At 43.4% G+C, this 72089-nt stretch overlaps 1 protein-coding gene across 1 annotated transcript; it reads right to left on the bottom strand.

The window, feature by feature from the left end:
* Positions 1-23100: 23100 nt before the first annotated feature.
* LOC146189335 (uncharacterized) lies at positions 23101-51453 on the bottom strand. Its single transcript, XM_084605240.1, has 11 exons — positions 51384-51453; positions 51262-51308; positions 50473-50508; positions 47165-47200; positions 46147-46240; positions 39489-39709; positions 36710-36757; positions 36518-36553; positions 34017-34145; positions 26998-27681; positions 23101-25118 (listed from the first exon to the last, which is right to left on the bottom strand). Exons 1-11 carry the CDS (start codon positions 51451-51453, stop codon positions 23481-23483), a joined length of 3039 nt encoding a protein of 1012 aa, XP_084461366.1. The 3' UTR covers positions 23101-23480.
* Between the last annotated feature and the right edge of the window lie 20636 nt (positions 51454-72089).

The raw sequence follows: 72089 nt of genomic DNA, 5'->3' as shown, positions 1-72089 counted from the left end.
TCTAGCTTCAAAAAGTAGGGCACTGCCTCTTGAGTTATCAAAGAAATCTTCCTTCCTGATCTGCATTTTCCACTTTCGGTATAATTCCACACTGTTTCTTTCCATAGAATTTATCCAATTTTTACCTTCTGTGTTTTTGACCTGTTGCTTAATGCTCTTTATTTCTCCGTCCTTGTTACTAGCATACTTACTTGTTAGTTTCCTAGTTCTTTTCCTCCAGTGGGAGTCAATGCTTTTTAGGTACAGGTATTTAAATACTTTAGCTGCCCATATGTTACTGTCCAATTTCCTCAGGCGTTCCTCATATAATATTTTACTCTGAGCTTCCCGTACTTCGAAAGATGCCCAGCCCATATCTCCCTGTACCGCCTCATTTGTAGTTTTGCCGTGGGCACCTAGTGCTAATCGTCCAACGGATCTCTGATTTGTTTCTAATGTCGACTGTACCTCTGATTTTAGGCACAAAATCGCATTTCCGAAAGTCCTGGCACCATAATTCCTTTCCAAATACCCCTCAAAACCTCATACCTATTGTATCCCCACAATGCTTTCCAATGTATGCCAATCCTTCGTTTACCCATACCCCCAGATATTTATATTCTGCTACTCTAGGTATTTCAAGGCCTTGTATTTTAAGACCCTGATCAGTTGAGCCGTTGAAGATCATCAGACCCGACTTAACTGCGCTGAAACTGAAGCCTAGAGCATCCCCTTCGTCTCCGCAATACTTAACTAGAGTTTGCAATTCTTCCAGACTCTCAGCTAGCAGCACAATATCGTCTGCATACATCAAATCGGGGAGGCGCTGGCCTACCGCCTTTCCACCTAATCTATAAGACAGGTTAAAACCTAGGTTACTGTCTTGTATCCTCCGTTCCAGGTTTATCATCTAAAGCATGAACAGTACCGGTGATAGAGGACAGCCTTGTCTTAATCCTTTGCATGCTTTGACATCCTCCGTACTTCTTATCCCTTCCCACGTAATTTCTACTTTGTTATCCCGGTATATTTCCTGTAGGAACTCTATTATCTCATAACCGATACCTTATTCTTTTAATATGTTCCACGGGAGTTCCCTGCTTACGTTGTCGTACGCCCCGTTTATGTCCAGGAAGGCCAAATACAAAGGTCTACTTTCCACTCTAGATATTTAGATGCATCGGGTAAGCACGAACAGGCTATCATCTAAGCGCCTACCATTTCTAAAGCCGTTCTGAAGTTCTCCGAGTATCTTGTTACTTTCAACCCATGCTTGCACCTTTGATACATAACAGATGTTATGGTAATCGGCCTGTAGTATTTTATGTGCATCCTGTCTCCTTTCCCTTTATAAATCAAATTCATTTTACTCTGCCGCCAGCTGTCCGGAATTTGCTTATTCGTTATGACTCTTTCCAGAGATTTTAACAACGTTTCCTTACTTTTTGGACCGAGTTCATTAATCAGCTTGATCGGAATTCCATCTATTCCTGTAGATGTGCTTTTAGGAATATTTTTTTCTGCCTTTTTCCAGTTTAGATTGGTCAGTTCTAAGCTGCTTTGTATTCTGCTACCTGGTGTTGCTTCCTGATTTGCGGAGATTACCCTATCGTCGCTCTTAAATGACTCGGTTATAACTGATGTAATGTAGTTCACTGCGTTATCTCCCTTTAAACAATTTCCCTCGTTATCTTGAATCCGATCCTGCTTTCTTTAATTCTTCTTTCCTAGCCAGCTTATATGGTTCCAGAATTTTCTTGCTCCGCCTCTAGAGGCATCGTGTATACCAGCCATCCAGCGATCAGTGGACTGTCTTATTTTACTTTGGACGAGGGCCTGCACTTGAAGTTTCTATATGATTCCCATTTTTGGTCGATTTCCTCCTGAGATACCTGTGCTTTCTTTGCCATTCGGTGTTCCCTTGAAGCAGCCCGTCGTTGTTCAATAGCTTCCCTGATTTCCTTATTCCACCAGCTCCGCGGTTTCCTCTTTCCATTCCAGCGGTTTGCAACTTTAACCTCCTGAATTTTCCTCCTTATGAGCAGTTCTACCTGTTCATAATCCCAGTCTTCCATGGGGCTTTTCTCTATTGCTTCATCTATGTCTGCTGCTATCTGCGCTATTTGATCGTCGTTTAATTTTGCGTTTACGTTTTGTCTAAGTTCCATTTCTCTTTTCATCAAGGGCCCCATCTGCAGACTAATACGTTTATGATCACTTCCCAGACTACACTCCCCTTCTTCGTCTATTTCCATTTTTGTGACCTTGCTATAAATTTCCTGCGACATTAGACAATAGTCAATGGTCGTCTGCCTGTTGCGGAATTCCCACGTGATGTGGCCTTCACATTTTGCTTCTCTATTTACTATAACTAGATAGTGTCGCTCACAGAAATATAGCATTAGCTTACCGTTACAATCCGTGTATCCATCCAGATCGTCGATGTGGCCGTTCATGTCCCCCAGTAGAATAATATTGGCCCCGTTTCCAAACTGGCTTATATCCTCACTGAGACATTCAACAAGATCCCTATTTTCTTGCCTGCATTGATGTCATGTTCCTAAATAAACTACCCCTAGCCATGTCCTTATGCTGGCAATTGTTCCTGAAACCCAGATATGTTCTTTACAAGATGATGTTTAACATAAAGTGCATTGCCCTCTGGCGGTGGAACACTGCCACTCTCGGTACAGTACTCCACGAGAGCACATTTCGGGATATATCGCGGATTTCTGCAAATGTACAATGTTCTCTTACATTTCATATTTCTCGTAATATTTTATATTTTGCGCTTTTTTCGATGCAAGCCTCAGCGCCAAAAATGCTTCCGCATCGACTATTATGGCCTTCCAGCTTTTGTCACCAGAAACCGCCACTATATTTTAACTTTTTGGTCGAATCAGTGACCACGCTGAACTTAAAAGTTTCATCCCCAGCACCGCATCCCTTGACGTAACAGCTTGATTGCGCGAAGTGAAATGAACCCCAAGCTATACTAGTTGCGTACATCTAACATTCTGAAGTTTATGATCGTTTTCTATAAAGCTCTTTTATCGACGCAAAATTGTCACCTCTCTCGCCAAGCGTTGTCTCAAGCACAAGACTACACAAAAACAAATGCGTGCATTCATCAAAAATATTTGTAAAACGATTGTACACTGCTTTCAAAAAAAATCTTATGTTAGTATCCACACCAAGCTTACTGTTCCCATTTAACATCAGAAAACAACGCTTGGCTCAATAGCTTAAAGCAGGGTCTGTACTCACAGCTTGCGTCTTTTTCAAATATGTTTTTTTCCTTGCCTCAATCCATCTTATTGGTGTAAACGCCTGAAGTGGCAGTGACATCCGTTTACTGTGTTTTACCAATCAGGTGACTCGAGGTCAGGGAGATAATGACACTTGAGAACCAATGCAAACTAGGAATGCAGGACCTGTTTATATCTTTATGCCAATGACAATTCGCAGGTCAAAAGCGATTAAAAAGAGGCTTATGCCTGAGGCCATTGCTTACTCGAGTCGTCAGCCTGTTCATCTGCAAAACGAATACGCATTACAGTTAAAAATGGAAAAACATCGATTACACAGCCGCTACAAAGAAGTGAAATTGCGTTAAACGCTTTAGAATTGCAACTTTTATGAACTAATGCATAATTACAGCAGCCTAAGAAAAGCAAAGAAACTTGCTGCAAAAATTCCTATTTATAGAAACAAACCAGAGGCCTTTAAAATGTTCACCTCACGTTCAGTCAAGCTCCTAATGCCTGATTAGAAACGTGGGCCTCTGGGTGTGTTTTCTATATTTAAGGGGGGGGGGGGGGGGGGGGGGCTCTAAGCTTTTACCGATGAAGATTATGGTTGGTACTACACGACTGATAGCTGCTTTGTATATAGTTGTAGCTATTAACTTGAATACAGTGCTTCTGCTCTAAACCTGGGCCACGTTTCAGCGTCAATATACGTTTGGCTACATTATGTCCCATAGTTACATAATCCGTCAATGAAAAAAATTTAAGTGCAATAGTTCCGCATATCTCGAATACACTTAGAGGCTCCCAAGCACTCCAATTCAATTTTTTTATCCCGAGGGCTTAGGGAAATTCCTACACCCTAATTCGGCACAGGGACGCAGTTCTTTTCATTCACTGTGTGGACACCCTTTGTGCTATAGTGTTCTTCACTACTACCCAACGCCAATGTGCACTTCTATTATGAGAAAGAAAACCTGGCAACAACATAAACTGATGTGAATCTCAACTGCTACCACTGAACATATTACACGAAGAACTACTAGGTTGCAACACGCCGAGGTAACAGCGAGAATATACTGCTGAAACAGCAGCATACAAAATGGCACAAAAAAGGGAAAGAGGAGCGGGTTGGCCTACATCGTCGAAGCCTCACATTGTAGGCCGCAATCAAGCAAACAAAAAATGATTCACGCTTCATTAACCTGCTACGTATATAGGGTCAACACATTTCATTACAGATTTCGAGGGTTAATTGGAGGATCAATGCTAGGTGTGGCTGTCAATACTCACTACTGAAGGAGCCAGAGAGCAAGAGAAGCAGTATGATCATCAACACGAACAAAACCAGAATGCAGCAGCACATCAGAGGAAGAAGCTCGTCACGATAGTCGTCGTTCTCGCTTGTACGTTCCCTTAAAGAAAGCGGTAAAACAGTCAATCATCTCATCAACAAATTAATCAAGACATCTATAAAGCAATCAATCTAGTAATCAATCACGTTTTAGCTTGGAAATCGATTGCACTAATAGCTGGCAATACCGAAAATTGAGGGTGCAATATTTTGTTTCAACAACAGGTTTAATATGAGCTCACAGAACACTCGGTGAGCACATACTGTTGGTAAAGTGCGTCAGCCTCTTCCCTGACCTCATAATATATTTCAGTTCATAGAGTCACAGTTAAGCTTTACTGGTCATGGTTTGCTGACAGCTCCCTTATTCCAACCGCTTGGTGACTTCGCACGACATTATTACGTTTCCCCTCGACCTGCCGGCACATGGGTTGTATTCAAGAAATCTGATCCAGAAGGCGCAGCTACCTTTACATCTAATAAAAAATCACCCAACTAGCTGTTGTGCAATTATTGATACAAGCGCAACCACCCCAAGTCGACATCCATCGCACAGTCTCATTCTCTGTGCCAGCTTTCCAGCATTTTTGTTTACTATAATCGCATTCAGTGAAAGGAAATTGGTAGTAATTGTGCCCCCGTCGATTCCTCCAACGCGATGTGAGAAATGCGATAAAAAGGTGTGAACCAATGCACACAAATATGAGCTGCGAATGATGGACGCAAAAATAATTCCGATCATTTCGCGCCCATATTACGTGTGCTGACTTTAGCACAGGGCAATACCGTCTCGTCTTGTGCCCGTAAATAGACAGTTCTACTTCGTGTACAGCGACCTAACGCGACCCACCGTTCACTACGCGGTGGGAGCATCCAACCAGAAACCCTCACAGCACAAATTGCGCCACGTTGAAACGTTTGACACTTCAATGCCGTAGTCCACGCTGGTCTTGGCGTTGATATTGAGACAATGCCAACGGTAATAACTAAGTGCAAGGTTTATTGAATGCGGACAAGGCACTCGCTTTCCCTCTTCTAGCTTCTCTTTGGGATGGAGGTTTTGTAGGTTGAGGTGCCGTGAAAAGGAGCCCTCAGCAGAGAGATTGTACAGTGCACTCATCGCAAATCATTCTGGTAAAAACTAAGGGAGTATTTTTGCCAGGGCAACCTTCTCAATCATATGTCGTACTTTACACAGCCAGTTTGTCTTTGCTATTGTTTTTGATGCCATGCTTTTTACTCTGCATTTGCATATGTGTTCATTTTCTTACTTCTTGCATTTCACTAAGCCTTGTACAAATTTTCGAGAGTCCCCCTCCCCCACTTACCACCCTTAAACTTTTATTCCTTCCTGTTATTTTTTTCCCTGGTATTCTTTCCCTGTTCTGTAGCGTTCTTGTTGGCACCAAATCTTGAGTTTCAGCCACCGTTGTGTAATGCTCCCGGACATTTAAGGGAAAAATAAAAATGAAATGTAATCAGAACTTACGAGTACTGAGAGACCATTTGACTAATATCGCCGCCACTGTGCAGCAGGCTCCGCTCGGTTTCTAGAACGGAATTGAAATTGACGTCCTTTAGAGCGCAAATACTACTTCACACGGTAAATAAAAACGCAGCAGGTATATACGTAGCATCAATATTTAAGCTTATATACCCAGTCGAACAAACTGCGGAAACGGCCGGCAGGTGCTAGATGGCAGCCGAAATGGCTGGGCACTGATTTGCTGGTGCTTTCTGCGACATCACGGAACCACATGCAATTGCGAAATTAAAGCATGGTTAAAGCGAGGTTTATTTTTATGTCGCTCCTACCAAAATGGGCTGCATACTTCACGGTCACCACGAAAACCGTACCTCTGGCAGGCGTTATGAGCCGGCTGCATACCAACGCACTGACTGTTCTGTAGTTTCTGTAATCCCACATGTGTTGAGATGCGTTTCCTTAAGGTTTTCTTACAGCAAATGAAGTAAATAGTAACGTATGAGTCACGCGATTTCACCTAATGAACTCGCATGATGGTGCGGATGAATTCAGTCCGCTTCAAAATTGATAGAGGGCTTCGTCCTTCTCGGTAGTCGCCGGATGCTGAGATCCGCCGCGTCAAGCACAGTGAACAACGGGCGAAACTACAAGGACAATACCATCGATATCTACGATCTAACAAGACAAACGGAACAAGTTCTTTTCATGTTATCAACGCTAAATTTCTTAAGTTTTTTTTTTTTCGAAACATCTCAGCGCAGTAAATGTAAAAGTGCGGCTCCAAACCTGTCGTCCCGGTGGCTCTTGCACAGATTTTTCGTACTACCTTTGTCCTCTGTCCTCACGCGTTGGCCACCGTCATAATGAATGAAGATGCACAGTGTTGACTTTTACTACAAAGACTAAACTCTTAGCGAATGAAACTTGCCACTTAACATATATCAACAGAGTTGAACTGGATTTCCAGGTCAGCCCTCCAACCACCGCATGCCCATCATGAAAGCGAATTTCGGTAGCGAATAAATTCACTCCTATTTATTAGTTATATCTATATGGGCAAAAATGATAAGGCAAATATAATCCTGAAAACATTTTGCTTCACTACAAGTCAGACCAGCTGTATGGCCCTTGCACGTTTTTCAGAGCTAATACCGGGCAGTTTTGAAACTGTTCTGCGGGCTCCATCAACTGTGGCACTTACAGTGCGCCTTAAGAGAGGATTCTGAAACGCTTTTCGAACTCTCCCTGCCGACTGTTGCGAAGTGAGAAATATAATAAGCCCTTCAGGTTACGTCACCTTGAACTACATAACGCCTCAACACAAATCCGTTCTTCTATTGAAACTGAAGTAACAATCGCGGATGACGTTTGTGCTTAAAATAGCTAAGGTCCGAGTGAGTTCGGAGGGACCTCGGCCTCTCTATGACTTAAAAAAGTCTTTCCTCTCACAAAGAAAGAATCGAAAATTTCTATTTAGGTTTCGTAAGAAGCCTGCCCCAAACATTTGCTTCATTAGCCTAGATATGCCCAAAGATGCCTTGAAATCTCACGACAGATATATGGTTCTAGTAATCATCATGGCATTTGGGAAGCGGACCAACCATCAAAGTCTACACCAGTTTGCATGTGAAGTACTCCATCTCTTTGAAATATTACCTCTGGTATACAGTTGGGTGAAGTTCTCGTTTTCAAAGCCGTTAGCTGAAATGCGTCTTCACTTCCCTGAGATATCGCACTCACAGTCCTCCAGGTAAGCTTCTGATATTCGGTACTGAACTGGACGACTACTTTATTGCGTGTTATGAAATGACACGGCCCCCAATTACTGCGTAAACGAGTATCGAAATGATCTGCCTACTTTTCTTGCGCAGGAAAAAAGTTGGGGAGAGAGTAAAACCCCGTCCTAATGATATCACGCAGCAGCGGCCGGTGTTTTTCCCGAATTACACCGATACTAATTAACATGCAGTCGTGTTTTACCATTTTAGATGTATCACCACAGGACACAAATATAAACTACGCCTCTTTCCCAACCTGCGTAAGCGAGCCTTTCGTATCCATGTGACGAAAAATCTTGGGTTTGATTACTTCTGTTATAAGAGTTTCTTTAAGTAAGGACAGTTAGGCTATTTATTTGAAATCTGCGGAGCATTTATTACTTATGTCCAGTTTAACGCAAATATTGCTAGAAATCCTCTCTTTTTCTCGCATGGTCCTGCTGCTCTGTATAATAAACCTGTAACCAGACCAGATATCTCGGTCAATTCCAGCGCCGGCGGTACCGAATATTCTGCGGCACGAGCTCCTACAGCTGTCGATTTAAATAATAAGGCAGCACTGTCCTCCTTGATGTCTATAGCAGTTGTTCCGAAATATAGATTACGTAAACAAACCATGAAAGTAAACTAAAGAAAAACATATTTCGGATTTCCGGTAAAATGCCAGTAGTATTTCACGCATGAATTACAGTGAAGTCATAGACTTGCAGCATCCCTTCGTATGCAACTGCAGGTGAAAAACAAAATCCAGCCTATGCTCTGCGTTACTCTAGCGGGTTAAGCACTGACAGCTGAACGACGTTACCCGCTAACGTGCCTCTTCGCTGTCCGAAATTTTGACTCTCCTTTATTACTTCTTACAGGGCGCTGCTCAGGCTTCTAGCAGTTCATCAGTCTTCCTTTCTGATCAGAGAGCAACATTCGACTCTTACTTTGGCGAAAGATTTCACAGCTTCGGCTTATACACATAGCCTTGCATTTTTCCATGGAATCTCCAGCTTCAGATTCAAGAACTTTACCCAACAACGGTAATGAGCCATTCAAGGACACCGTGGATTAGAGCCTGCTTAACAAGGATGAAAAGCTTTTTCAACTCGATGATGAAATGGGCATTCCACCATTTGACTCGGCGGACGATTACGTAAACGATAGCCCTCCCAGTCGGAAAAAAACTACAGAAACGTTTCTGCTGTTACGACAGAATTTCTGTGCGGTTTATGACGGGAAACCTGTTGTGACAACAGAACGTCCTGTGGTAACATCATAAATTTCTGTAGTTACAACAGAAACGTGCTACGCAAGTACAGACAACAGACATATACTACAGGAAAACTGCAGAAACGGGCGACAGAAGGAATATCTTACGGTTATGACAGAACTAGAGAATATTTTATCGTATTTTTTGCACGGTTCTGTAGCTTTTTTTTTTTCGGCTGGGCAGCGTCCGACGTATATTTAACATAGCGAACACTATTAAGAATATGGGCATAACGAAGATGAGACCTTGATCACGATTTGTGTCAGCCGTAGCACGAGATCATCAGCTTCGTTTGGCGCTACTTCGAATAGTTTGACCTTCACCGCAGCTTTTCTCTCTTTGTGTTAAACTGCAAGGCTCTGCTGGTATGTTTTGCAAGTCATCACCTTCGTCAACCTTTATCTGTGCGCTACGGAGCCGGTTATTTGAAGCGCCAGCAGAAGTCTACGACTACAGGTGGAGCTCTATAGATGCTGGATATTGTCACGCATTTCTGAGTCCTGCTACGTATTGGTTCCACGGGAGCCTGTGCAGACCACTGAGCAGCGCAATTCACAAAAGGAGCCATCACGTGTACGCTATAAAATTCTTGTAGATTCGCTCCCAAATGCATACGTAGAAGCAATAGAAGGCAGTGTAGCCAGAACTCAACTAACGGGTCAAGTTCTAAGAAGTCTTGGATTATTGATACAGACTACTTTAGAAATGCGCGAATGTGCCTAAATGGACTACGTCCAAGAGAGCCGGTGGGCCGGCTGCAGCTTATTGCACTGCTAGGCTTTCTTCTAAAGATACATCTGAGGATTCCAAGTCAAAATGCAAAATCCAAAGCATGTACAAATTTGTAACACTTTCACTATTCCATATATTACTAAATAAGCTTAGCGCTACATTTCTCGTTTTTCTTAGCTCACATCAAAACAGCATACTTGTTTGAACGTATTTTTCTTGACGCCATTATGGCCCTGCAAGAACAAGATCAATGGCAGGTAGCTGAAACACTTCGCCATGTGGTTATACGAATCAAGTAGCGCTCTTCGCGGACGTACCTCTACCGCGCGGTGGAAACTAAACACAATTGCTAAGTCTCCTTCAGATCACTGTGTAGATGAGCGATCAGTGCCTGAAGTTGTCAGTGGAAAAAGATTTCTCTTCCTCATAAAGGATGCAAGGCGTAATAAGCGCAAAGTGTTGTTTGTACTGATTCAATTTGATCGCAGGGCAGCGCAAAGAAGGATGAGGGCATTAGAGTGCTTTGTTCCTTTTTCGTGCTGTCCGTCCATCACAATGAAAAAGTGAGAGGTATAAATGAACGCTTGAAAAGAGACATTGAAAGAAGTCATCGGCACTTTAACAGTGACTTGCGAAATTGAAGATTAAGTGTCCTGCCCTTTATGCAGGCTCTAACTAGATTACAACCGAGTTGGCGATTAAAATATCAACAAGGCAAAAAAGGACGCAGATAACGTAGCCATATCGCAGCCGTTGTGGGGATGAACAGCATGATGATTTGGAAGCCACCGCTTTCTTCAAATATTGTTCGAAGACCATTTGCTCATCGAATCTCTAGCGAACAAAAGTACACCTTAAACACTGAGTGAAATAAATGTTGCCCGCGAAATTTATTTAAATGTAAAACTTTCCAGTACAGAGGTTCGGCTAATAGCTGTCGGCGCGTCGTACACCATCAACCATTTCGCCAGCCAACGTTTCTTCCGACAAAATTGCTACCATGAAGAAAATGTACAGCCGTCTCGACTGCTAGATTTCTCGCAGTACCAAACAAAAAAGAACCTCTTCACGTTACAATGCTGGTCTTCCTTTTTTATGGAAATGCAATAACACAGAAGCAATCATAAAAACATTTATTATAGAGCACATGTCTGGCGTTGATCTTCAACCCTTTTACTTAGTAATAATATGGCGCCAAGGCCGAAGTCAACATTTTGTCTTGCAAACCAAATCGGTGCTGTAGATCTTTGTCTGCTTCGATTATTTCGCTCAAAAGGAAATTATATCGTGCAAGTTTGTCACAGTGGCAATACGCATTTTTATGTCAGGGCAGCACACCTCGGAATGCTCTCTTCCAACCCTGTGATCAGAGCATAAAGCAATGTGGCCGCAACTAATTGGAGAGGAGGCGAAGTTAACTCGTTGCGACGCAGCAACGGCATGAACCTTGTTCAGCTTAAACGAAAGCGACATACGCGGTAGCTTTTCTAATACTTTATCCTATTAGTGACGTCTATCATGGCCATGTGCTATACCAAGGCGCATATATTATGCAGCATTCACCGCACTGGCGGCTTAGAGCCTATGATCCTTTGCTAAGAGACTACGAGCATGTTGAAATAACACCCCAGCTGTTAGGAATTAACACGGAGCTCTCCTCCACTTTGTGTGTAATCGCCTAAATTCCTCTTAGACGTAATATGTCGCATAACGTATCGATTTAGGAAGTTGACGGTACGATACCCTTTAGCGGACACCATTCGGAACGGCTTAGGGATAACTCGGACAAAGTGCGGTTACTTCGCCTACGCAATCTTCGCAGAACCGAGAGCGGCTTTGAACAGTTCGCCTTCGCGGGAACGCAACCGCCGCAGCCAGGAATGCATTATACTTTCCCGGCCGAGAACGGCAGCCGGGTTCTGCAACCCCTCGGCTACCGCGCGAGATTGAAGAGGGCCGCATGAGAAAGGAGGAGCTCACCGTCTACCATGATGACGCTGAAGTGGCTGTTTCGGCTGAGAGCGGTGACAAACGCGAACCGTCCTGCAGCTGAACCGGTCTTGGAATACGTGCCGCTCGGGCGCTCGCGCCAATGGCCCACGCTCCTGTTCGCGCCCCGCTTCCTCTTCTTTGGTCCTCAAGTGGCGCTCCCTACAAAGTCCTCTTGTTGATGACCGCTGCCGAAGCGGCAGGTTAAAATTGAGATTGACTTCGATTAGTATGCATTAAATGACAGTACAAAAGAATACTGGCGGATTAGAAACTGACCCAACGTAACCTGAAAGTACTGGCAAATTAGGGGGGGGCAATTTGGAGCGGCACCAAAGTTTAGAATGGCGACCATAAAATTTTCCTCCCATAAAAAATAGAGCGCAATTAGCATTCATGTAACATCTTAATTCTCTCTCATTGCGCTCATAAGTGTTATAGGTGCCCTCGGTTGATATCTCAGCTGCACCATCAGCCTAGAAATGGATGAAATAAAGAAAAAAAAGCCAGCCTAGCTCAAATCTCCCAATTTACCACCACATCTGCATATCTCCAGAGTTCTCTGGCAATCCAACACACTTTGCTTTGCATTTGCATCAATAATATCCGCCGTCACTGAGTATACTTCTACTCCAATCGCTGCAATAGATTGTATATCATCATTGTCAGTAGCACATCTGTCATTATATGCAAATAACGGTACTGTCGCGCTGTATAACTTGAAACGTTAGTAAGCGCCTGGAGGCACAGTGGTGTCGACAAATGGTGGCTTCAAACCAAAATCAAAAATATATCGCCGCTGCTGTAGTCAGCTTCATGCGAACGCATCATCTGCTTAATGCAATTGTGAACCGAAAATTCTTGACCACACAGAGAGCTTTTGCACAGCGAAATGGTGCCACACGTGAAATTCATCCTGTCATATACTCAAACTTGCCCCATCACGAGCGCGAGATGCGCGCGGGAAAAGTGCTGTGATAGTAAACAGCATCAATTACTCATCGTCACGCGAGCACTGGAGTTCCAACATTGCTTGCACCAGATTGAACAATTTGGTACCGTCAAAAAGAGACGACGCAGGGGTGAGAGTTAAAATTTGAAAAAGAAAATTCATTTTCCTTTCGTTTTTAAGCCTTCTACTTGTCTGCTCCGCCTCACATTCCGGGGATCACTGCGTCAACTCTGCCGGAGGGGGAAGACAGAAAAAAACCTTTACTTTCTATTTTCCTTTCATTCATGATAGGAACCAACAGAGCGGGGTGAATGTGCAGCCAGGATCTTGCAGACCCGCCGAAGCAGCTGTCGCTGGTCTTGCGTGCTGTGGTTGGTCAGAGTGGTCTGAGGAACAATTATGAACACATAATGCATAGCCCCGCTGGACACAGCTATTCGCTGTTGCGAACGATCACATTTAATGCCACGCTCAATATGACTTGCTGCAGCTGAAAGGGGGTTGCAAGTCATATTGACCTCGACAGTGAAGCTAATCGTTGATGTATTTTGATGCGACCGCTTCAATAAGCTACGGGGCATGTAAAATGTGGTTGTTTATGTTCCGACTGCAAAAAGTGGAGAAAACATACGCGGGTGTCATTTTCATTGCATAAAGGAATGAAGCACCAGATGAAATACTGAAGGTCTTGCAGTATCGCAACCCAGAGGCCAACATCATCGCGGCTCCACGCATGGGAAAAACAGCCTATATTTTAATAACAGTTGATACTGGTCAAGTGCCCCACAGAATCAAAAGCATGTGTTTGGTACACCGATGCAGCAGGTACAAGGGCAGCCCTAAGGCTTGTACACGCTGCGGAAAACCAGGTGAAAGGTACGATGTTTTCCCTCTCCCAATAACTGGAATGTGTCCCGATGTGAAGAGAGACACAAGCAAGAGGAACCTTGCACGCCTAAATGCATTCTTTTCGGTAGGAACCATCTTATCTGTGTAGACTTATGCAACGTCAGGCCCCTCAGCCTCTTCGACACACAGCATGGAAATCGAAGACATCGGTGCCCATTACAAAGGACTTTCCACGATTAGTGCCCCACCAAGGTCATCAGCGAGCCAGGTCCAAAACCGGCAGTACACCCCAGACATTACTGCGGAAGGAAGAGATAGCAGTCCTACGGGAACAGGCAAGGCATCTAAAGGCAGCAGTTAGCTCTGTTCCACAAACACTCAGCCCAGATGCTCACACCCCCTTCCCCCAAACAACACCAGCTAGAATACGCTCCTGCCATAGGCCTCAAATTCAAAGAATTTACCGCAAAACTAGAAGCCAGTGTTCGTGCTTAGACTCAATCTTACATTAAAATCTCAATCACTAAACTTACAGAAACGATTATAAGTCAGGTAACCACAGCCATTATTCATAATATTCCACAAATTATTGCTGGAATATCTCCACATACGCCAACTGGCAACACCACAGCAACTCTCATCCTTCGCCCTTCTACTATCCAGCAAGCAATGTGGACGGGTAATGTTCTTCAACTACGCATTCTACTGTGGAACTGTAGGAAGTTTAGCCGCAAATGAGACCCTAAGAAACAGCTCCTCTCTGCTTCCTCTGCACATCCTGATATAATATTACTACAGGATGCTCGCACCAATGTATCGCTTCCGGGATATACTTTGATACCCTCTGACATTACTCCAAACCCCAGGGTTATCAGGTATGTTCACATTTACAACAAACACTTGTCCAAGTACTACACTCTCCGGTAGACCATATAATTTTAGAATTAATTCCTCCCGTTCAGAAGTCCCATCCTCTGTTAATCCTTAAGTTTTACCTCTCCCCGCGGCAGTGCGTTTCAGCCTGTGCTATTGAAAAAAGAAACGCCTCCTTGTTTTAGCATACTTGAACTGTGCACATGTAGACAGGCGGTATATACGCACCAGCAAGAAGTAAACAGCATTATATTGCGCCTTTCACATGCAGGGTCTCTCAATATATAGTGATCCGAGCACAGCTCCGAAAATTGGCAACAGTGTCACCGCCGAAACTATCCCAGACACTACTTTTGGCCGAAGCTTTCCCGCGCAAGTCTGGAGGGACTCAAATGAGTCTTTGGGCAACGCTCATTATATATTCACTATAGAGCTTGTTTCGCCAAGAAGTCTAAAGTCTACCGTATACGGACGACTAGCTGGGACAATCTTCGTAAGCGCAGCGCAGCCAGATAATTAGAGGCCCTTTACACCTCCTCTTATGAATGATACAGCTCAAATACGACATGCTTTGAAGCTAGTTTAAAACTCCGCTCCTAAGGCTCTTGTTGCTGACAGCAGACTAATGCACCTTCTCCAAGCTCAAAACGATATCCTAGTCCGCTTAACAAAACTTAGTTGTGGTTTAGCTCTGGTTAACCTAGTTGAATTGCCAAAGCAATAGCGGAAGCTTCGCTTGCTTGCTATATTATTCCCCTGCGTCCCTGCGTGTCGTGGGGGTAACGAGAATGCAAACTGTTCTGGCGGGCTGATTCTGATATCACCCTCCCGTATGAAAAGAGCGACTCCAGTTGGCAGCTCCTGCCAGTGGCGCATAGGAGTAACGTGAATTCAAACGTCATGAGGAACTAAGGACAAGGACACGTAGGCAGACACGGACACGGCACACAGCTACAAGCGGTTATACCTGGCGTAGTATTGCTTTCTCAATAAAAACAGAAGCATAATCGAAAACTTACGCTGGAGGAACTTCAAAAGCAGGTAGAAGAGCACAGAAACGCCCTCAGTAAGTCAAACTGGCACCGAATATGCGATAGACTGCGCGCCAATTTCTTCTCCTCCAGGGCCTGGTGTCTTTTTCAACATATAGTAGATCCCACTCAGATCACTGGCACCGAATATGCGATAGACTGCGCGCCAATTTCTTCTCCTCCAGGGCCTGGTATCTTTTTCAACATATAGTAGATCCCACATATAGTAGATCCCATTATCCCCGACGACTGGGGTAATGAGGAGCGGTTGCTCAATTAAAGAGAAATTATTAACCATTATAGATTTGCCCGTAGGTTATTTTGTTACCCCCGCCAGACCCAAAATTTAATTACAATGAAGCTGCTGCATGGAGGCACTTGCAAACTAATACGTATACATGAATCCGGTCTTGGCGTACCATTTGTAGCCCGAGACGAGAGAGCATGATAGGTGTAGTCATTCTGGGGCGAGAGGGACCCTCTACCACATCATATGGGAATTCCCGTACTCACGCAGGTGGGACAAAAATATAGTTACTAGGGATAACTGGAAGACCCTGCTGCACAACTCACACCCTGAGCTCATGCGGAACATCGTCCACTTCACGGAGGAGGCTGCCATGGGCCAAAGCCTGCCAGCCAGCCTTTAACGAGGCGGCCTATACGTGTCACAAGCCTGCGTGCTGGGGGCAGGGGTGATTGGGTTCTTTTGGTAGAATATAAAGTTTTTCAATAAAATAAAATCTTAGCCCGCTCGCTTGGTCATCTGAGGCGTATGTATTCAGTTCGCGGTGGAGGAAAAAATTTAGGTAAGGTTAAACAAAAAAAGGAAGAAAATAACTGAAGTGTCATAGCAACTATGGAGAGTCATCCCAGTGGAGGCTCAGTCTGTTAATGCGCTCAATTGCATGGTCATTGGAGGGGCATCGCGACTACGGGGAGTGAGTACGGCGTGGCTTAGTGTGTTAGCGCACTCGCATGGTCATCGGACGATAGGAGTTTGATTCCAGGAGGAGGAGGATTTTTTAAAGAAGGTTGAATAGAGCCCCGCCGTCATTTGACTCACAGATGAAGACACCTTCTGCGGACGGACATGCGAGGACGCAATGAGCCTATGGAGGCTTTCGCCTGAAATTGTGTCAACCACCTGGATACCTTTAACGTCCACTTGATATCGCACAGCACGCTGACGCCTATCCGTTTCAGCCCCATCGCAATGAAGCCGCCGGCGGACGGGGTTGAACCCGGGGACTCCGGAATAGTACTCGGGCATCATAACCACTCCGTGTTAAGAAAAATATTGATTTCACATTAGGCATTCACATGACCGGTGATAAATGACGAAAACAGGAATGCACATGATTACCAACAAAGAAGAGTGCACAAAAAATGCATCCAAACGAACACGTCAAATCCTCAGATTGATATCAAAGTGATGGATAATTCAATGGCCGGTCTATGCACTGCGCCTGAAAGCCATACTACAAAGCGCATTACAACAACACAAGTAAATAGTGTAATTCTTGCGGTTGTAGCAAATGTACACCCATTACGTCGCAGACCTTAAGCCATTCCCTTTGTATTTCCTATTCGGCCTATACTTATTATATTGTATGGCCACTTGATGCAGAAATAGGAGTAAATCAGTTTATATTCGCAAAGTTTGATTTTCTTGGGGTTTAACGTCCCAAATTAACTCGGGCTCTTGAAGCCATCGCAGTAGCGATCTCCGAATATTTCGACCAGATGGGATTCTTTATCTTCCACTGGCATTACTTAGCACACGGGCACCTTGCTTTTTGAAAGGGTGGGGAGGTGGTCAAGGGTGGCTGATCCTGGACCTGATGTGGCTGGGACAGGTAGTTCACCGCCGCTTGCGGCGGGGGGCTAGCCTGCCATCGATTTTTATCTGTTGTAGGCCGTCATTGCACCCGCCACCGCTTCGGTGGTGGATGACGGCAGTTGTTGCGGCGCGCGTCTTTCTTTCTCTCCTTCTTTTCTTTCTTCTCTATTTTCTCTTCTGTCGGCACGAGGCAGCGGAGGTGGCTCAGCTACATAGCAGAAGCAGGCCCGCGCATTTTCTTTTCCTTCTTCCTACAGCCACAACAACAACAACGTTGTTTATGCGAAGCATATTGCTAGAGGTAAACCACAGCCCTTCGTGACGGTTACACGCCGTGCAAAGAATGTGGAATGCTACGTCACACCACGTGATACACTGACGTCACGACAGAGGAGAGACGGGGGACCGGCTCGCGCCGTCGACTGTGGTTGCACGCCGTGCGGACCACGTGGTATGGTGACGTCACACCACGTGATTCGCTGACGTCACGACAGAGGAGAGACGGGGGTCCAGCTCGCGCCGTCGGCTGCGGTTGCACGCCGTGCGGACCACGTGAAATGGTGACGTCATACCACGTGATACGCTAGCGTCACGACAGAGGAGAGACGGGGGACCGGCTCGCGCCGTCGGCTGCGGTTGCACGCTTGCGCATTTCAAGTTTAAACCGTGTAATAGCCCGTGTAGCCAAGGAAAGAAAAGTTTAGCCAAGTGTAATTATGGAAAGCCGAGTTTAGCAATCAATATGCTTCGCATCTGACCAGGCTTAACCAAGCTAAGCCTCAGCCATTTTTTAATTGAATCATAAGGAAGTAAAGGTGCAGTATCTGTCCCATTTTTCTGTGGACCACTAAACCGCGCTTTAAGGGAAGGGAGAAAGGGTTGAGTGAAAGTACAAAAAGCGTACAACCAAGGTGGCAACTAGTGCCACGGCGAAATCTCGGCATCGCGGCCAATGAAGCTTTCGCTTCAAAAATTTGATTGAATGAACTATTTCACGAGGTCTAACCAGGCCTTCAAGATGGGCGCCACGGATATTGCACCTTTCCTCTCCTAGCTGTAAACCAATACCTATTATATTCGACACAGCCTGAATATACTGCGCCTTTCCTTTCCTGCAAGCCGACTACTAATGCATTAGTGGGATATGTAAAAAGCAAGTGATGATGGTAATTAAAACATTACTGATAATATAATATTGCATAAAGATTAGTAGATAAGTGCTATGAAAGCATAAAAACTAAAAAAAAAGAGAAAATAGATTACCATCTTGCTGCGCGCAAAGTTTACCTATAAAGGCGCAGCGCGTAATTGCTACGGCATTTCAGACCATGCCAGGATGGCGAGTGAACCGAGTCCTACTGTCTCGGCCGAAGAAGCGTGCTGTTGTTGCTGTAAGAAGAAGGAAAAGGAAATACACGGGCCTGCTACTGGCTCTGTAGCTGAACCACCTTCGCTGCCTCATACGGACAGAAGACAGAAAGCAGAGAAGAAATAAACATTACAAGGGATCAATGCTGATGAACCAAATATTGAACGAAATCATTAGCTGCAGGTGACCGAGCGTTCTTCTTTCCTTTTCTTCTTCCTCAGCCCACATATGACGCCCCGCTTTAACCAAGCCGTATGAACGTGCCTTAGTGGCATATAGGGGTAACGTGAATGCCAGTGTCCTAGCAGACTAATTCTCACGTAACCATCCCATGTGAAACGAGAGACCCAGGTGGCAGCTCCTGCCAGCCCACACACACTAGTGTCACGTGGGGTGTAATGTCATAGCGTCACGTCGGGAAGACGTACGTGTCTGCCACCGCGAGACGCTGAAGGCTCGAAACCTAGAGTATTATTACTTTCGCAATAAAAAGAAGAGAGAGAAAGACGCGCGTCGCAACAGCCGTCGTTCACCACCTAAGCGGTGGCGGGTGCAATGAAGACCTACAACCGATAAAAATATAGTGGCAGGCTAGCCACCGCCGCAAGTGGCTTTGACTTACCGTCCCAGCCCAGTAAGGGCAAGAACAGCCACCCTTCACCACCTCCCCGTGTTTCCAGAAAAGCGCACCGTGTCCGGCGGCCTGAGTTGTAACGGTAGAGGAGTTAAACGTACACACGGTAAACGGTAAACGTGAACACGTTGCCTGATGCTCGCCTATCCCAGAGCTTAAACAAATCGATTCTTATAGCAAAAAAAAACAGCTACCGACCAACAGATAAACCGAAGTAACAAAATAACAGCTTGAGGGGCAAGTTGGTGCTGCATAATACCCAGAAATGTGGCGCCGCAAACACAATAACGTGTGTGTGTTGTGTCTCTTCGTATGTGATTGTGTTCGTGCGCCCCATTTCTGGGTATTAAACCGAATTAAACCGTGCTTTACAGAAGTTCAGTTGTTGGCTTGTGCGGACGACGTGGCAGTGTTTCGTGTTGAATATGAGAGCTATGAAAGGCTATAGATTTAGTTGGGCTATTTACTCAATCGACAGGAAGTCCAGTAAACTGGACTTCCTGCATGAGATTTTATCATGGAGATGGGCTGCTGGCAGGCTAACTTCACAAGCTTGTCTTAGGTGTAAACCTCAGTGAAACACCTAAGCGTTTCCGAGGAGTGTTACCGCGACAGCGAAGCTATTGGAAAGAGCAGCTAAAATACACCCACGTCAATGTTGAAAAAAGGGAAGTGACATGGTTATCTCCTTTCGCAAGAGCCACTGTGTAACTTATTGTACTGCACAGTTCACGAATGAATGTGCATAAACTCTATAGGAATTTTGCAGCTTTATTTGGGGTTTTAGTTGGGATTGGTGTAGCAGGCCAAATCAGTTTAGTAGGGTAAAGCATGGAGGACTTACGCGGCGCCGACTTGTTTGGCGAGAAGTTGTTTACAGGGTTTTGTTTTTTCGACACGCGTAACCTATTCCAGCGTACAATCTCTCAATTATGGCTGGGTCATGCGTTACCGAAATGGGTTGTCCGAAATGAGCACATGAAAGCGCCAATTTGTGGCTACTTGCTGTGCGATGTCAGTGCATAATAATAGTAATATAATAGTTGGTTCACATGAAGGGAAAGGCGCAGTATCTGTTACACTTGCTCCGTGGACACCTGAACCGCGCCTTAAGGGAAGGGAGGAAGGTGGTGGGAGTGAAAGTGGAAAGAGAGAAAGGGGAGCCGTAGTGGAGGGCTACGGAGTAATTTCGACCACCTGGGGATCTTTATCGTGCGCTGACATCGCACAGCACACAGACGTCACTTCGTTTCGCCTCTATCGAAACGCAGCCGCCGAGGTCGGGTTCGAACCAGAGAACTCCGGCACAGTAGTCGGGCGTCTTACCACTGCGCCACCCCAGCGGGGCAGCTTCACGTGCCTAAATACAACATTCTTACTAATGCCGTCAAACAAACTGTAATGGTGAACGGGGCGTTGTTCAGAACATTCATTTCTGTGCACCTATGATATTTCATAAGTTATTCTTTCTTGCAAGTATGTGGAGGCATTTACCTGTTCCTCTTATTCACGGGAAACATGTTGCGACAACAGAACATTCTGTAGTAACATCAGATATTTCTGTAGTTACAACAGAAAAGTGCTACAGAACTACAGACAACAAAAATATACTACAGAAAATCTACAGAATTACAGAAAAGTACTACAGACCTACAGAAAAATTTGATGGTTACGACAGAACTACAGGATATATTTTGTCTTTTTTTTTACACAGTTCTGTAGCTTTTTTTCGACTGGGAATGTAGCTACAATTTCGCGCATTTCATTGCTTTCTGCAACGCTCATGTGCCCATGGGTTTCTCCTGACGGCGCTGCAAACACTGCTTGCGGATTAGTCGTTCGTCAAGCAAGGTCGCACTCGACGTCCCAGTGCTTTTCTCTCTATACAAAAATGAAAAACGTTTGTCCAATACAATCTTGCAATAAACCAACTCGGTTTCCAAAGCTAAGTCATGGGCTTTCCACTCGAGCTGTGCGCCTTCGGAACGGGAGTGAGTGGAACGGCAGCCAAAAGGAAAGGGCTTGAATGCAGAATTTATTTTGCCTCTAAGCGCTTTAGATGCCTTTTTGTGTACCCGCACATAACATTTCTTGTATGCTGTGCAGATTTCATGGTGTTATTTTGTTTGGTGGGCCTACGTTTACAGTGCAATAGGGTTGTAATTTTCTCTCCGAAAAATGTTTGAAAGGAGCAGAGCAAACGACTTTCATGGCTGCTAAGCTACCCAGTGCTTGTTTTATATTTTCTTCTCATCTTCATTTTTCTAGCATAGGACAGACAGCTTGCTAAAATGAAGATTATATGAGTCATTTTTATTTTGAGGTTTTGTTTTCATGCCTTTTAAACCCACTCGATCCAGTAAAACGGATTGTGGTAAGTTACAATGGCGTTTCGGGCAGCGCAAAATGGTCATATTTCTTTTCGGCAGTAATTTCGATATTTTACCCCGGACGTTTTCCTTTAGAATTATTTCGCTGGTCACATAAGTGGGCTGCCACCATTTAAACGTTTCTCTCTAAACTCAGGCGGAGAACGCGCGAGCATTGTTGTCTAGACTGAAAAGCATTTTTATTCGAGCTTCATATGCATTCCTTCCAAAATGACGGCCCGTTCATGAATTGGAATGGCTAAAAAAACCTATCGTTCAAGAATGTGTTCGAGGCTTGGCTACGTAGAGTACGAAAGCAGATCACCGGCACACTAAGATCTGTTGCAATTTGATATTTTTCGGTCGGAGTGTGCGCTGAGAGCAAGCCAAAGTGCAGGCTCTGACGTGATCTTTATTGCTTTGTTGTTTAAGCAATGCATTTTCTCAATTCTTGTAAAATTCTGAGCACTATTGACACGCTGCAGTATATCATATGGTGGTGGTGATGTTCTCGGCAATCTAGACGTCAAAAAATATTTCTATACTAGGATAATGCAATTTTTGACGGGAGGTATATAACACCTCGATCCGTGATCCGGTTGTGTGATCCTCGGCAACAGAACACCGCTGTGCGCTTAGAGGACGCCTTTAGGTCGCAAGATGGCAGCACGTGCAGGCCGGCTGCGCGCACGCCAGAGCTAGATAGAACTAAATCACAATAACAGTGGTAGGAGACGTTCTGATTCAGCTCTGGACGTCCAGCCTCAACTAATGTTAATTCAGGAAAAGCAGAGAGCCATAGCCGCTGAGTCCCACACTAGAGACGCCACCTTTCTGCATATTCCTCTCTCTTTTTCTTCTAAAAAATAAATGTTTGTAGCATAAACCAACAACAACCAGGCCTGATGTATTGGGGCCCATCAGCGCATGCTCATAGGTATAGGTAGCGTGGGGTACTGGATAACATGGAAGAACCCTCACTCTCTAGTGGTTTCACCGTTTACCATCACTACAGCGAGCCCGGAACAGTATGCGGACACAAAACGTTGCCAGCATTGCTTTTTACGGGAGTAGTTGCAGATGTCTGCGCTGAGAATTCGATATGGCCATTGGTTGCATTCATTCAAATAACAGCTCAGAGAATTTTTGTTTCAATCATGCTCAACATCTTAATATAAATAACAATATTATGTTTTTATGACATTCTCATTTGAATACATACTTGCATCGTCTTTCTGTTTTATCAACAATTCTGATCGCTTTTCTTCAACGCTGTTAGTAACAACTGTGAGGCATATGCACCACTGAAGTGTCAACCATTGAAAGTATGGCTAAAAAAATGACATTCGCCTCCCGTACTATCTGTTGCTTTATTGACACACACACAACTAGCTCCTTCTGAGTCAACATCTCGATTCGCATGAGATATGTTATTTTCTAATGTTCCGGTAATGATATTTTTCATTTTTTTATTTTAAATTTGAGCTTCTCAAATTTCGTTTCCTGGCTCTGTGTCGGAGCCTATGAAGATGAAAACCCGTAAAATCCGTCATATCCCTGAAGTGACACCACGTAACGCTTATAAATACTTTTGCACCAGAACAGAAGACAAGATAAATACCACGGGAAAGATCCATTCGTTTGATACTCTTGGAAAACGGCATTCTAAAAGCACATGATAGGAAGCGATGCCGAGTCCAGAAATGCTACTTCCATGAATTTCATCCCAGGCATGGTTAGAAGAACAGCTGTGTAGTGTCTGCTCTCCCGAGAAGCCCCCCCAACAAAGATCCGATAAGTCCTTTAGGTTTACTCTCCTTTTTAGGTGCCTCTGTAGTCGTGACAGGCTCTGTAGTGGTGACGGGTTTTGTAGTGGTGACAGCCTCTGTAGTGGTGACAGCCTCTGTAGTGGTGACAGGCTCAGTCTGCGAGTCCATTTGAGATGCTTCACTCGTCGAATCTGGCTCGTCATTGACATTGCCGAGAAGCCCCCCTAACAAAGATCCGATAAGCCCTTTAGGTTTACTCTCCTCAGCAGGCGCCTCTGTAGTAGTGACAGGCTCTGTAGTGGTGACGGGTGTTGTAGTGGTGACAGCCTCTGTAGTGGTTACCGGCTCAGTCAGCGAGTCAATTTGAGATGCTTCACTCGTCGAATCTGGCTCGTCATTGACATTGCTGAGAAGCCCCCCCAACAAAGATCCGATAAGTCCTTTAGGTTTACTCTCCTCTTTAGGCGCCTCTGTAGTCGTGACAGGCTCTATAGTTGTAACGGGCTTTGTAGGGGTGACAGCCTCTGTAGTGGTGACAGACTCAGTCAGCGAGTCAATTGGAGATGCTTCACTCGTGGAATCTGGCTCATCATTGACACTGCCTAGAAGCCCCCCCAACAAAGATCCGATAAGTCCTTTAGGTTTACTCTCCTCTTTAGGCGCCTCTGTAGTCGTGACAGGCTCTGTAGGGGTGACGGGTTTTGTAGTGGTGACAGCCTCTGTAGTGGTGACAGGCTCAGTCTGCGAGCCAGTTTGAGATGCTGCACTCGTCGAATCTGACTCATCATTGGCAGTGCCGAGAAGTCCCCCCAACAAAGAACCGATAAGTCCTTTAGGTTTACTCTCCTCTTTAGGCGCCTCTGAAGTCATGACAGGCTCTGTAGTGGTGACGGGCTTTGTAGTAGTGACAGCCTCTGTAGTGGTGACAGGCCCAGACTGCGAGTCAATTTGAGATGCTTCACTCGTCGAATCTGGCTCATCATTAACAGTGCCGAGAAGCCCCCCCAACAAAGATCCGATAAGTCCTTTAGGTTTACTCTCCTCTTTAGGCGCATCTGTAGTCGTGACAGGGTTAGTCTGCAAGTCAATTTGCGATGCTTCACTCGTCGCATCTGGCTTTTCGTTCAAAGAGGGCGCTGGCTGTGCATCCGGGTCGTTCTGAAGGTTATATGACTGGGTGCTTAGCTCAGCGCTATTGCTACTAACAATCTGCTCAGATTGCGAGTCCATATTTGGTGCTTGGCCTACTACCGTGCCGCTCCCCTTAGTAACATGCTGCCCTTCGCTCTCGGATTCACTCTGAAGGAGAGGCTGGTTTTGCGACGTAATTTGCGATTCTTGTTCAGGCTGCAGTTGTGAATCCGACTGTGGCGCTTGTGTTTCCATCTGGGGTTGTCGTTGTGGATTGCTTTCTGGCTGCGACTGCAATGTTGATTGCACTTGAGGCTGTACTTGTTGCTGCTCGTTTTGTGGCGATGAGTTTTGTCCTGGCCTGAAAGTTGGGCTTGACTCGGTTTGTGGCTCTGGAGAGGAACTGCCAGCATTTTGCCCAAAGTTTGCCTTCGGTTCGGCAGGAAAATCCGTTTGCTGTTGGGATGGCTCTTCCTGGGGATGTGAAAATATTGTTTAAGAACTAGAATTCTGCTCGGAACTAGACGTCAGTTCAGGTGCTACCTCCGCATTGAACTCATTTGATTGGTATCCTGGCGGTAAGTGCGTCGATCCTGATGGCTGTTCTGTATCCGTATATGGCTTTGGTTGTACCTGCGGCAGTATTTATTGGCTTTTTTGCGGCTCGCGATTTAAGACATTGTTAGTGTTTCTGCCGTCCCACTGCTCAAGAAAACAGCTGAAGTTACCATGGGCAATTAGAAAAACAATTAAAATAACGTTACCTCGCCCACACCGCCAATAACACACCATGATGAAACCAAAATAAAATAAAAGATGGGTGAAAAATAAAATTTTTACATTGCACGCAACCACAAAAAAAAAATGAAAATAAGGAATGCGGAGAGCGGAGTGTACGTCAAACCTATAGAGGTGTTTGAAGACCGAGATAAAATTTCTTTTTACTTTATCTGTACATCTTTATTCTCTCTTTTTTTTTCTAATCTATGTTGCCTTGATAATTTACCCTTGTAGGTTCCGGAAAGATGGACTGTGATAGAATTAATAATATCAATGTAGAACTACTATATTAGTGTGCAAATTGTCTATTACAGCTGCTGAAGCAGTAAGGCCCTAATGATAAGAATTGTCAGATATTTGTAGCAAAGCCCAAGGTCATCGCTGCCGCGTAGGCGCATCGCCACTGCGCATGTGCAGATGGTCTTGAAATTGTAGCTGTGCCCGCACATGTACCAGGGAAGGTGTCTTCCGCAAGTGCCAATGGTGCCGCGTGGTGCTCATTAAATGTAACTTTGACAGTAAGCACAGTGCGAATGTCTTTAAATAACGAAACGATTAATTATTTGGCCCACATGCATTACAAAGACTACTGCTCCTTCAAAACTTCGTAGATGTCATGATCTCCTGTGATTTCAGGTGCAGAAATTCTAATTGTGCTAGCGGAAGTAAACATGCTAACTTTTAAATAAAATGCGAGATGAATGAACTAAGAAGAATGCCGTAAGTAACTACTGACACTCTCATACTTTAAGCGCGAAATGTGTTTCTCTCTATTCACCTTCGCTGAATTAAGCGTACTGCTTAATCATAGGACAAAATATTGCAGCCAGAAAAGACACATCTACAACTTTATTTTCGAAATGCGGCTGATTTTACAAGTGCAGAGCTTGATGCTTATGAATATTTCGTGGCAAATGTGCATTCCTGCTGTTGAAGCAATATATGTTCAGTACATGTAGACAATTAAAACGCACGCAGCCAATTTTGCCATTTCTATACTTGATTCAGATCAAACTGGCTGTGCTCCTTTTGCTTCATTAATTATTCGCACATAGTGCAAAAAAATACCTGTCGCGTGAAAATGTTTTCACTCGTGCGCCTAAACATAGAGGCTTACAAATAAGCTAAACCTATTGAAGCGCCGAAGTACAGATGACGTATTATGTCTACATCCTAGCATCTCTTTCGATTAACATAAATATGACTGTTGTGCGGATAAAAAGTTGTAAGTAAAACGTTTGGTGGCCTGTAGCGTGAGGTAGGAAAAAATATTCAATGTATAATTAGCAAATAAACTTTTCACAATGTCCAAAAGCAGTTAAGTAGGGCCATGCTGTTAGTCTTTGTCTTTAAAGGTATACCCAGCTTCATATTTTCCCTGGACCCCATTCCTGAGCCAGTGGAAAGAAGATTTTTCTGTTTTAAAGCTCGGAGCAGTAAAGGGGTTCTTTCTGCTCGCCGGAATTTTAACTACGGTGTCGATATGTTAGCGTCCTAACAATGTCGATATAAGGCCTTTTGGTTTGTCATCGTCGGATGACGAATCAGACCCAGAACCAGTTAAACCACCCACCAATGTCGATACAAGGCCTTTTGGTTTGTCGTCCTCTTCGGATGTAGAGTCCGACCCAGAGCCAGTCAAGCCTTCTACCAAGGTCGAAACAAGGCCTTTTGGCTTGTCATTGTCTTGCGACGTAGAATCCGTCCCAGCACCAGTCAAGTCACTCACCAAAGTAGAGACAAGGCCTTTTGGTTTGTTATCGTCATCTGATGTAGAATCCGAACCAGAGCCTGTCAGGCCCCCTACTAAGGTCGAAACAAGGCCTTTTGGCTTGTCATTGTCGTCTGACGTAGAATCCGACCCAGCACCAGTCAAGCCACCCACCAACGTAGAGACAAGACCTTTTGGTTTGTTATCGTCATCTGATGTAGAGTCCGAACCAGAGCCCTTCAGGCCCTCTACCAAGGTAGAAACAAGGCCTTTTGGCTTGTCATCATCCTCGGATGTAGAATCCGACCCGAGACCAGTCAGGCCGCCTACTAAAGTTGAGACAAGGCCCTTTGGTTTGTTATCGTCATCTGATGTAGAGCCCGAACCTAACCCAGTCAAGCCTCCCACCAAAGTCGAGATAAGGCCTTCCGGTTTGTCATTGTCTTGTGATCCTGAACCTGTCAATCCTCCCACCAAAGTAGAGACGAGGCCTCCTGATTCTTCATTGGAAGAACCAGAATCCCCTCCTCCGATTCCAGGAATAGGCTGAAAGGAAGAAAACATGTTTGGCATTACACATTAATCATAATCACTTTTTTTCTTATTGCGATTCTCGGTTCGCGCCTCTCGGAAAAAAAAAAATTTTAATTATAAGTTGAGCTAAGATCCAGTGTGGTACGAGTGGATGACGGTAGTTACACAATACGAAAAAGAACCGATCATATGCTGATAATGAGCTCCAGTTCGCAAACCACGTTTCCACAAGGGAGCTTCCCTTCGTCTGGGCAGTGCGATCATCATTGGCAGGACTTATAAGTGTCTTTGCTTCTCAAGAACTAATGCGTAGGGACGAAAGGGTGCTCGTTCAGTATTTACTTGAAATAACTGTAGTCATTAAAAGCAACACTAACTCAAAGAAACTATCCCTGTATCTCCCTGCATATGGACCTCGGTAATTCAGCAACTCTAAGTCGCAGCAATGTGCTAAATAAACGATCAAAAGCCAAGTCAGCCTGCTTGTGTAAGAAAATAATCTAAAGCTCTTCCGAACATAAACAATACTTCGCGGAAATACTGACGTAAGCTGACATGTCTACACTGCCTAAAAATGTTCCCCGCGGCAACAAGCGAACATATATGCCTAGCTCAAGCCTCAGTGATACACTAGCACATTATAAACTCGACACCTAGCGTCCAACACAACCATATCCTCGTCCTCGACCCAAATGTAAAATGTGCAAACTATTACAAAGTCACACCACAGTCAAAATGATATCAAAATGATCTTTAAAATTATATCCTGTTTTCTCTATAGAATATTTGCCGGAAGACTTTTCGGTTGATATTTTCTTTGAACTCTGTAAACAAACCAAGCTAATATGTATTAGAGGGCCTTATTTACCTTAGATTTTGTCCACCTTTTGTACATAACGTGAGACGTATTTTTGTTCATTATGTATGCTTAGAAACCCTTATCGTATGGTGCTATAATATGCATTATGTGTCCCAAATTACAAAAAAAAAATATTTTTCTGCAAGCATGCCTCTGAAGCAATGCAATAGTTTGAGAAACGCCCTATTGGCCAACCATAAATTGGAAAGCGTCTTCAAAAAGCATTCGTTTAATTAGGCCTACAAAAAAGTTATTTCCTGCTCAGGTTCGATTTGCATGAGTCTCATAACTGAGTTTTAAACACTTTGGCGCACCACTTCGCTGGATGATTAATTGCAAAATTATTACGCTTTGCAGCTGAGGTCAGGTGCACTTCGAAATCGTGAATGCATGTGAGACATATGCCTATCCCTTATTATTGCTTTAAAATTTTGTTTTAGGGGTAAGCACCAAGAACAACGATAATAATACGAGCGCGTGATAATGATCGGTAGTGTTGAGAATGCCAGCCAACCAAGTTTCCGGGCTCACATATATATTCCATCCCTACGATAGGGCAGGAACACCTCTCAGCATCCATTCAAGCTACCTAAATGATCTCGGTAATGTAAGACCGGGTGTGTAAAGGAAGCTGCCATACAGTTGCGGACACGAGCGACCAAACCCCCGCTGCAGCAAAGAAAAAACCTGCACCGGTGTGCGCCGATTCATCTATAAGAGCGGCCCCCTAGGAGGGCTGAATATTTGTTCTGTGCTTACCGGCCTAATCGATAGCTTCCCTCAAGGTGCGCATGACGTTATAGGCCACGCTGATACATTTTCCCCGCGAAACTATTTCGCCTTTTTTTTCTGCCAAGCTTCTTTGCGCAGGAATCTAATGTCATGTTTCCTTCGCACCAATTCTTTTGAGAAAAGTTCCACTGATGTGGCAGGGTGGAGGTGGAGGTGGAGGTGCGTCGCAACATTGTCTGTGCTCTGAGGCGTTCGGTAGCTGCTGCCTCTGCGGATAGCCCTCTTACAAGGAAGGAGGCGAATGACACGAAATTTTTGCCCACACTGGCGATTCAGGAATGCAAACGCGGTTCGCCATGATGAACAGTAACCTGCTTCTGGCTGCATCACTTATAAAATCTATTTTCTGCAAATCCAGATACAAATATATCACCCGTAACAAACCGATTACATTCAATGTTCCACTGTTTTTACAGCCCCTAGTTACAATTAGAAATTAAGGTAATCCACCATAAATCTACAGCGCGTCTCCAAGCTTACGTAGACTGCGACACGCTTGAAATAAGAGTGCTTTTTGCAAACAAAAGCCAAGCCCGCAGGAACATATATATACAAATGTGAACCAGTGCCAGATCTCTATTTTACAATTATACACTACAAATCCTATTCAAAATCTTGATCGACGCTCGAAAACAACTGAACGCCGGAGGGCCTATTTGTGTCCTGACAGAGTTGTTACTCAGGCGAGTTAGTAAACAGCCACCGATAAAACCTCGCTGAAGGGACTCGTTTCTACGTCGTCACTTATCTGCTCAACGTGTTAATAGATTTTCTCTAATGACAAAAAAAATGATTGTGCCAACTAGTTTTAGGTTTTTGTGCTTGATAGCATTGCTGGGTTGATTCTTATTTTTTGTGTCCGCCACTCCGCGCAAGCTCCTTGTCTTTATGCCCTATTTTATTTCTTTATACCTTCACGGTCTGCTGTGTAGAAACAGATTTACATAGTAGTCTAAATTTGAATCTTGACCCTTTGTTGCCCTTGCCTGCGTGCATGTTTTCCAGTGCACAGTTGTTTATTTTAATTCGTTTCTCTTTCTTCCGCGCTAGTAGGCACCGGGATACTACATGGTTGCAGCCGGAAGTGCTGCAACCATGAGGCAATGACGCGCACACCTTCTTGTCATCTCATGCTGCAGCGGTGGTATAGAGGTCAGACGTCCGGCTCGCAGCCACAAGTTCCTCCATTATATTTCCCGCTCAGGCGCAACATCCTTTCTGCTGCTTTTTCTGGACATCTCGACATAAATTATAGATCAACACCTATCTGTGTTGTATGCCAGCTGCTGCGGGGCTGATTTCAAAGACTGGGCTGAATGCAAAGCAGGGTTAGCATTCGTGCCGATACATGTAAATGAAATATTTCAAAGTGCAGTTCTTATTTCACATTCTGCCTATAATGTCCCTCCATAAAAAATTATCATGTGCATACGATGCAGATTGCATTCCCTCTTCCCCAACGCTGGCGATACGAGAATGGAGCATGACAGAAACAAAATTATGGTAGCGAGATATAAGAAAAAAAAAAACGATTTTTATTCCATAGAATGTCAATGAGGTGGGGGGGGGGGGGGGGAAGGTGGCCATTTGTGAACTGATAGCGAGTATTTTGTTACAGTTTGAAAAAAAAAATGATATGTCAATTTTAACTACACGAAATGTGAGCTGCAGCGTCGGACATACATTTCGAACCTAGTCAATGCGCTGAGTGTTTTTCCGAATCGGTAAAGCTTCACGTGAACCAAGACGTGCTGCCTTGGGTACTACGTCTGGTCATTAATGCAGCCGTTCGCACATAGGTTCTTGAAGGGAGGGTATGTTCAGACTTCACAACACGAGCTTCAAAATGTAGATCCAAATATCGTAGCATACACTGTCACACTTTATCTAATAGTACTCCCGAATGCTACATCTGCAATGCATTCTCGAGGCATTGCAGATGAAGCTATGTGATGTTAAGAAGATAGTGAGAGACCGGAAAGCGTGGCGTGACATGGTCCATAGGGTCACGAAGAGTCGGACACGACTGAACGCCTGAACTGACTGACTGACTCCCGAATATTTACAAATAACCAGCTTCATGGGTACTTTTGAAAACCAGAAAACTATTTCGAGAGGTTTTGGTTGCCTGAGCATTTTTGGGTCGCGCTCCTGGCGAGTACCCCTAGCGACAGGCGACTCTTGAGCGCAAATATCACAATGTTTTAACACTATGTCACCTTTGAAATGACGCTCATGCTCTGATAGTGTGTTCTAAAATGCGCTTCAATATTTTTCACCAGAACACAATATTATAAATGCGCCTTAAAATCGGAAAAGGTTTTGAAAGCGTCTATTCACATGAATTCAAAATGGCGCTGGCTATAATTTCCAATAGAGGTCAGCCTATGCGCCCGCAAGCACCAATGTCTTTGTGAACGCGGTGCCTGGATAACGGACATCAAAGATATTGCAGAGTGCATTCGAAGTGAGCGTAACTTGGCTTAAACCCTGAACAATTCGAAAGGTTCAGTAATCACCACTACATAAGCTCCAGTATTCTTTGCCAGCTAAACGCCCGTGACGCTCCTATCGATATTTTTGTTCGCACGAATTATGGGCACTCTATTGGCATAGATTGCTTGTTCTTTTATGACGAGCTCTTCTTCAGAACACCTGCCTCTACATCTGCCTTTTAAAGCATAGGAGCATAGTGAAAGATTTATAGAAGTCGCAGAGTGAATAAAGCGATGTTCTCTGAAAAGCCAGCCGTTCTCATTGAAATCAATTTCATAGTATGCATTACTGAGCATGGGCGACGCGCCACAATGTTTTTGAACGACTGCTTGTCTCGTCTTCAGTTTTTGGTATTCAAGCAGACAAAACAAGACTTCAGTTTCCCGGTCGAATTCTTATACTTCGAGCGTGAATGATTCATTCAGGAACTTCTTGCTCCGTTCATGGGATTCCAATTAGCTACACATTATGCTTTCTAAACATGCACTTGAAGAAACAATTCTTCATTATCACGCCATTAAGCAAGCCTCATTAAACGCTACGCTCTTCTGTCCCTTTTTTAAGGCGAAAGCCTATAATGGCTCATGCTGTAGTGGATAAAATCTGTCCCGCTTTTGCGGCGGCTCTGATTGGCCGAGGCAAGAACACGTGATAGAAGTCTCGACCAATCACAGAGCACCACCACAGTATGCGCGAATGCATGCCTTATATGGTCATGTGTCAATCAATGACCAATTACTAGTTAATGAAAATTAATTAAAAATTACTAATTGCTAACCAAATAAGTAATTCGTTGATAATTATTTATTGTTTTATTAATTACGTGGTGAACGAATAAATATTTAATTAATGACTAAACCATTATTTACTAATTAGTGCCCGTTACGTAGCAGAATGCGGCACTCAGGCTTTCGCCTTTCACTACATTAGTCATTAAAGTTCATCGTAATTTTTTTTTGCTTTGCTGCTGAAGGAAATCAACGTAACCAAAGTGGCTACGGATTGCATAAAAAGAAAACGGAATTTATGCCGCTAACATATTCTCAAAAATTCTACTTTTGTCGAGAATTTACTGCGATATTGGAAAAAAATCTGATTTTCTATAGAACTCTTTTCCTGGAAGGGCTTTGCATGCTCACTTACGAGAGATACCAGTGCGCACCTAGTCGCGTGATAGATTTCTTTTAAGGCTAGTAAATAAAGCTGCCTAAATGGCGCCTTGGAGCAAAAATTTCAGCCAGCTCTTTTTCAAAGCTATCTGACACTTCTGAAAATTGACACTTTTTGTCATCAAACCAGTAATTAGATTTCTATCTATTTGGCCTTATTAATACATTATATGGCGAGGTATAATGCGGCTAGGCCACGGAACACTAACTTGTTTCCATTGAGATAGGATCATCCGTTTCGTTTTTTAAAAGATATCGTAATATTTAGCCAGGACAACTTGCATACTACATTGGATTTTTCAGTGCGGCTTTTCTATTATGAACAGTCATAATGTGAGCGATAAAAACTAGGTTCATACACAACTTGTCGTTGAAACAGTGAGCTAGTCCAGCGTTTCTGGGTATTACCGTAGTCCAGAGATGTTGATCTGTTACGTTTAGCCATCTGCACTTGTATATTATGTGTGTCTTCAATCTCATCACATGCATACATTCTTCGTTTTCTCTAAACAGGGAATATGTGCCTAACGAGGTCATTACTGCCAAGCAAATTCGTAATAGTTGTCATATAACTCTTTAGGAGAAATTTAAATTATTTAATTGTTAACAGCGCGTCTAGCACACGAATGAACATTCGGAAATAAAACTGCCGATTTTACAGTCATGACATCAAAACGTGTAATAGATTCTGCTAAATATTTGCACATCTGTTTAGTGTTTTTTTTTTTGTTTGTTTTGCACAGCAGCGTTTCAAGTATTTGGTTGCAAATAATACTACAATAACTGCGCTAATCATAAAGACGCCGAAGACACCACTCGTGTTTTGAAAAATATCTCAGCTTGGCCTAATCGAGCAGTAACAATAGTGTGTTTGTACTCACGAACAAAGCAATCTGTCTGATGTATTTTCAAAAGTAGTTCTCCCCGCATTTGTATTGTATTCAAGGTCCAGCAGGGCGGAGCTCACTAGTCGCCAGATCGATTTTTCTTATTGCATTTCAGTTCATGAAATTAACAGGTGCGGTTCATACCACGGGTAACAAGCTGAGAATTCCACCGCCGAGGACTTTGGAGCTTTTGGCCAATCCGGAGAAAACCCCACAGACGACACTTGTGATGCCTTCGAGTGTGCTTGCGTCGACGGTCTTTTCCATGACACACTGCAGTTATGTGGAAAGAACAGACAACGGAAACGGCGTTCATTATAGAGATGAAGCGATGCGGAACAGCTATCACTTCCCACTCGTCGTGGATTCTTACATTAGTTGTTCACGATCCCCTTATGAATAATGTAGTATAATGTTACTTCGTATCATGAGAAATGTCAGGTTCTTTCCTCTGCCAGTAACGTCGAAAAAAATTGAAACAGAATATACTAACGTAGTTCAGTTTGTCTCATGCATAAAGTATGTCAGAATATATTTAATACCTACGCTAGACTAGTGACATACAATTTCAAAGAGAACCTTTAAAGATGCAGTCCTTTCAAACGCCATTTACTTGTGGTCTTTCTGGTCAGGGCTAGAATGCGCTTTTATCACGTGAGCAGCCCATATCTTCAATGCGTCTCAGTTACACCGAATCGTTAGCACGCAACTCTTACAAATGCTGCCGAAGCAGTCCAAAAGAAATGAGCGCGGTTTCAATTTCAGTAACCCCTCAATCCCCTTTTCAAGACATTAGAAAGAATATACCACCAAAGTCTGAACCGCGATCAGCAGTTCCAGCCTTTGTATCAGCCCGTTCCGCTACAATCACATATCTTCATCCGATTCCTCAGCTTGTCTAGATTGGGCGCAAAAACTGAGCCCGATTTTTCGTTTGCGCAGTATCTTATCACATCTCATCTCTACTGCTCACAAAACTAAAATTGAATGTCACGTATTTCACATTAGGCAACATTATAATCTTTGGCTAAAAACAGCGCTAACACGAGACGAAGCAGAGACAAGGGATACGACCGTGCCTCTCACGTTTTCTCCCCTCTCTCTTCTTCACCTCGTGTTAAAGCTGTTTTTAGCCACAGATCACGCACCAACCAGCCCAAATTTCCACGCTGTTACAACATAGAAGTGAAGAATAACAGCAGTTTCAAATAGCTTTGTTAATGGTTTTTTAACACAGAAAACAGTTCACAATGCATGAATCTATCGAGGGATGAATGCCATATTCACCTGCATCTTCTGTTTTTAAGTAATGTTAATTCTCTTTTATCCATTTCATTACACACATTAACTGAATACATCACTGAATGCAGGTAGTAACCAGTTAGGAGAATGGCCCAATTATTTATTCATTAATAGGCCCATTCGAATAAACAAACACGGTGACATGCGCATGGTAGGTTGAGCTCTGTAGCTTTGCGAATATTTGACTGAAAAGTTGTATTAGGTCTACAAATTTGCCTAATTGCCTATCAGGTGAAGGTTTGAAGAAGTACACTCGAATGTATGAGAAATAAAAGAATTCAGATTTGCTTTGTGGCAAGAGATTAGTGCGTGCTGGCTACGACGTGAGGTCTATGAGACCTTTGGAGTTCCAACACTTATTCAAAATCATTCGGGAGCCACATTGATTAGGTCTTCATCTTAATGCTGTCGGTCAGCACGATAACAAAGCTCCGAACGAGAAAGCGCGTCTGCGCATGCTACAAGCGTTAGCATCCACGCCTGTGGTATGTTATCGTTACCGCACTTCTGATTTCATAGTATTTTGACTGTGCAATATTCGACCGCAAGCGAGCAGAATTACGGCAACACTAATTTGTTATATCTTGATCGTACGGCCGAAAAAAAACGAAGGAGAACCGGAGCCTCCTAAGTCTGACACAGCCTCCTAAGTCTTAACACAGCCCGGGAACACGAATTGTAGAAGAGCAAGGAGGAAATATAAATAATGTAATTAGTGACTTATAGTAAAAGAGCTCCAAGTAAATAGTTTCATTGTTCATTGTAATATATTGCTCACATTACACACTGTACAATTTATTACACTATTCATCATAAAACTGTCCACTTACACTTTGTGCATGCATAGCAAAATTTCCCGTTATTTTATTCTTCAAGCTCGCTACTTCGACTGCTCATTAGTGCGGTGGCGTTGCAACAGCTACACAGAGTCCTTCCAATTCCACACAGTCACTTGGTCCATTTATTAAAATATTTTAGTTGGGCAAGTTGATAAAGGTCCTTATTGAAAAAAGACCAGCACACGTAAAACCTAGGGACCAGAAATTAGGCTACAGGACAAGTGCTCCTCCTCTAGCCCCTTATCTTTTTGTTACTCCGTTTTTTCAGGGTGTTTTTTTCGATTAGTCATTATTAAACTCTTATATGATTTCTATAAGACATAACGTCATTTTATCAGTTTTAGGCAGAATCATACGTTTCCAAATGCTTTTAATGTATTGGTTTTTCACGCGTCAAAAATATTGCGCCCGGTCAAATACGTTTTATTAAACAACAAAATATCTCTTTCGAAGTGTTTCTGAAGAAACAATTTAATTATCGGTTGAGAATATTATTTTGCTTACACTGACGGTGTTGAACAGGTCCACAAGTGCCGGGCCCTGTCGACGAAGAAAACACAGTACCGTTAAAAACATGCGCAGTAATTTCGTTTTCAGAGAACTAACTAACCCAAACTGCACAAAGAAGTGTGTCGTTATCAAAACTTCGTGCATAAAAAGCCCTGCGCATGGAGTCGTACAGGTTACCATCCTTACCTTATTGGATTTTGATCCACTGCAGGTGTTTTTGACATGGCTGAAGCACTGAAACAGTATCCACAAAAAGAAAGCATTTTTGTTGATTAGGATTTGTTTTCGTAACGTAAACAAACGCGCGCACAGAGAAAAAAGAAAAAAGGAATATTCCTACATGCTTCAAATAAAACCAGTATTCTAAACACCGTCTTATTGTTAGCATTCTTGCTCGCGGTCTACGTGCTTCCTCCTGACATATTAAAAGCAATAGACTACCTTCACAGCCTCGTCAAAAAAGGACTAAAATATACATGGTTGTTTTTTATATGTGATGAGCTGCAAGCGCCTTGTAGGCAAAAAGACGGCTTTTGTCTGGTCCTAGGCTTTAAAAGTAATTATTTTTCTGAAATAAAGATGTAAAACGTATACGGCAGATAGTCGTCAGCATTCTTTCTAATGTTCATCAGGCGTCATCTAATTTTGCTTTTTATTCCTGGCGGTGCCTTCTTGGAAGCGCACAGTGTTAATCCCCGACTGCATTTTGCGAGTGTAATACATTCTCAGTCGCCTTCATTGTATTACGCTACACGTGTATTAACTCTTCAAAACTTGTTCCTCAAACTTAGGCGACCATTTATGCTGAAAGCAAAGCGATGTACTATTTCATCGCGTAGAATTTATGTTTTTTTGCCTGCCAGAATAACAAGAAATAAAGAGCGCAACCTCAAGCATAAGCTGTGCTTTGTAAGTCCATTAAAAGAAGTACCCTACTGAAACATTTGTATGAGGCAATAACCTTACATTTTCGCCCACAATATCACTCAATTCACCTACCAAATCACATAAAAGTCGCATATAATTGCGTAAGGTCTCATAGTTCCTTGTACATTATCATAAATTATGTACGATATTTTATGGTAATGATGTGCACCGTATGAGAGTCTATGCCATTAGATGAGATTTCATGAGGTTATTGCCCGTAGAACTTGGTTCTTCAGTAGGATAAAGCCGACATTTCTGGCGGTAAACTAATCTCCTAACGAATGATTATATGCATCAAAGCAAATTAAAAGCAGAAGGTAATCCTTTCTCTTGCTGCTATAGAAACTAACAGAAATCGGCTCTCTGCAGGTATAACAGTCCCAAGAAAACAAAAATGGGCCATGTTGCTGAGTGGCGGAGGAAGGTGCGGGTAACGCTGCTGAGCTTTTACTCGCCCAGGTAATGTTAACGGAAAGGCCCAGTGCTCTGACAACACGCTAAATCGAAAGCACCTAACTTTATGCCAGAAAAAACGTAAGCCCTAGGTAAATGCTCGACATGTGGTCGGGCAGAGCATGACGCCAAGGATACTGGGTACATGGTTCAAACATTACACAAGAGCGAAGTATGAGTATTGATAGTTATACTCTGCTCGCGCAGTCGTTTAGTGATTTAATCGCAGCTGATGTCTACAAGGGATTTCTTAAAGTAACAAATTCTTAATGTAAAAAATCCTAATGTAAAAGGGCAATAAATTAGAACAACGTAACAAACACAAACAAATAATTCGGATTATTTGTATCTCCAGAACGCAGATTCTGCAACAATTTGTATATTCCTGCCTAGCTTTCCGAAAGGCAATTGACTAAAGCTTGCTACAAAACGTCATTGCCTTTTTGTCATCCTTGCACACAGTCCTCTACTCGTAGTGTGTACCCGTGAAGAAGTGTTGCGTCGAACACGGCCGCACTATGACTCAGACTGGCACAGATACAGAGATACCTGGAGTTGGTGCTACAGGCGGGCTGTAATTTTACTTTAATGCGCTGTAGGGTCAGACACACTGACTCTGTGAAGAGAGCGACCACACGCTGTCGTGTTTACCCTAATGAATAACGACGTTGTGAATTCAACTTCCACTGAATTTCGCAGTTTTGTCTGTGGCGCTGTAACATACCACGCAACGAAACGAACAATCAAACTTAAAAAGTGGAGTGCTGATCTGCGCCATCTATGTGCTCTCATTGGCAAAAGCTTACGCACTATGTCACCACCGCACTTGTAAAGCGTACTATAAGAGAGATACGCCGGGAAAAGCTACGCAAGGATTTTTATGCAGTACATAGTCTGATACTTCAGAGCATGCCCCCGCTTTCATAGTGACCGAAGTACTAGGCAACACCAGGGTTTAGAGTGCAGTAGAAGAATGTGATTACAGGCTTTTCGCTGCAGCTTTTCTTGAAGTATGGTTTATTATTTTACGACCCTCTCTCCATCGCAACACGCAGGCTGCAAAGGAAACTGGAAGAAACACAAACATATTAACGAAACTCGGCTTTGGTTTGCTGTCCGACAAAGAGAAATTTGGGATAGTAGAACTAAAAGTAAGTACAAAGGGAGGATACCTATTATCTTTGCGCACGGAAATTCGGCAAGAAAACAGTATATAAAATAATTATCTTAAACATCTAGATTATGTCTTAAACATGAGAGGAAGCGACCACAGCAAGTGGCAAAAAAAATCCCCATGCTAGCTCGTTGTCACAGCCTAATAGCCAACCAAGCGGCGAATGGAACGGCGGCATGAGCAGCAGACACGCCTGTGAAAAGGCGTTGTCAGAGAAAGAGGAGGAAAAGTGTAAATGGCATCATGAGATATACAGAAAGCGCATAAAAGGGTAGGGCGTTACCGATCGCTTTATAGCGGGAGATACAGGAGGATGCTTGGGAGTTGGGCATCTAGGGTAGCGCACTGCGTGAGCGAGCTTTCTCTTTTGCAAGCGTACGCGGCCTAGATTGTCTCTGGTGAACTCTTTACCTGTTTGATAGAGCTCGGCACAGTTACCGGGATGGCCTTGCCGCACTTGACTGTGCCCTTTATGCTGCTGGCCGAGCAGTCGGGGATGGGCAGGAAGCCGGTCGTGACTTTTTTCACGGGATCTAGAACGGTGCTGGCGATGCCCAGAGTGAGGGTATCCAGTGTGTCCGTCACGCCTCCCACAGCTTTGCAGATGCCAAATAAGGCTTTGACCACAGTGCCTGAAAAGAAACAACAATATTTGTGAAATATATAACTATTTTTCTTGATTTACGCGTATAAGCAAGAACGTCATTCTTTTACCTGTAACGGATGCTGCGCATGAGCGCCGGGCATATTGCCTTCACTGAAGTGATTCTTCGCTAGTAATTGCCTTTAGTGCAGCACTTAAAATCCGTTTCTTAGCGCAGAACGACGTGAATATTGTACATGTAGAGCGCTCATTAGAGACGGCCTCTGGGGGAGGCACTAAAACGCCTGCTTGTGGTCTGTCGTGGAAACACTTAACAGAAGTGTCTCTACTAGAACGCCATCAGTATCGCTGTCGGCGAAAATGCTGATTTATCTAACAAGTGACACAACAATGTGCATTCCCAGAAGTGTCTCTACTAGTGCGCCATCAGTATCGCTGTCGGCGAAAATGCTGATTTATCTAACAAGTGACACAACACTGCGCATTCAACGCCGTTACAAGAATTCAGCAAATATTGCAGATGTGAAATGCGGATGGGTCGTAGCCTCAGCCAGCGGTTAAGTGGGAAAATTTTCGGAATAAGGTAAAATAAATAACTATGAGGTATATCAGTCTGCCCCAAACTCTACATTTAAAACAACGCTTATCCCCAATTTTCGCTACTTGCAGACCATTTTGTTGGGAGATGCTCGTGATAAAACCTTTCAGTCTCTCTGATTTGGGTTTCTACAAATGCGTGAAGTCCCCAATGAGGTAACACCGGACATGTACCAGCAGCGCTCTTAGGCGAGCGAAACGAGAAATAAAATTCTCGCAATCGCCGTCTAGCATCATACCGAGCTGTCGAGATGAGCTTTAATTTATTACTTGATCCTCGCTATTCAGGAAACGGAATCTTTTCTAACATATAAGTCGCATCCTGACATGATATTTGATGTCGTCAAAATTCCAGCTTCCACAGGACAAGTTTAAAATCAGCCATGCAGCAACGCAACTGCGTTATGCCATGCAGAGCTACAGACCAGCTAAAATAAATGGAGGAGTAATTTCTTAGACGGTATACAGAGGTCGCCAACAGTTATTTCTTTTTCAAATTTGATCATTGGGACACGAGTCAATGCGTGGGGCATTCCCAGCGCTTTCTACATTTCTCGCTTTCGAGTGATGATGTACAGTGGTTCACGGAGAATACAATATTTGCGGTGAAGAACGAGAACCAAGAAAAGGCTAACCCATTTCATAGCTACAATGAAAGCATGAAGTGTACAATAACTGCGCCGTCGATTTGGCCTCGCACGTGCTCCTTTTAGCGCTAGCCAAGGTACGCTTACCTTGAACTTTTAGAGTATGTTTATTTCTAAACGAGACGTCAAAGCGCCTGCCAGCTAGAGTGCGCTATTTTTTGATAGGCGGGAGTAAATAGAGGTATGTTTTTGTTTTTTAACTGACGGGGAAAGCACACGTCCAGCTGTGTGTGATGAGGACATGTGGTGCTGGTGTTCTCCACTCTGTCCACTGTTTATGCAGGGCTTGCACTAATATAATGGCTTCTTGACCTCCAGACTCACATATCGACATATAAACACGCCTACGTAATATTAAAGGGGTAAGCCCAAAGGCATTGTGTCAGGTTAAGTCACGACCTGACAGCTTTACTCACAAGTACTGAGGACAAGTTTGCTTCTAGGCTGAGCAGTGTGTAGGCTGCTTCCCATTGTCAGCCTTCATATTTTGGCAAAGGTGCAAAATGCTTGCTTTCTCCAGGGGACCTTAAGGTTTCAAGGAGTCAAAGAGCCTCGAAGATCTTTTCTAAGTGAACTCTCGTCGTAAAAGTAGGTACGAACGGCTGTAGCTGCACCAACGTAATGTTTGCTCACCGGTTCGCCCTCTAGCAGTGATACCAGGGCTGTGGAGACTGATGGCATATTTCAAAAGAATATTTTCGACCCTTTCTTCTTTTTATTTAAATATGAATTACAAATATTAACGAACGCCCACATGAGTTTTGTTAAGAATACTGGTGGTGGTCCACTAGTACTTCTCGGCGCTCGATGAACACAGGTCATTAATAAATGACCTAATATAAAACTCAAGAATGGTAAGCGTACAAATTTCACATCTAGAATACATTTACCCCAATATCTAGATCTGGTGCGATTGGTTTGGAATTGGTTAAGCAAACAGTTTATTTCAAAATATTAGCAGTACATTTTAACGGTCAGACGGCGCTGGGACAATAGTGTTAGTGGTGCTGTGTGTGCTGTGGCATCACCAAAGAGCATTGCCATCTATTTCCGTGTAATCACAAGCTTCTGCTACAAAACTGCATTCTTAGATTACAATTAAACAATACTAACGAAGTTTGTGCCAACAGCTAGCAATACTATCACCACATGTTCTTAAAAAGAAGACTGCGTGGGATATTTATACGTAGATGTATTCACGCTAAGTATAAACGGCGAATTTACCATTAATTAGCCCCGCGAAGTTGATAATTTATTAGAGAATCCTGCTACTAAGCCAGGTGCCTGGTTATTCTTAGATGTGTCGCCCGCTTTTGCATATCAAATTAGCGGCCACCATGCACAGTGCGATATCAGCGCTACTCAACGATTCTGGAGCGGAATAAATTATCTAGAATTATCCACCATACCTTCCCTCATAGCTTCAGCCACTTTGGAACCACAAAACAAACGTGTGATACTGAAACTATTAAAAAACTTTTCTTGATTTGGCAGATAATAAAAGCAATACTATAGGTATAAACAAACTGTACGACAAGGTAATTGTTTCTTCATTTATTATGTATCCTATCGAATAGACCGAATTTTAAAACTTCCAAACTTATAGCGCTAATATGGAACACATACATCATGAACTCCGTGCGCAGTCTTTGAAGTGACTTCGGCGCTGAAACTATCGTTGTTTTATGTCAAATAGAACATTTATGCACTGTTATATACTTTAAAGTGGAAGTCCTTCCTTTATGTAATAATAATAATAATTGGTTTAAGGGAAAGGAAAGGAGCAGTATCTGTCACGCATGTTCTGTGGACACCTGAACAGCGCCGCAAGGGAAGGCATGAAGGTGGGAGAGAACGCGGAAAGAGAGAAAGGGTGTGTAGTGGAGGGCTCCGGAGTAATTTCAACCACCTGGGGATCTCTAACGTGCTCTGACATCACACAGCACACGGACAAATGGATCAAATTTCTAAAACTCATTTATCGATTATGTAAACTTTTTTCACGCAGAAAGTCAAGTGCTCTGTTATCCAGATACTTTTCTTGTTTCTTTCTTGTTTGCGCGTCGACGTTTCGGGTGAAAACATCACAGGCATGGGGCATCTTGGAGATGATAGGCAGGCTTCGTGGCTGAGAACTGACTTGTGGACGTGTTGTATCACGACAGGAGACCGCCTAACACAGCAGCAGCTGCCAACGTTATGTGCTCCTTCGACAGGGGAACGAAACTTAACGAGGCCTCCAGGGTCCTAGGAGAGCCACGGTACAAATAGTCAGCGCCGGCCCATTCATACAGCTTGTATAAGCGGACTTTAAGTGTGTACTATTTCACATAGTAGCTTAGGACTGTGTCCAAACGTAAGGTCTGAAAGAAAAATTACGAGGGGCTTTCGCGACTTCTAAGGCGAAAGCCTGAGAAGTCTCATCTTGTCTAGCGTTCCTGCCCTCTGAGATTCCACACTTGAACGCGCGCCTAGGAATGCCACGCGATAGGAGCGATAGTGTACCATCCAAACACACACTTGACGGAGAAAGTGTGAAAGATACTGTGCCTTTCCTCCAGAAGTCTCATCTTGTCTATCATTTCTGCCATCTTCAATCCCACCTCTTTCTCTCTTTCCCCTTTCCCACCCTCCTCCCTTCCCCTACGGGGCGGGTCAGGTGCCCATAGAAACAAATTGTTGTGGCTGTAGGAAGAAGGAAAAGAAAATGCACGGGCCTGCTACTGGCTCTGTAGCTGAACCACCTCCGCTGCCTCGTGCAGACAGAAGAGAAAATAGAGAAGAAAGAAAAGAAAGAGTGAAAGAAAGACGCGCGCCGCAACAACATCCGTCCACCACCGCAGCGGTGGCGGGTGCAATGGTGGCCTACAACAGATAAAACTTCAGTGACAGGCTAGCCCCCGCCGCAAGCGGCGGCGACCCACCTGTCCCAGCCCCATCAGGGATATTCACAGCGTTGTGCTCCATTGAAACAAGCGTTGCCCCGCCGGGTGGTGCAGTGGTAAGACGCCCGACTACTGTGCCGAAGTACCCGGGTTAGAACCCGACCTCGGCGGCTGCGTTTCGATGGAGGCAAAAAAACGAGGAAGCGTCCGTGTGCTGTGCGATGTCAGCGCACGGTAAAGATCCCCAGATGGTCGAAATCGCTCCGTAGCCCTCCACTACGGCTCCTCTTTCTCTCTTTCCACTTTCACTCCCACCTTTTTCCCTTCCCTTACGGCGCGGCCTTTCCCTTCCTGTGAACCAATCATAATCATCATCAATCCCACAATTGAACGCGCGCCAAGGAACGCCGCGCGACAGCCACTGCAAAAAAGGGAGACACTTTCCCCACGACAGTATCAGCCATTAAAGGCTGTCGCCCTAATAGAGTGACAAAGTAACGGATTAGGAATTAAGCCAGCTACAAAGCGCATGTAGAGCCTCTGTCAAACGTTTAGAGCCCAGAGGCTTTGTCTTTTATTAGGAATTCTTTAACAATCATGGGAGTCCTAGCAATTGGAGAGGGTAGGACAAAAAATGCTATTGCATTCATCAAGGTTGGAAACCTCGGAATGCATTACAAACCTCATAGTATGGCACAGAAGTAGAGCCCATGGGCTCAAAACTTTCGAAAAAGGTGTACGCGAATAAAAGGAGCTGCCGACGCCTTTAACGCTGCCGCGCCGCACACTTAAAGGCCGAGCTTAAGAATACACCAAACATTTTCTTTCTTCTTTCAATGCCTGTAATGTCTACAACCTGATTTCAACTTTAACAAAGAAATAGTTGACTTTTTTCTCAGAACTATCGACGTTTTATGAGATAAAGGACATTTACCTAAAATTCTTCTTTAATTTGTTTGCCCTGAGGATTGTTTACTTCTTGCACTGTGCCTTTTACAATCTTGCCGCCAAAATACAAGTGTGATTTTTTGTAATTTATTCTTCTTTTTCATTTTCTGGGATAGTTTTTGCTGCTTTTACTTACCGCAAAATATGTCAGCAATTCGGCGACTATACCTTATACCCTCCGCTTGCAGTTTTGTGCCAGTTTGCTTGCTTTTATGCTTATCTTCGATACATGCCGCTCCTTAGCCTACTAGTTTTTCAACTGATATATAAGTTAAAAAGTTCATGCGAAGTTTTTTTTATTCTTTCAGCTAATAGCTGATAACTAGAAAACCCACGCGACGTGCAATCTTCCAGCGAATGCGCCGAGTTTAAAATGCGCAACTATTTTTACTGCTATCTGACGTTTCGACGCAATTCAATTGTTGCCTGTATATAATTCTTCCACGTGTGCGGAATGGCGGTACCTTGAAAGCAGCGTACGTCGTCAGAGTCCTGCTGTCATCTGTGCCGTTGTGTTCCTAAATGCCAACTATCGCTGTAAACTGACATGACCCGTTGGATGTGACAGTCACAATACGTGCTTTGGGCTTGGGCGACATGTCAAAAACTGTCTACCTCGCTCCTCTCGACAGAGTTCTTCACAAGGTGCGAGTTTTGAAGGGCATGGGATGTACGATACCAATATAAATAATTCTCAGTGATAAACTGAACATCCACACAAATCTATCAGGTACTTTCATAGCATTGCTGCTGGCACATGTATTAGCAGAACTGGACTTGCTTTCTCTGTTCTTGCTTCTAAATTTGTCATCGTTATCGAAGTCAACATGCAGCCACGATATTTGATTTTCAAAGATGCAGCACATGAGGGGATGAGAATGCGCAGAGGGGGGAGGGGAGAGGGAGCTTCTCTGCGCTTTAGTACTGCTAATATTATATACCTTTGCAAACATGAAACCAGCTCGACTTGCAACCTAATTTAATACAGGGTGCCTAAATATAACTCGGTGAATGCGAGTTTGTTTTTCGCTTTTTCTATACTCCCGCCACATTTTACGCTAAACCGATTGTTCCCCATCTTGATTCCTGCTAACTCCTAGTTTCTCCGACACAGTTCACTCTTAAATGTTGTGAAAACCTGTAGCGACTTAAATTAACAAAGTCTCTAATTACCATTTGGATAAAGGTAAATATTTATTGCGATGATCGAGTATAATTAGCTAAAAGTAATTTTTACCAGAACATGAGCAGAAAATATGTGTTGCTTGATGGTAGATAAGTTGTACAGAATTTTTGCTCTTGACCTATCACATTTAGTTCTGCAGCAAACCTAAGCACAATTCACGTGTTTTATGGAGCCTAAGACAAAAACAATTATGCCAGATTACCGAAACCGAAGCTCTCCAGGACAGGCGTCACTATTCCTTCCAGAAGGAACAGCTTAGATGGGAGTTCCAGGTCAGAAATACTTGAAACTGCGCACTGAGCAAAAACAAAATGAAAGGATTAACAATATCGTCCATATGCATCTCTTTTTATTTTTAGCAACCGAAGGGCAAATACTGTTTCAAAAGCATATAAATCACGAATACATCAGCAAACAACCTAAGGCAGATGTTATCGGCCAGGTATCACGAACTATTATCTTTCCACATTACTCTGCTATATCTAGCCGGTTCAAAAAATGTGAACAAGTGCATTTTCTGAACGAAAGTACTATGAAGTTCTCTTTCCCATATTGAAAATCTGCACCTTGACATGGTTATCACAGCAGATTCTGTCAATTTTTGTTTTATTTATTGTCAAAAATACATCTGGTTGGTTGTATAAGGCAACCTTAACTGCACGGTACGGACGCAGAACAAACTTTGAAAGCGAATATTTTCTTCGTGTTTGAATATAGACCATCCCATCATACTCTTCATGAGAATACCTTACAACGTTCCGGTTGCCTGACAAGTAAACGACATGTCCAAGAATCCTGATTTGTAGACAAAGGTGGCATGGCCAATGCATTTTAGAGGCAAACAGTACATTAGGCTAGGACGAACAAAGGGCGCGTAGACAATGCCAGCTTTTATTTTATTTTAATTTTTTCGAAGGAGTGTGGGAATCCGAATACATTCATCAAGCTGAAGACAGCGTGATATTTTTTTTTCTTTTGCTAATTCTGGCAGCTATGTTTTTGCCGCGTTTATGTTGCAAGCACTGCGTGTATTTTTGATAACATGATGGACCATTTATTTAAGCTTAGTTGAAAAAGAAATGTCTGAAAAAGCTGGTCCACTCGCTATAGGCATCGCCCATACTAATTATATCGATATGCTGATAACATGATCATTCCAGTCAGCCGTAATTATAAACGGGCATGATATAGTAATATGTGAAAGCGTATGAAGCACTTACTGTGATGAGGCTTTCCGCAAATGGGAGTAACATGTCCTGCAAGTTTGCAGAGAAAAGAAAAAGAAATACTTCATGCAGATATTCTCCCTGTAGAAATATTATAGGCCCATTCCGTGCGCAGTAATTAAGCAGCAGTAGCTTAGACTAAGTACACTATAGCGACACAAAACAATTCGCCCCTATATAGTTGATGGTAGTTTCGAAATGAATGCTTTGATGAGCCGACGCTGGTTATTAATTTGATGTTGTAGGCACTGCAAACGATATTTTATGGGTTTCAGTCCGTGGCTGTTTGAAGCGTCATAACGCTCGGCTGCTTGTATTTGTTTGGTGTCGCAAGAGCTCAGTCGGTCTACCTGTCTTCTCCAATTAATGAAGCATTCTATGAGATTAATGTTTGCTGACGGGTGGAGCGCTCACTGCCCCTTGTCATTTTTTTAATAATGCTCTGCATTAATCACAAGGTTTTATTCAACCTTGAAAACGCTGTCGGAGCAATAGTACCTTAAACGCTAAATCGCACTGTTCTTTCTGTCCCACAAGAAACCTGGTTGTGTCACAATTAGACACATCATAACGCCAAGCGAAATGCTGGTCTATTGTGACAGGAGGAGACCACGCAATACTATTTAGAGAATTCCGAGACTGCCCGTAACGACAGTTCCATGTCAAGGTTTCCTGGCAGTAAGCACAGTATTTTGTCGTCATATCTTTTTGGCCAGCCCTAATCGAACGGTGTGCGATCATGCACAAATAGTGAAGAGAGTACATAAAGGCTTTTCATTCAGTATCAGGTTTCTTTGATTCCGTAGAGTTCAAAGCAATGACGTGAATCTTGGATTTCCAGAGTCCAGCGTAAATGGCTCATTTTACGTAAGCTTGAAGCTTTGATAAATAGTGAAGGCGACGGCGAACCATTGTTAGATATGTGAGTGCCACACTCTATTTATTTCTGAAAATCTCTATTTTAGAATATGAAATATTTGGACAAACGATGCAAGTGCTTTAAACACTTGTGTTGCACATAGTTTACAAAAATGATGACTAAACAAATTATTCAGTTTCAGTTTAGTCGTTCAGTCGTGTCCGACTCTTCGTGACCCTATGGACCATGTCACGCCACGCTTTCCGGTCTCTCACTATCTTCCTAACATCACATAACTTCATCTGCAGTGCCTCGAGGATGCCATCTAACTAACGCGTTCGCTGCCTACCCCTTCTCCGGCGACCCTCAACCTTTCCCAACATCAAATCTTTCTCCAGCGACTCCTCTCTTCTCATCAGATGACCAAAGTAGCTGAGCTTTAACTTTAAAATTTGACCCTCCAATGAGCAGTCAGGGTTTATGGTCGACAATATCGACTGATTTGATCTTCTGGCAGTCCAAGGAACTCTCAAGAGTCTTCGCCAGCACCACAATTCAAACGCGTCAATTCTTCGGCGGTCAGCCTTCTTCACAGTCCAACTCTCGCATCCATACATCACAACTGGAAAGACCATAGCACGAGTTATACGGATCTTGGTTGGCAGACTAATGTCTCTGCTCTTTACTAGGCGGTCAAGGCTAACCATTGCTCTCTTTCCCAGAAGCAGGCGTCTCCTAATTTCATGGCTGCAGTCTCCTTCCGAGGTAATCTTGGGGCCCAAGAACAGAAAATCTGTCACAGCTTCCACTTCTTGTCCATTGATGCTCCAGGACTTGATAGGGCAAGACGCCATGATCTTTGTCTTTTTAATCTTAAAATTCCTTAAAATTAAAAAATTAATACTAAAATTCCTGCTTGCATGGCATTTATGTAAACATCAGGTAAAAAACAGGCAATCCCGTAAACAAATACAGGTTTCTGTCGAAAAATTATTGTGTTAGTACCTGTATTAGTGCTCTATACCACAAAGAATAGGAGCTTCAGCAAAAATCTCGTGAAATGAAGAAATAAACGGTAGACAAGACCAATTGGTAGCAGAGTAAAGATAAGAAAACGCTACTGTGTAACCATTATCTTTCTCTATTTACTCTGCGCGAGACATTCTCCTCGGAGGTAAATATTGTAAAACCAGTCGTACAGATTGCACTCGACTGTGTTTCATATAAAAAGGTTTGTCTTTTTAGTGCAGGTCTCACTGTTAGATTTTTTTTCCTCTTTAGCGTTAGCAAATATCATCGCTCGTCCAGACAACATAAGTATAAAGATGCCCTACCTTTGTAGACAGGTGGACATTTTTTGTAATTACTGACGCTTATTAACACTCCTCTAAGGAATGCTATATGACTGGTGGAATGACAGCAAAAGAGCCGCTTAAAAAAACAATGCCTCAGGGATAATTCACACAGGCATCATTAGAGTGAGCATATATCGTTTTTATATCCATGAAACGATTTCAACAAAGTTCAGGGTCGTATTTGTTGCCAGTTCGTTATAGAAGTACGTGATTCGACATCAAGACTGTCGCCCGAGCAAAAACATCTTGTGCCTCTTGTCATCTATGCTTGATCCAAATACAAACCCGGCAGTGTTGTTTAAATAAAATAAGTATTCATTTAGTTTCTGCCCATAAAGCCATGCATGCGGGTCCTTTTTTATGTTTCTGTTCCCGTTTTCGTTACTAGGTGGGAACTCCTATGTCCTCATGAACAGGTTTTGCAGCCACAAAGTGGCCAGTAAAATATATGTTTACAAGTAGCTTCTACGTGAAACATTTCCGACATTTGTTTAACTATTACCTTTGAACTATAAACATTTAAAGCAGATGAAAGGCTTAATGTAATTCGCTGATGCAACACAGGACAAAAATAAATTATTGCCAGGGCTTAAGATTTAGAAACTGCATTTTTTCCAGGCAAAGCGAAATGATAAGCTTTATCATTCCCTCTCTCTTTCTCTCTCTCTCTCTCTATCCCTCTGGATGGTAAGCATAATTTCAATCTTGATCCAATTCAAACACAAGTTCACCCCTTCCCACTGCTTCGATATAAAGAAAAACCTACATGTATTTATCCCGTTGCATAACTAGCCCAGCGAATGTTTAACGCAGATAGCAGTAAATGCAAACAGCAGTTACACTCACAGCACTGCGGCTTTATTAATTCTGCTCTAACGGGTGAACTGAACAGTGCTCAGGTTAAAACTAAGACGACGAAGTCATGTGAACAAGTCCCAAATACCAGCCTAGTTTACGCAGTAACCAGTGTCACCAGTGAAACTCGAAGCATGCATAAACTAGCTGCCAATTAGGACAAGCTACTGTTCTAAGTATATGAGCCTGTAAAAAATATCATAGCGGGATAAAATAAAAACGTTATTACTCACTTCCTTTGAGCACAGATCAACTGGAACAACATAACACTGCAATCAAAGATAGACACAATTGAATATTTGTGACAGCGCTCAACGGAAAAGAAATATGAAAATTTAAAAGGGACCATCTGGAGTCTACGTTTAAATAAACATACAATATCTGGCCTTTTATTACACTACACAGCAGCGTCTAGTGGCTGTCGCGGCTGTCACTAAAAAAAAACTTCCGGTTTCAAGTGCGCTCCGATACTCTTTGCTGGAAACCCTAAAGCAGGCGCAAACCAATCAAATGTGCGTGGTGTGCATAACTCTTGCTTTCACACACTCTTGCTCTCGATTAACTGCGTTGAAGAAATCAGTTTCTTCAGTCCCGTGCAGCTTCTATGCCTCGTCATAATGGCGTACATCATAGAGTGGACCGGTTATTAGGTTTCATAGATTGTTTCCAATTTACAGCTAAGATTTCAAAGAACAATTTTGGAGAAAATTCCTTATGTTTTAGTCTCGACAATACGCAAGGTAGAGTACCATTTTCGTATTCCATCTGCTCTAAAACAAACCACTGTGCAGAAGCGCACGTTCTACCCTTCTTAAATACCACTGGCAGTGATGGCCTAAGCAAGGGGTTGTTGCTTGCGAAGGACAGCACAGGAGCAACAGTAAAATGTATTTTGAGGTGTGCTGAAAAACCGCGCGTTAATATCAAGAGCGGTTTTTCTCAACCCAAGGTTGCAAGGAAACATACAAATCGGTTTATAATCTAAAATTCCTACCAGTAGTGAATAACTGCAAGCCACCTACCTGTCCAAGATAGAGGAAGTCCGGTAAAGTTTCACTTGAACAGGAGGCTGAAACGTCAACATATTCCTGATTAGAGAGCTAGCTGCACAAGAGAACACTGAACATCTCCCTTGATGGTATACCGCGAGTGCCGCCTGTGACTCTCTGGGGTGCTTTCGTATTGAGGAATCGACGTTGATGCACAGTTTGCATTGCGAAAGCAACTTTTAAAGGGACAATATACTGACTTTTTCAACGTTCGAAAGTTTTTTTCTTGCTTCATTCGAAAGCTCCAACCCCAACTTAACGAATACCAGGCAGTGGAGACAAAACATTGGGCACAGCAAATTAAAACTTAATTTTTTTTTTCATATTGTAGTATCGTTCTCGCACTGATATACGCCCTCTGCGAAGAGTGCATTGATGGTGAAAACATGGTGTATTGAAATAAAATCCGGTGATCGGGCGCCCTATTCCAGGAGTCCGTTGGATCTTGTAACTCCCCTGGAAGTAAGCTGGTGCTAAACGTTTGGATCCGAGCTGGACTGGATTCCTTCCACCGCTTCATTATCGGTCCTTTTGTCTGAAGCATAATTCCGATCTCTCAACAGTAGGGTCCCGGAACTACTTCTCCCTCGCTGGTTATATGCGAAAGAGTTTGGTTATCCGGCGCACTATTGTCTCTGAGCGCTATGCAAAGGTAATATACATACGCTGAAAAAGGGAAATAATTGCCTAAGTAACTACGAAATCAAATACTTCGAGCGTGGCCGTACCACAGCATTTAATTTTGCCTCCCAGCATGTACACGGCTGGTTTTACGACTACTAAGAATCGAAAACAGCACATGATCCAGCCTAAAAAGGAACACACCCCCCCCCCCCCCCCGAAGTATGTTAGTAATTTATTTTATTGCTATCAATAAGAAAAATAAGGAGCGCAAAAGAAATCTCACGAAGTGGATTCAAACCGCAGTTTCGGCGTTGACTCACAAATAATAAGGCGCGACGAACCAGGACAAAGAAGGCACACAAACGACAGGTGTAGCGCCACTGACAACTGAATTTTATTTCGCTTCAAACCTGTCTTTTTGTAGTCACCCAAGAGGTATCACGCATGCGATCACACATCTATCACATGCTCATGGAGCAACAGCTGATGCAATACAGCTGACAAAACAACCGAGAGAAAAATATTTATTATGAGCAGGCATGAAATATTCAACCTAGGTGGGCAGCCTCCTCAGTCCAGGAAGCCGTGGACTCGAGCCATCTCCAGAGTCCGGTTGAACAGACTACGCTGATCCTCCAAGCTGGTTCTTGACAGCAGAATCTCTCACTGCTCTTTGGTTATGGCCATGGTGGTTATAGCACCAGTTGGTTCCTTGCATCCCCACATCATATGTTGTAGGGTGTTTGGTACGTTGCGAAATTCGCATTAATATCTGTAGGTGGTGGGCGAGATTCTGTGTAGTAAGGTGCCGACGACGTGACTGTTGGTTTGGATTTTTGGAGGGTGACTGCTTCTTCTCTGGTTAGTTTCTGGTGGGGTGGGGAATATTTTCTTCTGTCAAGTCTGTAATGCAGGAGGATGTCAGTATATTTCTTGGGTACATCATGTGTACTCCGAAACCCCACTTGACGTGGTGCCCGGTTAGCATATCCTCCGGCTGAGGCGTTGGCGGCCTCGTTTCCTTCCAAGTGAGTGTGTTCCGGAGCTCCCATATGATGTAGGTATCTGGGAGGTGATGAGTCGTAGTGCGACGGACAATTTGAAGTGCTATGCTAGAAATTCTTCCCTTTTGGTAGTTTCTGCATGCAGACTGTGAATCAGTGAGAATGACGTGACGACGTGTTCTTTGCTCATCGAGACAACCGACATTGTTTTTTCTCTTTTTTTTTTCTCCGTTCTACATCAGCATCATAAGAAAGCAAGCATGCGCCAGTAAAAACTGTCAAAACCTGAAACAATAATTATCAATCGCATGAGGAGGGATATATGATGACCAACAGGAAACGTGAAAAAAAAATAGTGAAACAAGATGTACAATTAGACCAAAGTCTGCGTCAAAGGCATAAAAGTCGAAACCATGAACAAGACAAAAACCTTTAAAAACGATTAAAGGAACCGCGTGTGTAGTGATAGCCCATGATCAACAATAAAAGTGCAAAAAATAAAAAATGAAGTAATAAGACCAAAGTCGTTTGTGTGCTTCTTTGTCTTCGTCCGCCGCGCAGCATTATTTTAGATTCAGAATGTACCAACTAGCCCAAACAAGACTTTTACTTCGGCATTAAAAAACGCAGCGTTAATTCATTGTGCTACAGAAGCTTTTTTTTTTGTCCTCATTGTCGTGTTTCACAAAACACCTGCAAGCTGGCCGATTTTTCACAAGTGAGCGGCCACAGAAACGATGATTAGAGCTGGCTTTAATCGCATTCTTCAGTATTTTGTCAATATTTCTGCTATTTGTCGCCAAGTGAAGGTGCTCAGAGGACCCTAGGGTGCATGTCAACGCTGAGTTGGCGCTGCATCGCGGCACCCTACACCCTACTGTTAAGGCAACGTGTGCGAACATTGACGCCGTGGACACCATAACTAGGCAGCGCTATAAACACATCTGCTTCTGCACCGCCTGGATCGTGTGCACCACTAGCCATTAGTTAATATGCACAGATTTTGTTCAAACTGCAATTGCGTCTACTAAAGTAACTTTAAGTAGTATGAATTGAATAACCAAACAAACAAAACGCGTTGGTATGTGCCACGGATACCAACAACTGTTTTTGCCTGTAACAGCAGCGCTGCGGACTGCAGCGCCTTTAGAAATATAGCGGCGTCTTTAGTTTTGAGATTTTGTGTTTCGAAGTCATTTTAGCAAAGCATAAAGACAGATGTAATTTACTGAAAGAGAAAAGTAGGCTTCCTTAAATTGATATCAACTGAAATAACTGTCTCCATGAAGAGTCGTAGAACGTAGTATATTCAGTCCAAAGATTACAGCCAGATCTCAATTATTATCACCAAAGGGATACAGTATGACTCCCCATTCTATAAAACCTGACTTCCTTGATCAATTCAAAATACAAATTAGTGGATAAACCGTGCCTTTTTTTTATAAACTACTGCTACTAAGTGGTGAGATCTACCAAAATGTTCCAATACTGATATACTCGTGTCCTGATGTAGACTCCCTTTAAGCTTACTTAGAACCCGGAAGCGCCATCTGTCTTTGCCGTGAGTTATTAGGTCTCGATGGAGTGTGATGTTTCGGTAGCTGCCCTATGCAGGCGCCACAGAATTTTTTCCGATAGATTTTTTACTGATGTCCCAATTCTGGGCAGAGCAGTGGCGACAAGTTCTTGGTCAAATAAGCCCCATAAGCTACCGGACGAACGTGCTTTCTTTACACATTGTCTGTCCTGTTTGTCATGGCCTCATGAAAACTGCCACAACTATGCGCATCACCACCGGCCGATGATTCCGCCATGGAAGCGCGCTTAGTACAGTGTATATTCCAGCTTTCTGTAATGCGATTAATGCTGTGTTTGATGAAAAGCAAATGATGTGATATTACTGCTGGTGGATGATTAAGGCTGACATCCCAGATTACTCTTCAGATTTATATTAGCATTATCTCAACATTTGAGACGTTTTGCCAATCTAAATTGTAGGTAGCGGAAAGGCAAACGCAATGAGCAATCCGCCTTTTTCGCAAAATGTGGCGCCCTCTGGGAGTGGTTGAAAATTCGTCTGCTACTGGTTGAAAACGTCATTGAGAGATGCAGCCGCCAGCGAAATGACAGTGTTTTTGACAGCTACTGCCATCTATCGTATACGCATGTCGCAAATATTAACTACACATGGCCTCTGAGATTAGCTATGGCAGCGCCGATCACGAATCACAAGTACTGCGCATGCGCAGCTTGGGTTGGTGGTTTGTTTTCAACGAGGGGAGAGGCGCGCATGCACAGAGTGGCCTTGTGAAAAAGGCGGATTCAAATACTTCCCAAAAAGAGCCCCCTTTTACTGCTGTGAATCAATATGCTGTGAAATATTTTATGATCATTTCATCTTGTAATAATAGTTCTTTTATTTAGAGCAAGTAGAGGTCAAACTAAAAACGAAGTACGCCTGACTGCCTAGTAATTCATGTCACATCTATACCTTTCGTTTCATCTCCCCTCCCCCCGTGCTTTCTCCTCTCCTTGCACCGCACCTCCGACTGCCACTCCTGAAGCATTCATGAATCCCGCACTCTCTCTCTCTTTCACGTCTCTCTCTCTCTTTCATTTTTTTTTAAGTTTTGATCGTGCAGTCCTTGACATAAATTTTGTGCCATCGTTTCAACTGTATTTCTGTGTTGTTGTCCCTTTTCCCTTTATTAAATTTGTTTCTTCGTTTCACTTCCCCGTACGCGTTTCTGCAATACTCAAGTACTTCATCACCGTTGATTCCAGTCAACTCGACCTTTATCTACCGTGCCACCTGTTACAGCCGATGTATTTTGACACGTTGCCTATACTCCTCTCTTCCCATCATCCAGATTTATTTCTGCTCAGCTTGTCTACTTTTTGTTTTTGCCATCTGTAACGTGCCATCTGTCGCAGCCTCCCTGACGGTTGGCTAGCAACGCTGCTGCTTCCCCCTTGACCCTTTCTCATTTTTACGTGGTGTACAGGCTGTTCAAAACGCATGTAAACACGAAAAATGGTCGTGATAAACGGAACGTCCCACTGAAGTATTTGCCGCAGCCAGCATTTACTGTGTACTTTTATTATTACAAAGGAATTTTGTCAAGCATGCTTATAGGAGTTACCTTATAGCATTAGGTGAAAACGCAGTTCTCTGCTTGTATTCCATAGCTAATTTCTGTCGCCACAACGCGGCGCTTATTAACTATATTTTATTGCAAAGTCCCCGCCAGGAATAGTTCAGTTTAGTTTAGTCGTTCAGTCGTGTCCGACTCTTCGTGACCCTATGGACCATATCACGCCACGCTTTCCGATCTCTCACTATCTTCCTAACATCGCATAACTTCATCTGCAGCGCATCGAAGATGCCATCTAACCATCGCGTTCGCTGCCTACCCCTTCTCCGGTGACCCTCAATCTTTCCCAACATCAAATCTTTCTCCAGCGACTCCTCTCTTCTCATCAGATGACCAAAGTAGCTAAGCTTTAACTTTAGAATTTGACCCTCCAATGAGCAGTCAGGGTTTATGGTCGACAATATCGACTGATTTGATTTTCTGGCAGTCCAAGGAACTCTCAAGAGTCTTTGCCAGCACCACAATTCAAACGCGTCAATTCTTCGGCGGTCAGCCTTTTTCACAGTCCAAATCTCGCATCCATACATCACAACTGGAAAGACCATAGCACGAGTTATACGGATCTTGGTTGGCAGACTAATGTCTCTGCTCTTTACTAGGCGGTCAAGGCTAGCCATGGCTCTCTTTCCCAGAAGCAGGCGTCTCCTAATTTCATGGCTGCAGTCTCCTTCCGGGGTAATCTTGGAGTCCAAGAAGAGAAAATCTGTCACAGCTTCCACTTCTTGTCCATTGATGCTCCAGGAATTAATAGGGCAAGACGCCATGATCTTTGTCTTTTTAATATTCAGTTTAAGCCCAAACTTCTCACTCTCTTCTAGTACGCGCATCCGAAGTCTCTTGAGTTGAGGAATAGTTAATAGCATGCATAAACACTTCAATATAGTCGCGGCTCAGATTCTCATCGGTGTCCCAGAATTCTTACAAATGTGGCCAAAAACACATTTCACTCATCCAAGATATGGAATCCATTTGGCAGCTCGTACATTCTATAACTGCGCTCTGAAAAGCGCGTTTTCTGGGGTTACATGAAGAGCTTTAGGAATACCTTTTACGGTGTGAAATTTGAGTTTTAGAGCCCGAATTTTCTCTGGAATTAGTCTAGTGCATTGCCCTTTGTTCTTTATAGTTACATTCACTGAAATATTATACCTGTATTTCGTATTCGAGGCGATTATTTCTGTGCACAATACAAACTAGCTTAGCTGCAGCGTTAACTGTGAAATATATGGTTATTTTTCTTGACCTACAGACGCGTTCCACAATGTTGCAACGACGGTCTATGTAGCTGCTGTGCTTCGGCAGGCCATTCAATGCTTGTGAATTGCACGAGAATTATTAGAAAACATTTGGTGTTTTTGAAAGGCAGCTACGTCATGCATGTTGCTGCACAGGTAAAAAATATAACAGCAATCTAATGTAGCTCAGCTACGTCTCAGCAACACAAATATGAGAAGGCTTAGCAGGCGTTTCGGCAAAATTGCTCTGAATACCACATAAAGACGTCAGTTGAAGTGACATTTCCATGAACCGACTCGTGGAGAAAACATTGCAAAAAGCCGAAGCATTAAGCTTAAAGTAGGGCATTCCTTCCAAAGTGCCTAACCGGTCGTCTTGATGAACTACAACTTCTCCTATTGTTTTTCTATTTACCAAAATCGTTTGCAGTAGGTAAAAACCCGGAAATCCAGTACACAATAAACTCTCAGAATAGGCAAGAACAAGAAAGGCCATTCCCTTCCACACAACTAGCCATGGTCAAGTAAATTCCATACAAGACAAACTATGGCGCACAAGTTTGGCTTCCATCCTCTGAAAAGAAACGATGGAAAGAACCCTTCTCATTAAGATTTACAGTACAGTATTTAACCTAAACGTTCTCATGAATCATGATTGCTGAAGTGAATGGCATGGCCTCCCTCATAGCCTACGTTATAACGCGCTAAAGCACTCTTTTTTTCCTTTCCTTGTGCTGCTTATCTGTTTTTGTCTCTCGCCTGTATGGGTAACAATGTTCGAACAGCGCAATCGGCCTCTTTGATAGCAGCTTTTCCCGCTCTCGTTATAACCCAGTATTGCCCTTATGAAGGGCACGCCACTGTTTATGGGATTTGTTTGAGACTGAGTACGATTTAGCTATATCTTCGGCACATTATATAATATGGAAGTAGCAAGGCGACGTATGGCACACAAAAGCTGATAGGATGCTGCAAGAAGTCTAGCCTTACTCTGTTATATCTCTAGCCTTACAGCAGTGAAGTGCATTGAAAACACTAATGTGGAGCTACTGAAACAAAATGGGCTATAGGCGTGAACGTCAATGTCCGTTGCAGCTGCTTCAGGTGCTCAAAATTAGGGACGTAATAACGAATGTATTACCGCTTCTAAAAGCAAATTGCTTGTCATTTTTATTTAGTGCGTAAATTTTGTTGTGCTAAACACAGAGTTAATAAATCCCCTTCTTTTCACAAGGCCAACAATTCGAAGCTGTAAAACCGGACGGTTTTTCTACAATGAACTCTCAAAAGCATAGCTGCATTCGCAACTGTGTTATAATAGTGTCTAAATACTGCCCGCGAAAGTAATAAATAGTTAACCTTTTATTATATTGCGCAATTGCTTCCTTCCAGCAAAAATAACAAACATAAAATTGTGAAGCCAGGACTAAGAACAATCCGAGGTGGTAAGAAAGGAAATATCGTCTCCTTTGTCGATCATAAACACTTTCCGATGAAAGCGCTAGGATATGTGCGGGGAGCATTTGTAAAAGCTGGTTTGTGCAATGATACCTGCTCGAAAGCATGCTTGCTTTTGGCTTTTCGTATTTGGAATCGGCATTATTATAAGACTTCAGCTGTACTAACATGTCCGTTGTAGTTTTCTTTCTGCCTTTTTTCTGCAGCCTCTCCTTCACCAGACATGCATAACTGCTTAATGCGGTGATCTTCTGGTAAACAGCTGTTAATCACCTTCAATGTCCTCAGTTTTTTCGTACCAGTTTTGTTCTTTTCATTTAGGTTCGTTTCTGTTTCAAGCATTTTAAGCTTGGGAGAATAGTGAAGAATACGCAGAAGGCGCACGACAAAGTGCGAGTCAGTAAAAACGCTAACCCAAGATAAACATATACTATATAATCTCGAAATTAGGGTTCCAAATACTCTGATTTCTGTACCTACCGATGATGGGGGAAATAGGAAACCTAAGAACAGAGTCTCGTTAATCCCGCGATGATGAAGTGCGAATTTAAAGCGCATACTTTTATGGAGGCAAACGTTTACATATATGTCAGAAAATGGTCAAGCTAATAAAGTGTATAATTCCACGTGACAGCAAAATTGCGCAGCTGTCGATATGTACGCTCAGCTTGAATTGCACTACACGACCGCCTGTCCGACCGCTCTGTTTAGGTGCTTAGTAGCGCCGATAGTGTTGGGTACATCAGTTATCAGCAAACGGATTCACAGCGATAAAATGACATTGCCCCTGCTTGATTGGTCACTATCGCTGTTCTTTTTTTTATGCGACATCAGTTTCGAAAATTAAAACTCTGCGGCCCGACACACAAGCTTTGGTATCTGACTTGGCCTGTATATCGAAATCGGCAATATCTAGTCTGGCAGTTATTCTTTCATGGCGTAATTTTATGGAGAACGCGAAACCTAGGCACCATGCACTTGTATTCGCAAGTAGCATTTCAATTTGCTTTTCGTATTTAATAGAAACTGGAGCAAGATTGGAGCAAGAAAGCAGGGCGATCTGTGGTTGCAGAGAGAACGCCACTCACACTCAAGGCGCGACTGTGCAATCAGAGTGCGCTTGGGGAGAGGTTCGCGAGGCTGCCTCATACTCAGCTTAATATTACGGTGTTAAGAATGTTTTCTTAAGCTATTGTTCACACTTTGCTACCCAAATCGTAAATGCGACCTTCCACAGCGGCTTCACAGCGTATTAGTAGGATGAGTTTCTACATTTCCGGTCAACGATATACATTCTCGGAGTCAATGGTTTTTAGTTGCATTGACGCGTCATACCGATAATAGCACGTATTCATTTGTACACAATATTACAGTATCAAAGCGCCGCTGTAGCCTCCGCGACCATGACTCTGCTGCCGGGTCAAAGTGAAGAGACTGAACCATGGCCGTGGTAGCTTCATTAGACACTAGGTTCTGTAAAACTGACCATTTTCTGTGCGATGTCAGTGCACGTTAAAGAACCTCATGTGCTGAAATTTATTGCTGAGCCTCATACTACATCTCTCCTCGTCACAGGTGAGTTCGCGGCTTAAATCCCCACACGCCCTTTTGGGGGGATTACATCGTTTTACATAGTACTGCCATAACTGACACCTGAAAATAAATTAATGCAATTTATACGCGACAAGAATGTTTCATATGAAAGGAGCTTGACACCGTGTGATAAATAAATCTGTAGTTGTTTTTTTTAAATAGATAATGTGCAGTTTTGTTTGCTATCTGTTTTGTATAATATTCATTTGGATTTTGCCGTTACTCCGGGCTGCAACTGCTAACTGTGCTAACTGTTTTCATTCGCTTTTTTTTTTTTCGGACCACTGAGAGGTTTCTGACGTCTAAGGTCACCTCTATCTTCAAGTTTTGAGTGCCTTTATTGAACAACATCAAATCAAATACCATCAAAAATCAAATATTGTTTAAAATAATGTGTAGCTGTGCCTATATTTGCAGGTCCATACCCTTGCTCTCAGATTCACAGGGAATAAGATTTTGAACCATTATAGTTTTATAAATTATGTGCTTGTCGTTTTGAAGCGCTTTTATTGCTGCCCGTTGCGTTATACTACGTTTTTATGCTTCTTACTGTACTCATGTTATCTTTCATCTGTAGAACGTCGACCCGGATGTAATTTGCTCCTTTTCGTCTTTCTTTATCGCTACAACGGAGCTGTTTTTATTTCCTTTTCATGCTCTCGAGCAATGTACATTTCAAAAGGTATTGTTTTTTTTTTCTCCTTGTCATTCTCTTTATTTGGTAATAGTCGGTGTGCTCTATTATTGATGTTTACCTTTGGAAGATGAGGCAACTGTCAAAGTTTTTCAAAAGCTTTTTACGTTACCTCCTCCATCATGTTTGTTGGAAATTGGCAATATAACAGATGCAAATATTACTTATAAACGATTATATGTTTCTTTATTCAATATGTGTTAAATATGCCGTATATGTTCCTGGCAACTAGAGTAGATACAAATAACCCCAACGCCATGCTTCGGCTGGCATAACCCTATAAATAATGTCTCGCTAGACGCTGCCAAAAATGTTAATTTCTGTTTGAAGATGTCAAAACGTTTATTTATGTTCAAAGATCAGCTCAGAAAGCATTGCTGAGATATCAAATTAAAGAACAATAACTGTCATCCAGAGTCGTGTGCGAAAAATTTTAATACTGAGATTTAAATGAGCTGACAATCACCGCGACTAAGTTTCTGAGTACCGCAAGAATCACTCCACCACGTACGTGCTGCAATTCATATGACACTAACAACATTTCGTATCGCTCAAAACATGCAAATGTTTCCAAACGATAAGCGCGGGGCTCTAATTATTGGAAGTCACGTATGTGGAAAGTGCTAACATTATAGAATATTTGAATTAAGAGTCATTTTACGTTTATTGCGAAACCAATACTACGCCAGCCAACGCGACACATCAGGTGGCCGCAGATACGACGTGAAGAGGCGTAGCTACGATCTCCTCATAGGAAAAATCAGCCTGCCATGACATTTGAATTTACGTTACCCCTATGCCACGGCAGAAGCTGCCAACTCGGGTCGCACATTTCATATGGAAGGGTGATATTGGAATGAGCCTGCCAGAACCGTTTGCATTCTCGTTAACCCTACAGCACGCAGGCACGTCTAAACGGCTTGGTTGAAGCGTGACTTTATATGTGGGCTGGTAGCTTACGCTACCTTTATTGTATGAGCTGAAGTGTCTCCAACAGTGTTGCACCTTACACTGGTAGGGCGTGATAGAGGAATAATGTGGCAGACAAAATAAGCTTCTTCCGTTACTTTCGCAATACAACTAGGGTTAACCAGAGCTAAACCACAACTAATTTTTCGTCCCAGCATTTGCAGACACCATGCCTTGCTATGATATCTCTTCGGGGACACAGTTTAGTTCTGGGGAAAATTATCAGATGGCACAGTTGGAGAATTGACGGTCACGATATATGAAACAGAAGCTTGGTGTATTTGTTTCAGTTGTCGGATTTTGCTCCCTTCCATCCCCTGTAAGCTGTTTAAACGGAAGATAGGCAGTCTCAAAATGTAATATATATATATATATATATATATATAGGCAGATCAATCAAGGGGTAATGAGGGTGCTCGTTATAATACATCAAGGAAAGAAGCCAACAGTCGGCGAGGCCAAGGAAAGCATTGGGGATGGTTACTTTATGTCTTTTTTTTTTTAATGTTTACTTGGATAATCACAGAAATTAGTAATGTAATCTGTTTAGGGGAAAGATAGTTAGACACAAAGTAGAAGAAAAAACAACGGGCCGATGGTGGGATCCGAACCCACGACCTCCGAATAACGCGTCCGGTGCTCTATATATATATATATATATATATATATATATATATATATATATATATATATATATATATATATATCGGTAGTTCATCTGTCTATATTCGTTTTCATTTAAGGAGGTAGCCACTGTAAGGACCATTTGAGTGAAAAAGACCTGCATTCACAAATATACATTTAATACACCATACAAGACTACATCACGGGCTGGTTGATTTAAGCCATTTCTTAAAGAAAAGGAGTGATAAAATTGAAAATATCGAACTTACATGACGTCGCTTTTAGTGCTGATGGGCTGTAAACGACAAGCAGTACCATCACAAAGCCGCTTTTTTGCGAAGGCATCGTTTTAAACTTATAAACCTTTTTGCGAATTGTTAAGCATCTAAACCGCCCTTTTCTTGCGCCTGAACTGCGTGCTTTTGGCCTTCGCCGCAACGTTCCTAGTGTGGATGAAGCACTCGTACAAAAGGGAGACCAGCGTGTAAAAACAAAAGAGAAAAGGCTTTGAACGTCTGTCCCACGCAGGACAACACCTGCGTGCGACATCATGACGTGTACAAGCGAAGCAGGTGCTCTTTAACCTTCACCGCTGTCTCAGGTGACTGTTCAATTAATTTTTAGTAATGGGATATTTGTGAAACGTTGCTTGCACGGCCGCTGTGAAGGGAATGAAAGACATTCGCTCATAATGATGTGCACGCGACGTTTCCACAATATTTTTCTCATTCTCGAAGGAAATGTGGCGGAGTCATACCGTACACACAGGTGTTAAGTATGGTGCTCTTGGAGGAGTAACTATTTTCCCATGGGCAGCTGCCCCCGCTACCTAGGAGACGTGTCTTTCAACAGACATGTAATAGTAAGCTGTCGAAAAAATTACCGACAATAATCACCGCGACCTAACCGCATAGCTAGGAACTATTAGCAATTCGAGTGCTCTGTTTTCACGGGCGACTTTCCAATAATTACAGCTGTGAACAAGGCTGACTGTTCTACTTCGCCTAAGCCCAGGGCGATACACAAAAAAAGCAATGCACAAAACAACGTGCACTCCGTCATGGACATCAATTGGGCAAACCTCGTTATGATGACATCTCCGAGCCTCTTTGGCGTTTATCAAGGTTAGTCGCATTGAAAGTAATATTATCCTGTCGCGGACTGAAAACATAGGGATGCGTGCACAATTTTTAGAAAAACATCATCGCTGGTGACGTCTATTTAGACGCTGGCTAACGTCATAGTCCCGCACAACGGCTAATTCAAATAAAAACCGCACAACTAGTTGCTGGTTGCTTTTTGTTATGAAGTATTTTGTGATTCCATGATCACTATTCCTTTCTGCAATTCAACTATAAAGTTGTTCTTCTGCCGAGAAGCTTGTAGGCGAATGAGGCCACGTTTGCCTACGGAACTTAAGGAGAATTCAGATCTACGGATATGAGCGCCGCTTGAAGTCGACAGTTCAGAAACGTCCGCCAGGGATGTGAAATTTGAACAGAGAATTCAAAATTTCTGGCCGCGTTCGGGAACAAATGAAACTCTTCTTCTGCATACTCCAAGGAATCATGCAGAAAAAAAAAATAAGACAGGTTGCTTTTATTTACTGAATATAAGCTTAGCTTGTAATGTTCATAGGTCTTTTGTGTAACTGAGAATTTTTGTACATATTATAATGAGCGGCAGAAATCAAATGAAATCACAATAACTTTCTATGGAAACCACCGCCAGCAAAATGTACACTACCGGCAATATTACAAGTTAGAAACAGCAGAATTCAAGCTTCCGAAATTCTCAGTGCATAGAAGAAAAAAGTCGATAAATCAATTTAATGCTACAGCGAAACACCTGGTTGGTTAACACATGGTACAGCCAATAAAACCTGTAAGTAACCAGTCGTTCGCCAGTTTTTGAGCCTGAATCTCTAAGACACTGCGCTGCATGTCGCGCTAGCATGTGTCACAAAAAAATAGCAGAAACATTTGTAAAACACAGAAACAAAGAAAACCTTTGTTTTAAAGAAGTTAATTGTACATATGTTTGAGTGGAAACAGGGATGCGATGGCGCGAGAATTATGTGCCATGATTTTAAAATGCAATAAGTTGCTGATATAAACTGCTTCAACGCAAAGAGGGTAAAGCAGGCAGTCTCACTGGCGTATCCTCAATAGTGTTATAGACAATAAAGAAAGCATGCAGTAAGGCGCCTGTCAACTGTGCGATTAGTAGTGAAAAAGATCTATCCTAGTTCCATGCACTGCAAATAAATCCCGTAGCATGACGAAAAATACATATTTTTGATGTGCTACTAGGGATGCACATACAACGGGCAGAGTCATTCTGAAAGTTAAAGTACGTGAATGACGGAACACAAACGCAAAGAAGGAGACGAGACAAGTGTTACTCTTTTTAAGGATTTAGCTCTACTGCATTCATTTTCGAGTTTCGCGTTATTTCGCATTCTTCCGCGTTATTCTTGCTCTTTTACCTCGAGCGTTCCACAGATGGCACCACATACTCGTACGGCGCATGTTTCATCGCGTACTGTGCAGAAAGAAGTCACCTTCACCTTCGTGTCTATGCACGAGGGCGCTATGCCATTGCCGCAGCTGATCACGCCTCGTGTGAAACCGCAACACACTCTCGCGCTGTGCTGTAAACACTGCGGCTTTCATCACGTTCCAACAGCAAAACATTCTCCCCGCATTGCGCATTGATCATCGTCGCCATTATGAAGCTCTACGTGCGCCGCTTTTTCCTTTAACTTAGGTCAACACGCCATGTGCGTACGCCATCTCGCTAAAGACAAGACCAGCCATGCAAAGCGTGCTGGCGAGGTCATCGAACTGCGAGAAGCCATACTATCACTTGACAGTCTTGATAACAAGCGCGGAAGCGAGCAAAGATCGAAGCGACCGCAGAGACTGCGGCTGCGGTGATGGCTAACGCAATAGTTAAACTTGGTTCCAAGATAGTTGAAGTTGCGTACACATGATGAATGGAAAGTAAGTTCAAGATTGAGTGGCAACTAAAAGGGAGCTGCATATTTTGTTTTATTTCCGCATATCCCAGTCGGAAAAAACACAGAAAATTTTCTGTTGTTACGATAAAATTTCTGTGCGGTTTTTGACGGGAAACCTGTTGTGACAACAGAACGTTCTGTAGTAACATCTGAAATTTCTGTAGTTACAACAAGGAAGTGCTACAGAACTGCAGACAACAAGATATACTACAGGAAAACTACAGAACTACAGAAAAGTATTACAAAACTACAGAAAAATCTGACGTTTACGACATAACTACAGAATATTGTGTCGTATTTTTGACACGGTTCTGCAGTTTTTTTCGACTGGGTTAACGAAATCCCTTAAATCCCCTTAATGCCACCATATGAACTCAAGAAAACTTAGAAAATTGTGCGGAGAAAACATTTTCACGAATGCCGCAATAAGTATTTCCATATCATTATTCCAAACGTTCTCCCACCCTCGAAAAGAACATGGAATATGCTAAAGTAGAACAATGCGGACGCTCGAAACCGCTCACTACGACTGCCCGTCTGTGAACTGCCGCGCTCTGTGTGACGTCGAATTGAGTGTACAAGGTAAACAGGGCACGTACAAATAAACTCAAACTGACTCTGTTTTCGCTGTTCTGTTCGCGTTGCTTTGGTTTTCAAATGAATCAAGTGGAGCACGTACTAAAGTTTTTAGTTTGGGTCGGTGGATATAACATGTTTTATCACAGTAACTTCTCTTATTACATATAGGTGATCACGAAGCTCCATAACAATCCTAACATGTTTTATCAGAGTAACTTCCCTGGTTACATATAGGTGATCACGAACCTCCATGACCATCCTCTTCTGTACTCCATCAGAATGGCTTTCATGCTGACAAACCGGGACGCTAGGAAGTATCTCCTGTCACCTACTGAAACACAGAAGCAAGCACTGTTTCCCACCGACCTAAGTCTCGCATAATGCTTTCTTCCCAATACTGGATTTCACAATAAACAGTTCCGCGCCAGGACACCTATTTCAAAATGAAGACGATGATTATTCGCTTGAAGTATACTTTTAATACCCCTTCGCTATTTTCTGCTCTGTTCTGGACCTGTGAAACATTAAATGAACTTCCATGCGCCTGTAAACTGCTCGATAATATTTATTTCTTTTTTTGCAATAGGTTCCTTTCTCAAAAACGCCTTCTTTTTTTCTTGTAAACTAGAGGCAGCCATGAATTACAGCTTTCATTGCTAGAGCATATGACTAGGCAGCGAAAATCATCGGCACACATTCAGAATGGGTCTTTTATTCTATGAACAGCATTAACTCATTCAATCGAAACTTCTTGGGAATGACGTCATTCCAGTGTTCCCTTTCGCCAACTTCAGAACCAAGATGCTGGGAGTTCAATGTCCAGAGCGACTAGAGGTGAATTGGTTTACTCGGAAAATTAACAAACCAGGTATTGATAAGCCGAGAGGCTGCGACAAGTAGGAGAAACATTGCTTTCAGGATAATGTTGTCAAGGCTCGATCAGAACACGTTGAGCATCTTCGGCCGACGTGTCACCAACGAAGGACCACAATGAGCATCACGTGACACGAGTCTTCAAGAGCAGTATATTTACTGTAGGTACAGCTTGTTGTTTGATGTGCCACTGTTTTGGGTAAAACATATGAAGGGAAAACTGGTCGCTTTCTTAACACCAGGTTAAGCGAGCATGGCAGATTACATGAAATAGGCCAGGCAGCAGTATAGCTGGAAGCTTTAAAAATCTCCCTCAAAAACTTACAAGCATTTTCTAGACTGCACAAGCTTGGTCAAGAAATACAAAACCAAGAAAGAAAGAGAAGTCATTTAGTTACGTGCTCATCGGCCGGCAGAAGGAACAGAGCCATCTGTAATGTGCTCGACAAAGAAATCAACTATTTTTCCAGTTGTTTTAATAATTGCATCTCTTGTATCGTGTTGCCTGTCATATTTTGTTTCTATTTTGTTTTCCTTCCTTTTCTCGGTGTATATTTCGCTCCTGACCTAATAAAACTGTGTTGTTAATCATTACATTGTGTCTCCTTTCCTTCCTTCGTCCTGTGCCCTGCGCTGCTTTATCAATCTGTATTTTTAGATGACTGGTAAGACATGCTTGACCGAGACAGTGCAAAAAATACGGTAGTATGTTGTGCACTTCCGCGGAAAATTCGTAATCGGTTCCCCTCGCCTCCCCAGTGGAAACTAATAAGAGCCACCTTTTTTGGAAATAAAGTTGCTTCACAGCGAAAAGACCAAGATCTTCAGCCGCCGACGCCAAATGACGACGTCACAAGACATAAACCGCCGCTGCACACAACTAAAATGATGCCGACACGACCAGAGTTGAAACTAGCACTGCTGCTCGGCGAAGACACAACAGTGTGCCGCAGCCGGCACCTCAGTGTAGCACGGAGCCCAGACCGAACCCCAAGGCCAACGCGCTATGCAAGAACACGCACAGCTAAGCTTAAAATGGTCGTTGACGGTCGTCCGGTTACTCCGTTAGTGTATCCAGGAGCCGACTACGGCGTGATCACTGGATCATTTGCCGCCAAGTACAAGTGACGAATAATTGGGATGGCTCGCTGATCCGCCCCGCTTGTGGTAACCTTATTATTCTGTCGGGGCGATGGACCACAAGAGTGACAGTAAAGGGACGTAGTTATCCTACCAGCTTCGTGGTCCTGCAAAACTGCTCGCGAGAAGTGAGTTTGAGTATGGATTTTCTTAGTGAACATCGGGCGATCATCAATCTTCGATTTAAGCTCATCAAGCTCTCGACGGACAAAGCTAAACCTACTACATCCACTTCGGCAAAGCGCATTGCTCTAAACGTCCTCGACGAAGAGTTGACCGTCCCGCTCCGATCAAGCATAGTTGTCTGCGTGGGCATTGGAAGCATAGAATCACTGAAGGTGCGTCAAAGGAAACACCCAGCTGCTCTTGGATCATGGACTCGGCACCTCAAGGGGCCTCGTCCACTTCCGCTGTGTACAAGCGCAGGTGCTGCTGACGAACTTCCCCGTAGAATACCGGCATTTCAACAAACGCACCACGATCGCTTTCCTCAACGAGCTGTCCGACACCCCAGAAGTCTTTTCCCTCCCCTACTAACCCGAAGAGGACGCTGTAACCCGAGGCAACCAGACCATATTTGACATTGCTGTGGCCTGCAAGTCTGACCGCGAACGTTGCGATGCAGACTGCGTGTCTTTAGACCCTGCCCTCGTGGAACCGGTAGCGTAATCTGATTTGCACAGCAGCAGCGCTCGGATCCTGAGTTTCAAGATCTAGTAGATTACCTCGGACGCAATACCACTTCCTCTACTACTTCTTCAGGCGGCAGTTGTCGTTCGCCATACAAAATGACGCTTCATGAAGAACTTCACACCCAACAGAACCACATACCGTCTTGTGTGCCTAAGGAATTCAGAAAATATATTTTCCAAGCATTCCACGGTGAGTCGACAACAGGGCATCTCGGGATGACACGCACGTTGCACAGAATCCAAGAGAAGCATTATTGGCCGCAGTTGCCTGCAGTCGTTGCACATTACGTGAAAACGTGCCGTGACTGTCAGCGACGCAACACAGCCCCAATCAGACCTGCTTGGCTACTGACTCGCATAACACCCTAGAACAATCCCTTTCAAAAAAATTGGATAAATCTCCTCGGCCTCTTTCCGACGTTCTCTCTGGGTAACAAGTGTTTCATCGTGGCCACCGACTGCCTTACCCGCTACGCCGAAGCAAAAGCACTGGGTAACGTCCCGAAGGAGAATTAGCCAAATGCTCTTTTTTGTTTTTTTTTTTTGACGAGCGCATTTTTTTGCGACACGGCACCGCCAAAGGGTTCATTACGTACAGAGGAAAAGCATTTACATCAGGACTCACGCAAGCAATCTCCAACAACCGCCACACAAACGACAGGAAGATGACCGCCTATTATCCGCAGACAAACGGACTTACAGAGCGTATGAACAAAACTATTGCGGTCATGCTCGCCATGTAGGTCGACGCCGAACGCAAAACATGGAACACCCTCTTGCGTACGTCATTTCCGCCTATAACACCGCCGTTCAAAGACAAACCGGTAGACCATGTTTAAATTCGTGGATGGCAGGGAGACCACAATTACGCTCGACGCAATGCAAACGCACGCAACAGAGAAGGCTAATCTTTACGTCTATTCCTACCATCAGCGTGCAGATGAAGCCAACGATGCAACTTGCTAAGACGCGCCTCAGTGTACAAGCGGGAGGAGTAGTAATCAGTGACTTTTTTTATTCATCTGAAAAAAAAAATGGAAGGAAAAAAGAAGTCTGCCAGCCGCGGTCTGCAATCTAATCATCAGAAGCACCTGAACTGGGGCTGCAGAAGTAAAAGTACAGTAAGTAAGAGGGAGAGGAAATCAAAGATGTAACGAACAGCAATCAAGGACAGGGTAGGTAGAAATAAAAGCTATGCACGTACACGATGTTGTTGTTGTTGTGGCTGTAGGAAGAAGGAAAATAAAATGCACGGGCCTGCTACTGGCTCTGTAGCTGAGTCACCCCCGCTGCCTCGTGCAGACAGAAGAGAAAATAGAAAAGAAAGAAAAGAAAGAGGGAAAGGAAGACGTGCACCGCAACAACAGCCGTCGTCCACCGCCGAAGCGGGGGCAGGTGCAATGACGGCCTACAACAGATAAAAATTCGGTAACAGGCTAGCCCCCGCCTCAAGCGGTGGCGACCCACTTGTTCCAGCCCCATCAGGGGAGTACCAGGTTGCAGGGGAGCAGTAAGGTGCTTGTGGCCCGCCCATAAATTGCCTCTGTTCATTGTAGCACTTGGTACAGCGGGCGAGCCTCTACACGAGCGATGGCACTGATACTGTCACTGATGGCCGATGTGGGCCGATGGGCCGTTACCGTCCGAGATAGGATACGCGGAGCTTTCGGTCACTGCACGCACTATATCTGGCGAGATGGAACAGACGGGACTTCAAGCCCGCCTGTTAGTATTTACACAGGCTCGCATATGTAAATACCCGCGCATCGCACGAGGTGAGTGCATTGATAGCGAGGCAAAGTTTGGATTTGGCCTCCGATTCGACGTCGTGGACTGAGTGAAAATCTCGTACACAGCGGTATTTCGACCTATGCAAAGTCCTTCGCCGCATTAGACAACCTGACCACGAAGTAATCCCCAACGGTGCGACCACATCCCAACGGTGTCCTGCGCGTTCAAAGTCGTGGATGTGTTTGGCCTGAACCGTTATTACCCGCGTTAAAGGCACTTAATGTTTTCATTTGCAATGTGTATGTTTACCTTCCTCTGTTTTGTTTTCCAAATCATCGAAACTATTCTTTTTAAGGGGGGAGTAATGAAACGAAGCTTGCAAGTATTTGTCGTTTTCAACAGCCGCCGACATGCGGCCATACCACTACGATTGTATTAACTCTCTTGTGTATGTTGGATATTGCGAAACGAAGCTTGCAAGTATTTTTGTCGTTTTCAACAGCCGCCGACATACGGCCATACCACTACGATTGTATTAACTCTCTTGTGTATGTTCGATATTGCGAAACGTTGCTTTATCAACTTCTTTGCAATGACAGATGCGCAGATATTTTTCTGGAATTACTGCGGGAAACCACAACAGTTTTCCGCTGTTCCAGATTTTTAAAATATCCTTCAACATGTTTATCTAGATGTTTCTGTGCCGAATTTCAAATGATAACTGCCGAATGCAGCGTGCACTCTTAGTTTGACGACCGACGAACACGACTGCTGCTATCGATGCCGCCAAGTTGCTTGACTTTTATGAAGACGCAAGTCAGCCTAATAAAGAGTTCCTCGCTTCTCTTCGTTTGTCGTTTGCTGCATTATCACTACCACGTGACATCATAATCTGACGGAGGAGCTCCGGGCGACACAGCTTGGTTTTGATAATGCACTGAACGAGAGTCACATTTAGGTGTCATAAGGTTGATCAGCAAATAGGAAGATAAATCGTCGCGAACCGTAGCAGTAGCAGGTGCGGGTGTAGAAAAGCGTGTGCGAACAGGATCAGCTGGAAAATGGCATTCCACCGCCAAGGTAATAACTGGGTAGTAATAATCACGAACGACTTCCGCCTTGCTTTTTTCTTGTTAGGTAAGCAAAAAGGGGTCCCCCTCGCTAGGTGTCACTGCGATTAGGTGTACATTCATGGGCATTGGCTGACTTTGAGCTTCATGGCATATGTCATTCTTTCTTTAGCAGACACCTGTGTTTTTTTTTTCAACTTATATATTTCTTGCATGAGTATAAAGCAAGTAGAGAAAAAAGCACTGACACCAGCTCACTCGGTGCTAAGTTTTCAAACGGTCATGCTCCAATACGTCCTTCAGACTTTCTGTGACTGTTCTCAATCATCGATCATACT

The sequence above is a fragment of the Amblyomma maculatum genome, chromosome 5, assembly GCF_055883805.1.
Source record: "Amblyomma maculatum isolate TAMU_Amacu chromosome 5, ASM5588380v1, whole genome shotgun sequence".
In the NCBI taxonomy this organism is placed as follows: Eukaryota; Metazoa; Arthropoda; class Arachnida; order Ixodida; family Ixodidae; genus Amblyomma; species Amblyomma maculatum.
This window is presented reverse-complemented; position numbering and strand designations above follow the sequence as displayed.

What these genes read in the sequence shown, in the direction of transcription:
- LOC146189335 (XM_084605240.1), bottom strand. Translation starts at nt 51,453, where the DNA reads ATGCAAACTGTGCATCAACGTCGATTCCTCAATACGAAAGCACCCCAG. An exon ending in TTGCGGAAAGCCTCATCACA is followed by an intron (nt 46,241 to 47,164) that starts GTAAGTGCTTCA and finishes GTTTTTGCTCAG; the next exon opens with TGCGCAGTTTCAAGTATTTC. An exon ending in AAGGCCTTGTATCGACATTG is followed by an intron (nt 25,119 to 26,997) that starts GTGGGTGGTTTA and finishes TCACATCCCCAG; the next exon opens with GAAGAGCCATCCCAACAGCA.